The following is a 72,089-nucleotide window of genomic DNA, read 5'->3' as shown; positions in this document are numbered from 1 at the left end:
AAAACATAGCATGTTAATTATCTGTTAGACCTATAGTCTGGAGAAGGCACTGGCAACCCACTCCAGTACTCTTGCCTGGAAACTCCCATGGACGGAGGAGTCTGGTGGGCTGCAGTCAGTGGGGTCGCTAAGAGTTGGACACGACTGAGCGACTTCTTTCACTTTAAACTTTCATGTGTTAGAGAAGGAAATGGCAACCCACTCCAGTGTTCTTGCCTGGAGAATCCCAGGGACGGAGGAGCCTGATGGGCTGCCGTCTATGGGGTTGCACAGAGTCGGACACGACTGAAGCGACTTAGCAGCAGACCTATAGTCTGCAAAGCAATCAGTGTTTTTAAAAGTCATTTCTACTAGAGTAAGAAGAAAAGTGAAAGTGAAGGTTAAGTCACTCAGTTGTGTCTGACTCTTTGCGACCAACCCAGTGGACTGTAGCCCACCAGGCTCCTCTATCCATGGGATTCTCCAGGCAAGAATACTGGAGTGGGTTGCCATTTCCTTCTCCAGGGGATCTTCCCAACCCAGGGATTGAACCCAGGTCTCCCACTTTGCAGGCAGATGCTTTAACCTCTGAGCCACCAGAGAAGCCCAGAGAAAGAAGAAAGGAACATTCAAATCAGGCTTAAAGATGTAATGGGAAGAGGAGATTGATAACAAAAGATAAAGTAGGTTCATCCTCCCCATCTGATAATAGTATCCTTTGGGGTGAATAAGCCTATTGAAACTAGGTCTGCACTCTGCTATAACAGTCTTAGGGAAAAGGCGGGGGCAGTAAATAGTATCTCCCATTTCTACAATTTTAGACTAGAGGAAGACCAAGCTCAGATCACATGCCATCATTCTATCTTATGACATCACAGTAGGTTTCTTTGGAAAAAGATAATGCTGGGTCAGGTTTCTTGACAATAATAAAATCATTATCATGGATGCAACTAATTTACTGAGGACTTACAGTATGTAAGACACCCTTCTAAATTCTCTACCAGCATCAATTTATTTCTTAGACATTTATGATATCTAAGATAGGGAATAATATTATTCCTATTCTGTAGATCAGAAAACTGGGTACAGAGGTCACACACATTGATTTGTTCTGAGATACAGAGAAATTGAGTAATTTGCCAATGACACTCATCTAATAAAGAGACAGAATTTTTTTTTAAGTAAAATATGTTTAGGACAGTTTTAAGTTTACAGAAACATTTGCAAAGTACATTTCAGAGGGCTAGCCCCCATCTGCTCTTCCCCAAATATTAACATCTTACATTAGTATGGTATATTATTAATCATAGAATCATTGTTAACTAAATCCACACTTTATTCAGATTTCCTTAGGTTTTACTTAATGTCCATTTTCTGTTCTAGTATTATATACATGATACCACAAATATATTACATTTAGCTTTTATTTCTCCTAAAGATCCTCCTGGCTAAAACATTCTCAGACTTCTATCATTTTTTAGAAGTTTACAGTTTTGAGGAGTATTGGACAACTTCCCTCCATCGTAATCTGATTTTTAAAATCATGATTTGTATTCTTGCCTGGAGAATCCCATGGATAGAGGAGCCTGGTGGGCTACAGTCCACCAGGTCAGTCGCAAAGAGTCGGACACGACTGAGTGACTTAACCTTCACTTCATTGTTTTTATAAAACCACAGAAATAAAGTATCATGTCTGTTACATCACATCAGTAATATGTACTTCCAATATACTTAGTGTTGATGCAGACTTTGACTACTTAGTTAATGTAGTGAAGTTTCAGAGAACTGGTATAACCTCTGCCTTACATACTTGGCACTATTCACCAGTAAAACCATGTTTCTTTCCCTTCTGAAATGTTATTAATTATTGACTCAATTTCTTTGACATAGAATATATTTGCTATCAGATTATTCATCTTCGTGTGAGCTTGGGTTATTTGCACCTTTCAAAGAATAGGTCTGTTTTGCCTAGATTATCAAATTTACAGACATACAGTTGTTTATAGTATTCCTTTGAAAGAAAGAAAGTAAAAGTGAAGTCGCTCAGTCGTGTCGGACTCTTTGTGACCCCATGGACTGTAGCCTACCAGGCTCCTCCCTCCGTAGCATTCTCCAGGCAAGAGAACTGGAGTGGGTTGCCATTTCCTTCTCCAGGATCTTTTGACCCAGGGATCAAACCCGGGTCTCCTGCATTCCAGGCAGACGTTTTAACCTCTGAGTCACCAGGGAAGCCCATACTTCCTGGCATACTCTAGGAATACTCTAAAGGAAGTATTCCTTTAGTATTCCTTTGCTGCTGCTGCTGCTGCTGCTGCTGCTGCTGCTGCTGCTAAGTCACTTCAGGCGTGTCCGACTCTGTGCGACCCCATAGACGGCAGCCCACCAGGCTCCCTCATCGCTGGGATTCTCTAGACAAGAACACGAGTTGGTTTCCATTTCTTTCTCCAATGCATGAAAGTGAAAAGTGAAAGTAAAGTCACCCAGTCGTGTCCGACTCTTAGTGATCCCATGGACTGCAGCCTACCAGGCTCCTCCATCCATGGGATTTTCCAGGCAAGAGTACTGGAGTGGGCTGCCATTGCCTTCTCCAAGTATTCTTTTAGAGTCGTTCAGAAATAACAGGGCATAGATATTAAAAAAAAGAAATATGACCTTGAACCACCGCACAGATCAAGTTCCAGACAAAGGGTGAAAAAAATAAATGGAGGATTTCCAGGGATAGCAAAGAAAGGCTTCACGGAAGTTGAAACAAAAACTTGGCCCTGAAAATAGGATAGGAAACATGTAAGTAAAATAAAAGGAGGGAAAAGAGGAGGGAAGAGGTGCAAAGTATCAATTCCAAACAGAAAAAAGCATGATAAGACAAAACAGAGTGGTTCACAGAATGAAAGGGGAACAGCAGGGAGAACAATTTGTTGGGCATGGAGAGTTTAGAGTGATATACAGAGAATTTAGAGTGATATACAGTATTAAATCAGGTTAGAAAGATAAATTAGGGGCCAAGTGGTAATTTATACCTCAGTCATAAAATTGAACAGTAGAATTAAAATGCACCTTCTGTGGAAATTTTAGACCTCTTTAGGAGCACATTTACCAAGTGATACTAAATCACAGGGGCACCAGATCACTTGGCATTAAATGATCCACTAAGTTGTAGACAAAATCCAATTAAGTTGCAATCAGTACCATAGGATTTTGCAATATTTGCTGTAAAATTTTTATATGAAGCCATACCATTATCTTTGAGTACGGCTACAGTGAAAAATCTCAGGTTCCCATCACTCTTGAGAAGTCCCCTGACCTCAAACACATAAGTCTAAAATATAAGGAAGCAATACAGAAGCTGATTTGAGAAACAGAATTTGTAAAAATCTAGAGAAATAATAACTGGAAAAATATTAAGACCTATATTCAAATATTTAGGGATCCATCAAGATATTTTCTCTAGTCTTCAAATTCTAATAAAACCAAGCACTTTTAATACACAGTATTAAAGAGGTGTTGACACTTTCATGAATCAAGTCCAAATGATTCACAACTTATATACTTGCGTATATTTCTCTGATTAAAGATATATTTAGAGTATTGTGTATGTGTGCTCAGTTGTTAAATGATGTCCAACTCTTTCCAGCCCCGTGGACTGTAGTCTGCCGGGCAGGCTATCATTATCTTCTAATAAAAAAGTACTGCATCAGCAGGCTTTATTTACGAGCAAGTATTCTTGCCTTACTAAGTCTCTGTGTACCATAAATTGGCCAAAATCTCAGGAACTACGAAACTATGCAAGATTTAAACAGAAATTAAGGAAAGACAGTTATCCTTTCTCTTAAAGCTGGGCTATTGTACAACCAACTAAGCATTTTAAAAATAGCATATCTCCATTTCTCTACTTCACAGATTCTGTTTTCCAGGTTTACTGTAGCATATTTTTATTCAGTTCAGTTCAGTTGCTCAGTCACGTCTGACTCTGTGAGACCCCATGAATTGCAGCACGCCAGGCCTCCCTGTCCATCACCAGCTCCCGGGGTTCACCCAAACTCATGTCCATTGAGTTGGTGATGCCATCCAGCCATATCATCCTCTGTCATCCCCTTCTCCTCCTGCTCCCAATCCTTCCCAGCATCAGAGTCTTTTCCAATGAATCAACTCTTGGCATGAGGTGGCCAAAGTACTGGAGTTTCAGCTTTAGCATCAGTCCTTCTAAAGAACACCCAGGACTGATCTCCTTTAGAATGGACTGCTTGGATCTCCTTGCAGTCCAAGGGACTCTCAAGAGTGGTTCTCCAACACCACAGTTCAAAAGCATCAATTCTTTGGCACTCAGCCTTCTTCACAGTCCAACTCTCACATCCATACATGACCACCGGTAAAACCATAGCCTTGACTAGACAGACCTTTGTTGGCAAAGTAATGTATCTGCTTTTGAATATGCTATGTACATTTGTTATTAACATATCAATACACAGTCACATCTGAGCAATGGAAATATCTGTTCATTTATATCTATTATGTTATACTGTTTCTGTTATGTTGAAAAAAATCCTGCCTGATTAAATTATTTATCAGAAAGCCTTAATCATTGCTTTTTGACAGTGCCATATTATTTCCTCTGACTTTGAGGAACAATGGTACATGAGTGACATAATAAGATTTAAAAGCAAATAGTGAACTATGTCTACATACATAAAATCCCTAATAGGAGGACCATTTGTGCACTGTGGAAAATACTGAGGTCTGAAAACAATTGATCCTTGAATGGCACATTCCCGAAATGTTTGGTTAAGAACATATTATAAAGAAAGAATTCAAACTATCAACAGATTTGATGACTTTTAGTCACATTATTAGCTTTATATTGATATAACTTTTATGTTTTAACATTCTAGGAGTTTTACACCTATAAAAATAGGTCACACATGCAAAACTTTCAAAGCTCACAGATCAGGAAATTCAAACTTTGGTTATTTGAGACTTTATTACTTCACCATAATTCACTTTTCTGTCATTCCATAAAATCTTATTACAGGTAAAGTCATAATAAGTGTCCACATGAGATCCAATATAATATACTCACAAAAAGTAAGTTTTCAAAGGAGAGCAATACAAATTGTATCTTGTTACAAGTCTTTTCACATTACTTTAATAATTACTGTCACCTTAACATGTATAATGCCTACCACATTATACAAAATTATTCCACGTACTTGTGTCATGAAATAACTATTTTTACTATGAATACATGTCTTCAATTGATCTTAGTAAAATTGCTGGTCAAAATACTAGTTATATAACTATGAAAAAATATCCTGACACAAAATTCAGTATTAATTATTTATCTTCTAAGGGGAAAGGGCTGTGAAATGTTCTTAATCATACACAAATTAGACATTTTTACATACTTTAAGGGAAAATATGATTCATATTTCATCCTAATACTGACATTTTCCTGTCAAGGATTTCATATTATTTTCAGAATAATTAATCCTAACAGTAAGTCATTTGCTGTTTGTATTTATTTCCTGAGAATACTAACTTCAACTTTCTGATACATCTATAAATCATTTATAATGCCTTAGTTTCTTAGAAGAACCAGAATACTTTCCATATTTATTTTATTTAAAAATCACATTAATCTTACCATTTTTGAATCCTGAGTATCTTTATCTGTTAGTTCTTTACTATGATAGTCTGACAGTTTTTGATCTTATGCTTCGTTATATCCTTCTTCTTCTTGCATGCCTGCTCAGTAGTGTCTAACTCTTTGCAACCCCAGGGACTGTGGCCTGCCAGGCTCCTCTGGCCATGGGATTTCCCAAGCAAGAATCCTGCAGTGGGTTGCATTTTCTTCTCCAGGGTTTCTTCCTGGCCCAGAGATTGAAACTGAATCTCTTATTTCTCCTGAATTGGAAGGCAAAATTTTTTTTGAACCACTGGTGCCACCTGGGAATACCCTTTCTTATATTACTATGATCTTATTTTATACGTGCCATAAATTATTTTATAACATCTGATGTGTCTGCTATAAATGAAGATATTGATCACTGCACCAGTAGAGTGTTTAGTCCTTTATTCTTTCAGTGCTGTGCTGTGTCCTGGGTGTTAATGCATTCTGTGGTTAGCTCAGACTCTAATTTTACCACCTTAAAAACTGAAGAGAGCCCAAGAATACTGGAGTGGGTAGCCTATGCCTTCTCCAGTGGATCTTCCCGACCCAGGAATTGAAGCAGGGTCTCTTGCTTTGCAGGTGGATTCTTTACCAACTGAGCTATCAGAGAAGTAAAAAAAAAAAAAAAAAAGAAGAAGAAGAAGGAGGAAACTGAGGAAATAGCCTTAATTGTATATGTTGTCAAATCAGTGATTGTAGTGTCAAGTCAGTGATTCCCAACTCCTATTGCATATTAGAATCTCCTATCTACTTAGGGTTAATTTTTGAGGGCAGTCACCACCTCAACCCACCACCACTTTATGTTCTGGTGCAGGTTTTAAGCATCACATTTGAAAAACCATTTGTCTAATTTTACACATCATATTTTTCTTTTGGATCACTAATATTCACTATACTCTGAATTTTCAGGAAATGATAAGAAACAAGTTAAATCTTCAATTTGCTGCCTAAGATGTAGAAGGAATGTTACAGTGGTACACATCTGGTAAATATTCATTAGTTTTTTGAAATGATTTGAAAACTACCTTCGTGTAAATGCTAAACCACTCTCTAGACTCAGAAATGACGAAGTTGGAGAACCTTATCATTGTCAGTTGATATTGCCAGTTGATGTAACCCCAAAAATGATCTTAATCCCATTTTCTTCTTCATATTTCACCATTCCATATGATTTTTCAAATGTTTTCTATCATTCTTAAATGGTTATTACACTGCACAATCTCTGCTTATGTAAGTGTCATGGTATGTGAAACATTACCTGTTCAACAGGCAACTGCTTGTGAAAATATTTCTGAGTTTTTAATCTTATTTACTCACTAATTCAAGAAACTAAAGCTAGGTTTTTATTAATGGTCTACAAATATGTCAAGTTCTGAGAATACTACAACAAATCTTAGACATGAATTTCAGCCTTAAGGAATAAAAACTTGTTTAAGAGATGAGTCCTTAGACAATTAACTGATACTCCCCTTAATACTGAAATATTCACTGAAACATATATATTATCATATGTGAAACAGATCGCCAGTCCAGGTTCGATGCATGAGACAGGGTGCTCAGGTGCACTGGGATGACCCTGAGGGATGGGATGGGATGGGAAGAGAGGTGGGAGGGGGGTTCAGAATGGGGAAAGCATGTACACTCATGGCTGATTCAAATCAATGTATGGCAAAAACCACTACAATATTGTAAAGTAATTACCCTCCAGTTAAATAAATTTTTAAAATACTGAAATATTCAAATACTGTTAAACTTGGGAGACTGAGTCTTAAAAGATTGTATGTATTAACATTCCATAATAAGAGAGATCATAGTTTTGTTGAAATTTGTGGATTTCATAAAATTTGTAGCATTTAAGAATTAAAATATTAGAGAAATTCTAAAACAGGTATCAATAAATTTTAGCCCATTGCCTGTTACTACTTGACCTGAGAATTAAGAAAAGTTTTTATACTTTTAATGGCTGGAATTTTAAAAAATTCATAAATGTAAAGCTATATGAAACTCAAATATCATTTTCCATAAATAAAATGGCATTGGAACACAGTCAGATTCATTTTAAATATTGTCTTCACCAATATAATGGAAGTATTGAGTAGTTACAAGAGACAAGTCTGGCCTACACCAATTAAAGACTGTCTGGCTCTTTGCAGAGAAAAGTTTCCAATACCTGCTTGAGGTCAACACTTGAGAAGAGCTTTCTGTGATGATGGCTATGTTCTATATCTGCACTGTCAAAGACAGTATTTTCTGGTTACATGTAGCTACTGAGATCTTGATATGTGATCAGTGTGATGATGAAACTATTTTAATTAAAATTTACCTCACAATTTTAAATTATTATTTTATTCAAAGTTTCTTAAGTTTAGCTCATTTTGAGTGACATAGTATTAACAGTTAAAATTGTTTCCTCTGGAGTAAGAATGCATGGAGTTTAAGTTCAAATCTGACAGGTTTTGAACCTTGGAAAATCTAACTAATTTTTTAGATCTACTACTATACCTATCTTCTTTATTAGTAGTGTTCAGTTCAGCTCAGTTCAGTCGCTCAGTCGTGTCCGACTCTTTGCAACCCCATGAATCACAGCACACCAGGCCTCCCTGTCCATCACCAACTTCTGGAGTTCACTCAGACTCACGTCTATCGAGTCTGTGATGTCATCCAGCCCTCTCATCCTCTGTCGTCCCCTTCTCCTCCTGCTCCCAATCCCTGCCAGCATCAGAGTCTTTTCCAATGAGTCAACTCTTTGCATGAGGTGGCCAAAGTACTGGAGTTTTAGCTTCAGCATCATTCCTTCCAAAGAAATCCCAGGGCTGATCTCCTTCACAATGGACTGGTTGGATCTGCTTGCAGTCCAAGGGACTCTCAAGAGTCTTCTCCAACACCACAGTTCAAAAGCATCAATTCTTTGGCACTCAGCTTTCTTCACAGTCCAACTCTCACATCCATACATGACCACTGGAAAAACCATAGCCTTGACTAGACGGACACAAGTAATTACTTATATGAATGAGGATCATATTGACATCACGAAAGGGAATAAATTAGAAATTATCTAATTGCAAGATCTTATATTACATATAAGCCTATGTAATCTCTAGTACCCAATTTTAAATTTTCATTTACACTGGATCATCACCAATATTCTTACTGATAGATTTTGTAGAAATAAAGTATAAATCAAAATTTTAAAAATCTATATTAATAGAAAGCCACTGGTATCTATTTAATATAGTGATGCTTCCCAAGAGATTTTTTTAAAGTCGTCTACTTCTAATATATGTTTGTAAAACATACCTCCTAAATCTAGAAAACTAACAGATAATGGCCAATAAGAATCTTAACCTAATTTACCTAAAGTGGTTAATACTGCCATAGCTTGGTTGAGAGACCAGATGAACAGAACTCTGATGACCAACGGACCTTTTCCTATTCTCCTAAAGAATATATTTAGGAGATCTTAGAATAGGTAACTAAAATAGCCATATGGGGTTGCATTTGAAACTTGAAAATTTTATTCCACCTGCCTAGATGGACTAGTATTATTTATGAAGGTAGCCCTAATTATTGCTTATAATTTGTTCAAAGAATTTCTTTCATAGAGTAAATATCTAAACAAGTTACTGAATTAATACCATGGGCAAAATTTTCTTTTATGACATTTTGTTATAATGAAGTAAAAGCATCCCCCTCATAATGTGGCTCTTTCATGCTATGCAGTCTCATAAGCAAGCCAGAAATTTTCTTATGTGGTTATCAAAGCAGAACTGCCACCTGAGACACCTGGCTCTTACCTTAATTGATAGGGAACTATATCAACTAGGTCACTTCTGGCAAAAGCAAAAGAGATTCTCACAATTAAACACTCAAGCAGAATAAGGAAACAACTTTCCTTCCTAACAGTGTAGTCTGGTTAATGAAATGTAATGCTTTCTCAAACAATCTGGGGAAGCAAATCATGACTCCAGAAAATGGATTCCTTTATCAAACACTGAAAACCAAATATTTTCTTAAGTCTACAGTCCTGAATTATCCTGAGACTCACTCCACAGAGGCTGAATTTCCCTGGAAATCATAATGAAGTTAAATAAGACTTAGTCATTACTCTACCAAGAAATATAATAAATTAAGAGTTTGGGGTTCAAAACCATTCAAGAGTATACATATTCATGAAACTAATATACATTTAAAACATAAAGAGAAATTTGAATACAGTAGAGGACAGCAACATTCTACAATGTTTCTTAAGAAAATATACAATCTAAAATTTCAGAATAGCATTGTTGATAAAACAAAGGAATGTTTCATGATAGTGAATTTCACATTTGAAAATAAACATATACCTACAGAATAAAGTCTAACATCTCTCTCTCTCTCTCTTTTTTTTTTTTTTTTTTGGCATAGTACTAGGCAATCCTTTTACTGAATGTACATTTTTTTTGGGGGGGGAAGAGAAAAGAAATTCAATGATCGAGGTATACAGATACTTGCCTATAGAATAAATTGTTCAAATTATGTTTTCCTAGAGGGACCTTAAGAAATTAACATGAGTGTTTCTATGGGAAACTAGATTCTAGCAGGATGGAGTTTACTATGAACCAAAATGCCATCAACTGTAAGAAAGTTAGGACAACTAGAATTTCTTCCTAACTCAAAACTTGAAATGTTTTTATTATGGTTCTTATTTGTATGCTTGTGAGAATGGCTACCAACAGAGACAGATCTACAGAAAGCTTCTGAAACTTGAAGTTCAGGGTCCCTCACTTTCAGAGCCCTAGCACGGGCACTACCATTGTATTTCTGGGATCATGTATTTTTATAAAATGTGCAAAATTAAGAAATTTGTACTATAATCAGTTGAAATCCTTGTGTTTTCCACTCTGACTTCACTCTCAAAATTTCCTTCCTGTTGGTGCAGATAAAGTGGTATGGTCCAGTGAAGGGACAATGCATCAAATATGGGAAGAGTAAAATACGTATGTATGTTTTTTGTGGTCACTTTCATGTATAGTTAATTTTTTGCTAGCTGTCCTTATGTAATAATAATGTCAAGAATATTCCTATAATCCACTGTACTGACTTACCCAGCACACAAACACGGAGATGAAAGGTCAAAGAATTCATCCAGGCTCCAGAAATATTAGGAAGCAAATACAAGTTTTAAAATGCATATAAATAAATAATAGATTCTAGAAAATTCTTCCAGTTATCATATGTGCAACATTTTAACTAGAAAATACAGTTTGTATTGACATAGGCAAGAGAAAATTACCCAGTTAAAAAATATATATATATTTGCAATAACTCAGTGTACAAAATTACAAATGTACCATGCTTTGCATTTGATATACACAGTGCATTTGTAAAAATTCCTATACTTAGGTCACAAATTTCCAGCAGTACTACAAAAATTGAGTACATATTTTTAAAGAAACATATTTTACAGAATAACTACCATGAATCTAAATAAGAAAACTCTTAGAAGGTTGGAGAAAAACAATTTTTTTTTTACAAATCTTTGTGTAGATTACCATGTAAAGTATTTCTTATAAGAGGAAAATAGTGTGAATTAAAAAATTTTAGGTAAACATACCATACATGTTATACAACTAGAAAAAAAAGCTACCAACTTTTGCTGGTGTTATCAACTTTATCAAAATTGTAGTTTATTGTCTCTCACAAAGTAGACATTGATTTTCATACCTAATTGGATTCATAATTCTGTATCCTTTAACTTTGGTATCCTCTCCCCTGCCAAAACTGTACACACTTAAGGCTCCATAAAAACTGGATCTGCCTTGATCAAATTTTAAAATGGATATTTGTGTGCTGTGTGTGCATACACTCGGTCATGTCCAACTGTTGAGACCCCAGGAATGCAGACCACCAGGCTCCTCCGTTCATGGGGTTGTACAGGCAAGAATACTCGCATGGTTTGCCATTCCTCCTCCAGGTGACTCCCAACCCAGGGATTGAACTTGCAGTCTCCTGCACTGGCAGGCAGGTTCTTTACCACTGAGTTATCTATATAGCCCTTTAAAATGAGTATTAGTGGGAAAATATTTTGCTACAGTATACTTTATGGATTATACATTACAAAAACAAAAACAAACAAAAAACTATGGTTCAGTTCAGTTCCTCACTCTTGTCTGACTCTTTGGGACTCCATGGACTGCAGCAGGCCTGGCTTCCCTGTGCTTCACCAGCTCCCAGAGCTTACTCAAACTCATGTCAATGTCCCTTGAGTCAATGATGCCATCCAACCATCTCATCCTCTGTGTCTCCTTTGCCTCTTGCCTTAAATCTTTCTCAGCATCAGGGTCTTTTCAAACGAATCAGTTCTTCACATCAGGTGGCCAAAGTACTGGAGTTTCAGTTTCAGTATCAGTCCTTCCAATGAATATTCAGGACTGATTTCCTTTAGGATGGACTGGTTGGCTCTCCTTGCAGTTCAAGAGACTCTCAAGAGTCTTCTCCAACACCACAGTTCAAAAGCATCAATTCTTCTTTTTTTTTTTTTTTTTTGATTTTTTTTAAAAATTTTATTTATTTATTTTTTTAAATTTTAAAATCTTTAATTCTTACATGCGTTCCCAAACATGAACCCCCCTCCCTCCTCCCTCCCCATGACATCTCTCTGGGTCATCCCCATGCACCAGCCCCAAGCATGCTGTATCCTGCGTCAGACATAGACTGGCAATTCGATTCTTACATGATAGTATACATGTTAGAATGCCATTCTCCCAAATCATCCCACCCTCTCCCTCTCCCTCTGAGTCCAAAAGTCTGCTATACACATCTGTGTCTTTTTTGCTGTCTTGCATACAGGGTCGTCATTGCCATCTTTCTAAATTCCATATATATGTGTTAGTATACTGTATTGGTGTTTTTCTTTCTGGCTTACTTCACTCTGTATAATCGGCTCCAATTTCATCCATCTCATCAGAACTGATTCAAATGAATTCTTTTTAATGGCTGAGTAATACTCCATAGTGTATATGTACCACAACTTTCTTATCCATTCATCTACTGATGGACATCTAGGTTGTTTCCATGTCCTGGCTATTATAAACAGTGCTGCAATGAACATTGGGGTACATGTGTCTCTTTCAGTTCTGGTTTCCTCGGTGTGTATGCCCAGCAGTGGGATTGCTGGGTCATAAGGTAGTTCTATTTGCAATTTTTTAAGGAATCTCCACACTGTTCTCCATAGTGGCTGTACTAGTTTGCATTCCCACCAACAGTGTAGGAGGGTTCCCTTTTCTCCACACCCTCTCCAGCATTTACCAAAAGCATCAATTCTGTGCTAAGCTTTCTTTATAGTCCAACTCTCACATCCATACATGACTACTGGAAAAACCATAGCTTTGACTAGATGGACCTTTGTTGACATATATCATATATCATAAAATATATATCTCTAAATATAATGCATGGGAGGTATTATTCTTCTTTATAGGTGACCTTTGAACTTAGTGAAACTTTTAGGTCAGATCTAAGCCCATGACCTACTTTAGACTGACTAATTTTTTCCAATCACATATTAACTAAATATAATCTCTGAGTTGTTAACAATTAATAATTTCTAATGATATATGATTATTGAGCTCATAACTTTATATTTAAATACACTATTGTTTCCTTTGGAATACACATAAATGGGATGAACTAATAATCCACACTTCAATTGTTCTCTTTGCCAATTTTCAGTATCGAATTACATATATTATTATTCTATAAAGACTCCCTTCATTTGTAGAATATTTCCTCCTCATGCAGTTGTCCTCCTCACATGACTATTTATATCTTGAAAATTTAGCAACCTGCCAAGTTTTTCCATTATTTATGGTATATATGCACATTATTTTTCCTATGCATCTAGTATGTCATTTCACAGCCTTCTTATTTGCTTTGTTTCTATATAGTAAGTCTTAAATATTACATGGAACTTGAAGATATTTTATATTATTCAAAAAGAAAGAGTATTTCTTTTCTTTAGTGCTTAAGCTGTGCTTCAGTTTGGATAGTTTCTATTGCAGTGTTTAGGTTCACTGATCTTTTCTTCTGCAGATGTTCATCGACTGTAATCTGATGGTTATCTAGAAAAATTTTTATTTCATTTCTTATATTTATCATCTCTAGAAATTTCTTTCTATTTTTTTACAGACTGCAAGTAGCTGTCGTTGCAGGAACTTCATTTGTTTATCCTTTCTTTATTGATCATGGTACAGTTCTGCTAGTTATCCAATGTATAAAAAGTTGTTTTATATATTTTGTCTGGTTTCCTAATTATTTAAAGCATGAACGAACAGCTAGAAACAGAAGGTTTTAATTTTCTTTTTACTAGTGTATATATGACCCAGGCAGATATTACCAAGACGTGAGTTCAAAATCACAAGGCTCACTAACACACTCACAAAAAAGTAAATTCGTCTGTAGTTATTCTAGTGTGTGATAAGGCTAACTTTACCACAGCCCATGATTCTGTGAGGTGAGTAAGTGATATACTTCAAATTGCATTTTAGCATCAAAAGTGTGCATGTGTGCACATGTGCACCTGTCTAGATTTGAGGCCATAATTCAAAAAACTGACAACTTCTCTTTTAATAGTTAGGAACCCAAGTGTAAGTCAAAATATGAGAAAATAATGTATATAGAAATACGAGAAGCAGAAAAGAAATAGTAACTATAAATAAACCTAAAACTGGAAAACTTTTTCTTAAGCTACTGCAATGTTTGTACTGGAATGTGATAGAAAAGGAATAAAATACATAAAGACTATTTTTGAAATATAATTGTAAAATTTCTAAGTAAATTACAGCAATTACAAGTAAGTTTAAGAATAATTCACCATGTCCAAGTAGGTTTACTTCAGGAGTGGATAAATCAGTGCTATCTGAGATGTTGTTTCTTAGGCAGTAGTCCTCATTTTGCTCCAAATAAAACTTAACTCACAACACTCATGTTGTGCATTTTTTCCAATTGTCACTGGTTAATATATTTATATTCAAAGTTAGATTCTCTAATATTTTAATGGTGGTGAATAAATCACAAATATAGTTTATAAGTAAACATATTAAAAATCATAATAATTTGGTTTTTAACCCACCCTATAAAAAGATGTAACTCATAACCTAAAATCTGATGAAGGGGAAAAGTAAAAGTATACATTTCTAAATGCTATCAAAGTTAATCTGTTATTAACTTAAAATGTCTTCAGTTAAAACATTCTATGTAAGTAAGCCTCATGTAAACACAAATGAAACACCCTCAGCAGATACACAAAAGCTTATGATAAAGGACTCAAAGTATATGCCACAAAAAGTTTTCAAACCACAAAGGAAGATAGCAAGAGACTGAAGGGCCAACAAAACAGTCAGAAAACAGTTTCAATGGTAAGACCTTACCTACAAGTAATTAAAGGTAAATGGATTAAAGTATCCATTAAGTAGACAGAATAGCTGAACAAATTTAAAAAAATATAAAAAATAGATTGACTCTACCTTTAAGGACGTAAACAGATTGAACATGAAAAGACAGAAAAAAGATATTTCTGGCAAGTAATAATCAAAAGAAAGCAGGGGTAGCTAAACTTATACATATGGAGAAAGCTCTTTGACACTGTTATTGGCAAAGATTCTTTAAACATCAGAAACATAAGCAACAAAAGCAAGAAAAACTAGGACTACATCAAACTAAAAACCTTCTGCTGAACAACATGAACAAAATGAAAAGGTAACCCATGAAAATGGAAGAAATTTTTTCAACCCATTTATTGGGCAGAAGACCTGACTAAACATTTTCAAAGATTTTCAAATTCTCAACAGGTATAAAGGTAACAGCCCTCACTAATCATCAGAGAAATGCTAATTCAAACCATAATGAGCTATAACTTCACACCTCTTAGGATGCTAATTATCAAAAAGCACAATCTCGAAGAGTTATCTGCACCTACTTCCATGCTCACTGCAGAACTGTTCACAATAGCCAATAGCCAAGACATGGAAACCAACTATGTGTCCATCAGTAACTGAATGGACAAAGAAAATATTATAGAATGAAGTATTATTTAGACGTAAGAAAAATCTTATCATTGGTGACAATAGGTATGAACCTTGAGTCCATTATGCTAAGTGAAACTAGTCAGACAGAAAGACATACTGTATGATATCACTTATATGTGTAATCTGAATAAAAAGCTTAACTTACAGAAAAAGAGTAGGTTGATGGTTGCCAGGTGCTGAGTGGTGGGAGAAAATAGATGAAGATGGTCAAAGTGAACAAATCTCTGGTTGTAAGATGAATAAATTCTAGGGGAACATTAATATATAGTATGGTGACCACAGTTAATAACACAGTATCACTATACTTGAAAATTGCTAAGAGACTAGTAAATGGTAAAAGGTCTCATCACCAAAATAACAACAAAGAAATGTTACCTATATGAGGTGATGGATATGTTAGCTATCCTAATTGTGGTAATCATTTTGAAATATATATATATGTATGTATATATATATATATATAATATGCACATGTTTTATAATATGTACATCAAGTCATCACACTGTATACTTTAAACATATACAATGTTATGTCAACTATATCCTAAAACTGAAAACATACTTGAAAACAGATGAAAAAATAATGTAAGAAAGAAGACAAACATGTAGTCTTATATTAATATAACTTTGCTCTGGAATTCTCAGTCAATGTAATTTCATAGCAAAATGAAATAAAAAAGAGTATTTTAAAATATTATAACACTGACTGACCGGGTCAACATTAACGTGGCTGACTATAAAATATGTGCTAAGAAATCAATAGTGTACATTCTTCAGTTAACTAATTATTGAGCACTAGTGTGCCTAAAGGTCTTCCCTGGTGGCTCAGATGGTAAAACATCTGCCTGCAATGTAGGAGACCTGGGTTCGATCCCTGGGTCGGAAAAATCCCCTGGGAAAGGAAACGGCAACCCATTCCAATACTTTTGCCTGGAAAATTCCAGGGACAGAGGAGCCTGGTAGGCTACAGTCCATGGGGTCTCAAAGTGCCAGACTCGACTGAGCAACTTCACTAGAGTGCCTAATACTGTGTTACTTGAAAGATGAAACAGAGAATGTGTCAGAGTCCCTTTCATGAGGAGCTTTTCTCCAGCAGTGGTCCTCAGTCAGACCTGCACTAGAATTGCCTGTGGAGTGTTTTGCTAAAAAAAAAAAAAACAAGCACAAGCCACATCTCAGAACTGTTGAATCATAAGCCTCTTTATTTCTGGAGAAAGAAAGAAAAAAAAAAAGATTTTATGTATAAAGCCACTAATCCTAAGTAAAAGTCAGTTGCATATTATGATAAATGAAATAGAGAAGAGAAATATCTTGCCCAATATCAAAAATCAAGAAAAAAATCTTAGCGTAAAGCAGTAAGTCAAAAAATGATTGGTGAATAGTTTTTTCAGATGAACAGGTACGTTAAGAAAGTTTGTTCCATGAAAGAAAAAGAAAAATGAAATCTTGTACATAATCCTTCATGCAACATAACGTCTAAGTTTTTTTTTTTTATTCTATATTCTGATCTTGATACTATAGAACATATAATGGGGAGCAGAAATTGCCAAGAATCTGACATAATTTGTCTAAAAAAGTAGTAATTAAATACATAAAGTTCTATTCTGAGATATGCAAAATAACTAACAAAAGAAATACATATATTCCTGAATGGGAACTGAATCATATTAAGATCCAAATCTTCTCAAAATTAGCACATAAATAAAACAAAGTATTTCATGGTTTGCGTTTATGTTATGTAATTTTATTAGAATACATTCATTAAAAAATCTTACAGTTTTTTAATTTGTACTCAGTTTCCAACCTCCTGGATTCACTCTAATTTTTGATATGATTTTTATTTTATTTATTTTTATTCATTTCATTTGGAAAGTGTATGTTTTTGTTCCTAAAGATGAGATATTTTATGTGAGTCTTCATGTATACAGAAAGATTTTTAAAAATATTTAATTTTCTGGTTGGAAATCTGCTTTTTATATTTTCATGTTTTCCCCTTTAGAGTTCTTAGTCTTTTTTTTTAATCTTTCTGTATACATGAAGACTTACATAAAATATCTCATCTTTAGGAACAAAAACATACCCTTTCCAAAACACCAATACAGTGTACTAACACATATATATGGAATTTAGAAAGATGGTAATGATAGCCCTGTATGTGGGACAGCAAAAGAGACAGAGATGTATAGAACGGACTTTTGGACTCTGAGGGAGAGGGAGAGGGTGGGATGATTTGGGAGAATGGCATTAAAAGATGTATACTATCATGTAAGAAACGAATCACCAGTCTATGTTCGATACAGGATGCTTGGGGCGGGTGCACGGGGATGATCCAGAGAGATGATATGGGGTGGGAGTTGGGAGGGGGGTTCAGGATTGGGAACTCACGTACACCTGTGGCAGATTCATGTAAATGTATGGCAAAACCAATACAGTATTGTAAAGTAAAATAAAATTTAAATTAAAAAAAAAATTTAAAAAAGAAAATCTAACCAGTAAGAATAAACTTATTGACTCTTTGTATTATTAGAAATCAAAGAAGATATATGGTTTAAAAAGCTACTCAGGGCCTCTGGTAATGGCTGAGTAGTTTGTATTACACAAATAAGTTGCTGTGGTTGTTATATCACTAAGTCTTTTCTAACACTTTGTGACCTCATGGACTGCAGCATGCCAGGCTCCTCTGTCTTCCACTATCTCCAGGAGTTTGCTCAAATTCAAGTCCATTGAGTCAGTGATGTTATCTAACCATCTCATCCTTTCCTCCCCCTTCTCTTTTTGCCTTCAATCTTTCCCAGCATCAGGGTCTTTTCCAGTGAGTCAGTTCTTCACATCAGTTGACCTAAGTATTGAAGCTTTAGCTTCAGCAACAGTACTTCCAGTGAATATTCAGGGTTGATTTCCTTTAAGACTGAATAGTTTAATCTCCTTTCTGTCCAAGGGACTCTCAAAGAGTCCTCTCCTGCAAAATTCAAAAGCATCAACTATTTGGTGGTCAGCCTTCTTCATGGTCCAACTCTCACATTTGTACATGACTACTGGAAAAATCATAGCACTGACTATGTGGACCTTTGTTGGCAAACTGATATCTCTCCTTTTTAATACACTGTCTAGGTTTCTCATGGCTTTCTTTCCAAGGAGCAAGTGTCTTTTACTTTCACGGCTGCAATCACCATCTACAAATATGTGGGCAATATAAATTTAAAAATTAACAAGTTTTCTTTAAAAATGGGGGGAGGTGGTAGGGGGGTTTGGGATTGGGAACACGTGCACACCCGTGGCAGATTCATGTTGATGTGTGGCCAAACCAATACAATATTTTAAAGTAAAAAGATAATAACAATAATTTTTAAAAAAAGGAAAAAAAAATTTAAAAAATGAACTCAGTTGGGGTCTACTATTGTAAAAATGTTTATGTCAAAGATTCAAAAAGAGAGAAGACAAGGTCACCTGGGCATTTGAATCGAGGGTTCCCTTGGCAGGAAACAGACAAATCCCAACACTTCATGGGAAATAGATGGGGAAACAGTGAAAACAGTGTCAGACTTTATTTTGGGGGGCTCCAAAATCACTGCAGATGGTGATTGCAGCCATGAAATTAAAAGACACTTACTCGTTGGAAGAAAAGTTATGACCAACCTAGACAGCATATTCAAAAGCAGAGACATTACTTTGCCAACTAAAGTCCGTCTAGTCAAGGCTATGATTTTTCCTGTGGTCATGTATGGATGTGAGAGTTGGACTGTGAAGAAGGCTGAGTGCCAAAGAATTGATGCTTTTGAACTGTGGTGTTGGAGAAGACTCTTAAGAGTCCCTTGGACTGCAAGGAGATCCAACCAGTACATTCTGAAGGAGATCAGCCCTTGGATTTCTTTGGAAGGACTGATGCTAAAGCTGAAACTCCAGTACTTTGGCCACCTCATGTGAAGAGTTGACTCATTGGAATAGACTCTGATGCTGGGAGGGATTGGGGGCAGGAGGAGAAGGGGGCGATAGAGGATGAGATGGCTGGATGGCATCACTGACTCGATGGACGTGAGTCTGAGTGAACTCCATCAGATGGTGATGGACAGGGAGGCCGGGTGTGCTACGATTCGTGGGGTCGCAAAGACTCAGACACGACTGAGGGACTGAACTGAAGTAAATGAGATTTTAATGATATTCTATCATTATAGATATAAAGAAAAAAATACATAACATTTGATTAACAAAATTGGCTCATCTTATAATTACAGAACATACACATAATTATTTATTTTCAAATTCATATTAAACATTTAATAAAATTGGTCCTTTGTAGTGTCATAAAGTATCTAATTTAAAAGGATTAAAATTATACAGAGTATGCTCTTTGACCCATAGAGCAATTAAGATAGAAATCAGTAATAAAATGTTAATGATACTCATATTTTGAAATTAAGCAGTAAAATTCTAAATAACTTGAGGTCAAGTAGAAATCACAATAAGACCTATAACACATTTTAATTAAATAATATTTACATGTATTAGATTTTATAAGGTCCAGCTATACATTGCCTTAGAGGAAAATTTACAGATTTAAACACATTAGAAAATAATGACTAAAAATTCTTAGCATGACTCATAAGAAAGAACAAAGAAAGCCAAAGAATGAAGGAGAGAAATGAAGACAAGTATTTAAGAAACTAGAAAATAATAAAGGTGATCTATAAAGTCAGAAAATTGTTCTTGTTGTTCAGTAGCCCAGCCATGTCTGATTCTTTGCGACTCCATGGACTGCAACATGCCAGGCCTCTCTGTGCCTCACCATCTCCGGGAATTTTCACAAATTCATATTCATTGCATCAGTGATGCCATTCAGCCATCTCATTCTCTGATGCCCTATTCTCCTTCTACCCTCAATCTTTCCCAGCATCAGGGACTTGCCCAGTGAGTCAGTTTTTCACATCAGATGACCAAATTATTGGAGTTTCAGCTTCAGCATCAGTCCTTCCAATGAGTATTCAGGGTTGATTTCTCTTAAGGTTGACTGGTTTGATCTCCTTACTGGCTAAAGAATTCTCAGGAGTCTTCTCCAGCACCATAATTCGAAGGCATCAGTTCTTCAGCACTCTGCCCTCTTTACAGTCCAGCTCTATGGGAAGACCATAACTTTGACTATACGAACCTTTGTCAGGAGAGTAATGGCTCTGCTTTTCAGCACACTGTCTAGGTTTGTCATAGCTTTCCTGCCAAGAAGCAAACATCTTCTAATTTCATGGCTGCAGTCACCATTTACAGTGATCTTAGAGCCCAAGAAAAAGAAATTTGTCACTACTTCCACCTTTCCCCCCTCTATTTGCCATGAAGTAATGGCAGAAAATATCCTAATAAAACTGATACTCTCATCAAGTAAAGGAGACAGAACAAATAGTGAATACCAACAGTAAAGGGACATTATTAAAGACCATAAAAAGAAAATGGAAATAAGTAAGGGCTATTTTTTTAAATGTTACTTAAAATATCCTACTTGTTCCAGCAATATTTATGCATATGTATAATTTGGACAAGTTTCAGAAGTGACCTTACATAACTTCAGTTGAGTCAGGCAAATATTTACTAGGTCTTATAATGAACCAGTACCTTGACAAAGACTGTGGGACACAATGATGAAAACACATTGGCCAATGGAATAAATACTTGTCAAACATTTTATAAAAATCTAAAATGCTGTCAGAATCATCAACCTAGAGTCATAATTGTAAGAGTAGACAAACCGTTTCACACTGCCAATAAAGTCTTTCTGGAAGATGTAACATAGTAAGCCTTGAATGACAAGAGAAATCAGTAATGAAAAGAAGTCCCAGGCAGGGACAAGCAGGTGACTCAACAATCACATAGAATGATTCAACTTCATTTTGGGAAGAAAGACTCAAGTTTGATATTGGTAAATTACATATTAAAACTTAAAGCTGATAAAGAGCAGAGCTTAAAAATGTCGCTGTAAATGTAAAGGATTTAATGATGAAAATCCTAAATGACTGTATTCCATGCTCAAGAAGGCTGACTCCATTCCAACACAGACAGGTTGCCATGACAAATTTAATGAATGGGAGTAATGTGAGAAATTAAAATTTAATAAAAATTCTTGCTTTTCAGAGTCTGATCTGCAGAATGTTATCAGCATCATGTGCAAGCTTATAAATGCAGAAGCTCAGGCTCTATTCCAGATCAAGTGAATCCAAATCTTCATTTTAACAAGAGCACCAGGTAATTTCTTTGCATGCTGAATTTTGAGAAATCATGAATTATATCATTCAATAGGGCATATTTTGTTCATTGATAGAAGTGAGATTCAAGTGAAAAGAATAAGAAAAATAACTGTAATACTACAAATACAAGTACACAAGATATTAATACAAGATGATTTCATACCACAATTGTTATTTTATCAAAAAGACTAGAAATAACAAGTGCTCACAAAGATGTGTAGAACAGGAACTCTTACACACTTTGCTGAAATGTACATTGATACAATCACTATGGAACTCAATATAAAGGTTTCTCAAAACCAATACAGTATTGTAAAGTAAAATTAAAAAAATAAAAAAGAAATAAAAAAGAAATAACATATGAACCACCAGTTCCTACTTCCAGGTATTTATCTGAAGAAAATAAAAAGTCAAAAATATATATATATGCACCCCCATGATTACTATTATAAACAGGCACGAAATGGCAACAACTTACATGTTCATTGATGGGTGAATGGATAAAGAAAATGTGATATATATACAATGGAAAGTTACTCAGCCACAAAAAAGAAAAAAAAAAAGAAAGAAAGAAATCTTGCCATTTGCAACAACATGAGTGATCTTTGAAGGTGCTAATGTTAAGTGAAGTAAGTCAAATAAAGACAAATACCATATGATCCCACGTATGAATTTTAAATACAAAAGCAAAAATCAGAGTTCTTAGATCATGCATGATGGGTGGGGTAACTGGAGAATGATGGGTCAAGGTAGTCCAAAGTTACAACTGCCACTTATAGAATAAAGTTCTGGAGAAGTACTATAGAGCATGATTACTGTTCTTCATACTTGAAAGTTGCTGAGTAGGTACAAAGTCCTCATCACGAAAATTTTCTTCCACTATGTATGACGGATGTCAACTAAATAATGGTGATCACTTCACAATATATATAAATATCGAATCACTATGTTGTACAACTAAAATTCATGTTTTATCAATTACACCTCAGTTTTAAAAAAATTAACTATAATATTTTAGACATAAGTTGAATGGAATTTGATGTTATGGAAGATTAATAGGAGAAAAATTAAGAAATAATTTAAAGGGAAAATGAGATGTTTTATTTGTTCAGTTAATTTGAGGATTAAGGGAGCAGGGAAAGTAAAAAAATTATGCCCAGCCTAATAGCTTGGGTGGAAAGACAGATGGGTGAATATACTAAAAGGAGCAAGCATAGAAAATTCCTCACAGTACAGGGGATAAAACTGAGTAATACTATGTTAATTAATGATAATGCAAAAAGGCTTTATAAATTATGTCACTGATTTTACAGTGTTTTGAAGTTCACAAAGTTCTTCCATATTTATGCAATTTTCAATCTACTAAATCATCATATTATATTTAATTTACTTCTTGAAGAGAGATTTAAATTTCATAAGATTGTCATTTTCTTTGAAATTTAACACTACATTACTATCAAACCAGGAGTTTAGGGCTAGGGTAACAATTTATGTTCAGATACTTGAATTACATTCTCTTATGCCCTGTAACTTGTGATTACTGTTCAAGAACTAGTTGACAATTTAAGATTTTTTTGTTGTTAGTATTAAAACATTTATAGGAGAAACTGCCTGGAGTTTCCATCTTTTATACTACTACTCTGGGGAGCTATTCTGCAAGCTATGCCCATATAAGCTATCCTTTAGCAAGTCTTCATCATTGCCTAATGCATCAACATTACTCCTGATGCTAATGGCTTTTTTGTTTGTTTTTTTAACTGAGGCAGTCTGAAATATTCAGCAGAAAATGTACAGAACATTGTTGCTATAATGTTGGCAACAGAAAACTACAAAATAATCACATGGGTTTGATCAAACTATGTGAATTATGGATCCCTAGGAAAAATGACTGAGCTGGCTGTTTTCACTCTAAATACGTTAATACTTTCATGTGCAAAGGTGAAGGGAGGATCAAATACCTATTGAGACTAAAATAGGTAAGTTACTTCCTGGGAGCACCGAGAATTAATCATTCATCAATGATAAATAATTACACAGGTTCCCCTGGTGGCTCAGACGGTAAACAATCTGCCTGCAATGCAGGAGTCCCAGGTTTGATCCTTGGGTCAGGAAGATCCTCTGGAGAAGGAAATGGCAACCCACTCCACTATTCTTGCCTGGAGAATCCCATGGACAGAGGAGACTGACAGGCTATAGGCCAAGGGGTTGCAAAGAGTCGGACATGATTGAGTGACTAACACACTCCCTGATGGCATGCCAACACTATTTTTCATGTGCCAGAAACATCAGCCCTCTTAAATTTCTACCATTCTATAAAATTTCTAGTGTTGTTTTGACTGGATGCTGAATTGTATTTGATATTAGATTATTGTTATCATTTTTTATGTTATCCCTTTTTACCAGATCTATGTTACAAAGAACAGTTTTCTTCAACTGAAAGGCTAAAATAAAATTTGATATGTTCATTTATGTTGAAATTCATCTGTACATAATATAACTTGATTGGGAACTTCTGGTATATAAAGCATTCTACTTGGTATGTTATTACTGATATGTGAGAATTGGAATATGAAAATGAACATGATATAAATTCCACTGTAAATAATGTTAAATTCAATATGGCCAAGTGAGTAACAGTAATAGGCAGCCAATAATATAATGAAGGAGAACAATCTGAAAATGAGACAGCTTGGATTCCATAATGAAATATATTTGGAAGCTGCAAACTAAGAATTTGACATTTATACTTGATAACATTTCTGTTCTTATTGGCTTCTATATTTCTTCAATAATATATTTATAAAATCTGTGCAAGTGAGTTAAATAAAGCAATTAATTTGAGATGTTTTATATAGGTAATCCAAAGCCTAAATTCACTCACAAGGAGAATAAAGGCAAAAAATCATAACTTCTGTTTTAGCATTCAGTGGCTTATATACTATTTCCATGAATATAGAGATGAATATTGTATTTTTACATAAATAAATTTTCTGTAGCAGCAACTGGTACCACTGTAAAATTGTGCACAGCTTAAGTTAGGCCTGTGAAGTATATATTTTTTAATTTGCTTTAACATACTATGTAATAATCAAATAAACATAAGTAAGCTTCTAAAAGTCTATGCAATCTGATACAAGTTGCCAATAGTAGAATCTCATTTATTGCAGTATTTCTTCACTTTTTTGCTTTCACAAGGAATTCTGTTACTAAGATTCCATTCAGTTTACTTTCATTAAAACAGAAAGTACATATAGGCTACCAGGTTACTCATGTTTTCATCTAGTTCACACAACAGTACCTTAACATTTCCAAAAAGGTAACTTTCATATAATTCTAGTTCATCTTTAAATCATCTGATAATGTAATATCTGGATTATTTTCTATTATTTGCCTTCTGCAACTTAAAAAAAAAAAAAAAAAAACTACAAAAAGTCACCTTGCCAATCAAGAAGTCAAAACAATGAATACATCAAAGTTGTTTTTCCATGTTATATTACTTCTTAGAAAGTCTTATACTTGATTTGTTTCTGCTTTAACATGAAGATCAACATCTTATATATAGAACCAAATCAGAGGTGACTTTTATCTGCATGCTTTGTATTATTTATTTACTGCTTAAAATGTCCTTCTCTTCCCCCAAGCAATAGCCTTCAATTTAAAATGTATGCAGATTCTATTACCAAAGGAGATTCATAGACTGTATCTATATGTGGCAAAATTGGCTGAAAAGTAAAGTCTGTGATGAAGCAACTTGAAAGCCTGAAGGCAAAATAGCAGTAAATGTTTGCCCAGCAGAAATTTACAGATTCATTCTTTCTGTTTTTACATTTTCTTTCTTAGTTGTTGTTGTTGTTGTTGTTTTGTGAAACACAGAGCAGAAATAAAAGAAAGGAATATTTAAAATAATGACCTAATTTCAAATATCCTTATTTTTTGACAGGCTACCCATTTGATTTTTTCCATTAGTTTCTCTTTTCTTTTTTCTTTATTTTTTTTAATTTTTATTTTTACTTTATTTTACTTTACATTACTGTATTGGTTTTGCCATACATTGACATGAACCCACCACGGGTGTACATGAGTTCCCAATCCTGAACCCCCTCCCACCTCCCACCCCATATTATCTCTCTGGATCATCCCCGTGTACCAGCCCCAAGCATCCTGTATCCTGCATCGAACATACTGGCGATTCACTTCTTACATGATAGTATACATGTTTCAATGCCATTCTCCCAAATCATCCCACCCTTTCCCTCTTCCTCAGAGTCCAAAAGTCCGTTCTATACATCTGTGTCTCTTTTGCTGTCCCGCATACAGGGTTATAATTACCATCTTTCTAAAGTCCATATATATGTGTTAGTATACTATATTGGTGTTTTTCTTTCTGGCTTACTTCACTCTGTATAATCTGCTCCAGTTTCCTCCACCTCATTAGAAATGATTCAAATGTATTCTTTTCAATGGCTGAGTAATACTCCATTGTGTATATGTACCACAGCTTTCTTATCCATTCGTCTGCTGATGGACATTTAGGTTGTTTCCATGTCCTGGCTATTATAAACAGTGCTGTGATGAACATTGGGGTACATGTGTCTCTTTCAATTCTGGTTTCCTTGGTGTATATGCCCAGCAATGGGATTGCTGGGTCATAAGGCAGTTCTATTTGCAGTTTTTTAAGGAATCCCCACACTGTTCTCCATAGTGGCTGTACTAGTTTGCATTCCCACCACCAGTGTAAGAGGGTTCCCTTTTCTCCACACCCTCTCCAGCATTTATTACTTGTAGACTTTTTGGATCACAGCCATTCTGACTGGTGTGGAATGGTACCTCATTGTGGTCTTGATTTGCATTTCTCTGATAATGAGTGATGAGCATCTTTTCATGTGTTTGTTAGCCATCCATATGTCTTCTTTGAAGAAATGTCTATTTAGTTTTTTGCTCATTCTTTTGATTGGGTCGTTTGTTTTTCTGAAATTGAGCTGCATAAGTTGCTTGTATATTTTTGAGTTTAGTTGTTTGTCAGTTGCTTTGTTTGCTAATATTTTCTCCCATTCCGAAGGCTGTCTTTTCACCTTGCTTATAGTTTCCTTTGTTGTGCAGAAGCTTTTAATTTTAATTAGATCCCATTTGTTTATTTTTGCTTTTATTTCCAGTATTCTGGGAGGTGGATCATACAGGATCCTGCTGTGATTTATGTCAGAGAGTGTTTTGCCTATGTTTTCCTCTAGGAGTTTTATAGTTTCTGGTCTTAACGTTTAGATCTTTAATCCATTTTGAGTTTATTTTTGTGTATGGTGTTAGAAAGTGATCTAGTTTCATTCTTTTACAAGTGGTTGATCAGTTTTCCCAGCACCACTTGTTAAAGAGATTGTCTTTACTCCATTCTATATTTTTGCCTCCTTTGTCAAAGATAAGGTGTCCATAGGTATGTGGATTTATCTATTAGTTTTTTAATTAGACAAATTATGTACTGCCTTCATCACCAAAGGAGTTTATCCAACTTAATTACCCTAAAACCTTGAAATTTTTACTGAGGAAGAATTTGCAATGTCCTACAAAATACGAGTTTCACATCCCTTTCCTTCCAAGTAGTATCTACTGAAAGAGTATTTTTTAAGGTAAATTATCAAAGGTTATATCAATGTTTATTATATCATGACTTCAATCTTTATGAAAAGCACTAGAATTGACTCTAGTAAAAAATGGATACATCAAATTTAGTCAATTAGGTATCTATGGAATAAAAAGACCCAGAATAGCATGAGTTGTTAAATTCCAAAATAATTCATTAAAGGAAAAACAAACAATGTAGACTATGCTATGGAAAAGTAAATAAAATCAAGAAGTTTTGATTCTTCCCTTTATGGATTTTATATCCTAGTAAGAGAATTTTATTTAGTAAAAGTCTACAATATTTGGGGGTTGAGAGAAATCTTATTTTTGTGATTGTTCTAATTTAGTTCAAAACTTGAGAAAATCTTGAGTCAAACAATGAGATAATCATTACACCCTGCAAGAAGTATTTCCCAAAGATATTACAGACCATTTTTAATAAGCACATATTCAGTGACTCAAAGTTTATAATTCAACTAATTGTTTACTAAGAGGATATTCTTAGGGGCTTCCCTGGTAACTCAGCAGGTAAAGAATCCACCTACAATGCAGGAGAACCCAGTTGGATTCCTGGGTCAGGAAGATCCCCTGGAGAAGAGATAGACCACCCACTCCAGTATTCTTGGGCTTCCCTGGTGGCTCAGATAGTAGAGAATGACCTGCAATGGGGTGACCTGGGTTTGATCCCTGGTTTCAGGAAGATCCCCTGAAGAAGGGAACAGCTACCCATTCCAGTATTCTCGCCTGCAGAATCTATACAGTCCATGGGGTTTCAAAGAGTCTGACATGACTGAGTGACTTCAGCTTTTATCACTTTTCAGATTATTCTTATGATTAACATTATCTATGATGTATGTTGATTGAGTAACCCTATGTTCTATGCTGTGCTGAGTCGTTCAGTCATGTCCATCCCTTTGTGACCCCGTGAACTGCAGCCCACCAGTTTCTTATGTCCAAGGGGATTCTCCAGGCAAGAAAACTGGTGTGGGTTGCCACAACCTCCCCCAGAGGATCTTTGCAACCAGGGATTGAACCCAGGTCTCCCACTTTGCAGGCAGATTCTTTACTGTCTGAGTCACCTGGGAAGCCCAAGAATACTGGAATGGGTAGCCTATTCCTTTTCGAGGGGATATTCCCAATCCAGAAATCCAACCAGGGTCTCCTGCACTGCAGGTGGATTCTTTACTAGCTGAGTTACCTGGGAAGCCAGAGTAACCCAATATATTGGCTAAAATTTGAGGGTTTTTTTTTTTTAATATAAATAACATATTTTTTACTTAACTACTTGAAAAATAAGACTTTTTCTCTAAGTCTAGTACATTTGTCTGAATGTAACCTTGGTGATTTGGCCATGATTTTAAATAATGTCTTCATGTGTACATTGAATATTGCCATTAGTAAGAGATGGAGTGGCATGTTTTTACTTTATTATAAATGTACATTAAAAGATGATTTCTGTCTTGTTTTCCACAGTGTGATTTAAAATCTTTAGGAGTTCAATGCATTATACAGGGTGCTCGGGGCTGGTGCACTGGGATGACCCAGAGGGATGGGATGGGGAGGGAGGTGGGAGGGGGGTTCAGGATGGGGAACACATGTACACCCGTGGTGGATTCATGTCAATGTATGACAAAACCTTTATAATATTGTAAAGTAATTAGCCTCCAAAAAAAATAAATAAATAAAGTAAAAAAAAATAAATAACACTTTAGAAAAACTTTTTTCTATATAACAGGAAATAGTAAAAATAACATGAATTTTGAGATCAATTAGATATGAGATCAAATAACTTTGCATCTCTGGCCCTTTAACCTTGAACTTAGGTTCTCCAATTATGTTTAGAATCTCCTATAAAATTAGAAGTACAGAGACCATTATTATAAGTAAATATTAAACTCTACTTAAAATGTTTGATATAATATCTAACCAGAACAAAGTACAAAATATGTTTGCATTCTTCTCCTTTACTAAAGAACTTTGGAATTTTAATGAGAAGTGTTTTTATTCAGAACATGTTCCTGGGTCATTTCCATGTGTATTGCAAATACTTCACAAACAGACTAAAACTGTCTCTAGGGCAGATGTGTTTTGCTTCTGCATATGTATATCCTTCCTCTCTCTCGTTCCATATTAATCCTCCCCAGCCACAATAACAGAGCTTAGCACAGCATCTACTAGGAGAACCACTGAATGTTGAAAAGTGAGTGAAACACTGATAGGATTGTGTTAAACACTGATACATTGTTTGTATGAACATTCATTTGTGGATGAAACAACACTTGTATTTGCCAATTCATTATAAGAGTTTAAAATGGTATTTCTTAAAATAAGTATTTATTAGGTAGTATATTGGTTAAGTTGAATGAAGTTTGAGTTTGAAAGTTATTAAATAGCCCCATTCATTTTTTAAGGTTTAAGAGAACTTATGTTACAGAATGCCTTTGAAGAAAGTGAAGAAAATGCCTATTTTGATACCTATTAGAAAAATATGTAGCTGAAATAAGACATCTGCAGAATTTCAAGCCTCTGAAGTTGAAGACAAGTAATATCAGCATTACTTTTTTTAAAAAGAGTGTTAATAAAATATTACATGAAGTTCTTGGGGAAGGTTCAACATAGGGTCTGAACTTATACCCTGATAAGTGTGAATATGACTCTGAAATTACTTTCCTCCATCTCTGAAATTCAGTGACTTAAGATAAATGAGAATTATTAACTGGATGCTCAGATGTCACAGGCATCCTAATGGCTTGAGCCCCTAAAGTATAAATTACAGATCAAATGGCTAGGATAAGATGAGGATAACGTAGTCAACTTTAAAAATAGTTAAGAAATAGAGGCTTTAGCCTCACAGGTTTGATATTGCTCACACTTGCTTAAACATCATCTGTTACAACCTAACTAATAAATGAAAAAGATCAAATGCAATCACAAAAATTAAAAATGGATCACAGACGTCAATGCAAATGCAAAACTATGAACCACTAGAAGATAGCATAGGACAAAATCTGGAGGACCTTGGGCACAGAGATTACTTTTTAGATACAACACCAAAGGTGTGATCTATAAGAGGGATAGAAAGCTGGACTTCCTAAAAATTAAAAACATGTGATCTGCAAAAGAGACTGTCAAGAGAATTAAATGACATGACACAAATAGAGAAAGTATTCACAAAAAGTCATATCTGATAAAAGACTCATCCTAAGTATGCAAGGAACTCAAAAACTCTGTAAGAAAGCAAATAATCCAACTTAAAAATAGGCAAAAAGAGCTAAATAGAAACTTGAAAGATGATACAGATGACAAGCATGGGAAAAGATGTTTCACATCATGTGTCTTGATGGAAATTTAAAAAATGAGATGCCACTGTACCCCTATTAGAATGGTCGAAACAAAGAACACTAACAACATCAAATCCTGGTGAGGACAGAGAACAACATGAGCTCTCAATAATTACTGATGGGAATACAAAATAGTTCAGCTGCTTTGGAAGACAGTTCAGCACATCTTACATAATTTTATAATTACCATATGATCTATCAATTTTACACCTTAGCATTTAACCAAAGGAGTTGGAAACATCTGCAGAAAATGTTCCACACAGATTTTAGAGCAACAATGATGAATACATCATTGTCAAAACTTGGATGCAACAAAGATGGCCTTCAGTAAGTGAATAAACTGGTACATCCAGACAACTGAATATTATTCCATACCAAAAAAGAAATGAGCAATCAAGTTGTAAAAATACATGAAGGAAAGTTAAATGCCTATGATTAAGTGAAAGAAACCAGTATGAAAATGCTACATGCCATATAATTCCAACTATTTGACACAAAGACCTTTGTATAAAAAAATATAAACAACATGTCCCCAAAAAAATCATGAAAAAGGAAGAATCAATGAAATTTTGATGAGCAAATGGCTGCTGACCTTTCCATGTTCTGGTGTAACAAAAAATTGATATCATGAAACAGGAAACCAATCAATAGCTAATATGTGGAAAAGGCAAGTCAATAGAAATTGTAGGGAAAAAAAAATACTTATTCACAACTGCTTTAGAAATAGTGAAACCATTAAGCAAGGAGACTCAGATAAAAGCTTTGAGCCTGAACTTTTAACAAAATGTGGTTCATGTTTTTAAGCCAATTTCTGCCCCCCCCCCCCCCCCCGCCCTTGAGGACTTGGAGAAAACCATACTCAACTTTGCTATTACTCAATTGAGAACTTTTAGTTATGAATCCTGACCCACAGTTAGATGAATTAGCATTTAATTCATTAACAACCTGAATGAACTATATTAAGTTCAGTAGAAGCCAATCCAACATAAATACAAATAGGACACATGATCCCTTCTTTCTCTCACAATAGTATGGAATGCAGCATTGAAGCACTAATAATGATAAGAACAGCAGCTGAGTAGAATTACATGATAATCAAAATATAGCCTCCTTTAACATGCCACTAACTCAAGATATGATATGGTAGATACAGCTATACCACTTTAACGATATGCATTTCTTTATGCTCTTACTGAGAAGACAAGAGAGCATTCAGACCTTATTGCCAGATTCATATATGACTTCACACTGATATTATGGCTGGTTTTAAAAAACATTTTTCTGGAAAACCAAGTACTTGGAAAGAAAAGAGAACTTCCCAGCCTAATGTTAAATACTGGCAAAGAGATTCAATTTGTAAAAAAAATTAATGGAGTTCCACAACAGACTTGGTGGCTGCACAATACTACTGATGTGGAGAAGAGAAAAAAGTGCCTGCTTCATCTGTCATTACTCCTAAGACACTACCCAGATATTGATTCTAAATTAAGAAATTCTAAAACATGTAAATTAGAAGAGTTAGACAAGACTATTCTAAAGCATGGTACAGACAGAGTTCACTTCATTCACAAAATAATAGAAGCGCATAATTGGAGGGCAGGAGTTTTTGCTATATTCCTAACAGAAAACCCAATGTTGCACGCCCTTCATGGAGGTGGGTGAGGTGGATGGAAGAAAAGGTTACCCCTTGGTTTGTTAAAGCACATAATTACATCAAATCTTATCTCACTGTTGACCCTGAGGGCACACTACAGGAACCCAGGTGTAACTGAATCATTATGTAGACAAAGAAGAAAAGGCAACTGGCTAACAGTAAGATGGGAAGAGGGAATGAGAAAATAAATATATCTTTGGATAGTTTTTTAGTTGCTAAGTCATGTCCGACTCTTTGTGACCCCATGGACTGTAGCCCACCAGGCTCTTTTGTCCATGGGATTCCCTAGGCAAGAATACTGAAGTGGGTTGCCATTTCCTTTTCTAGGGTATCTTCCCAACCCAAGGACTGAACCCACATCTCCTGAATTGACAGGAGGATTCTTTACTGCTGAGCCACCAGGGAAGCCCCAAAGAATCTGAACTGGTGCTGTTAGTTAAGAAGGGGTTCTAGTATTTAAAAAGAAAAAAAGAAAGACAGGAAAGAAAAAAGTGTGTTAACCTAGTTTTAAAAACACAGCCATCTAAAAATAGGTATCATCTTCCTCTTCACAATGTTATACCAAGGCGGGGGGGGGGGGGGGAGGCAGGGGGAATGCCAGTAAGAGCTGCCAATGAAACCAGGGAGCCAAGCGAAGGCATGGGGGAGAGGCCCAATGGACCCCTTGCCATCACTTCACACATGGTAGAATCATTTTAGCAAGTACTTGGGCCACTCGATTGCTAATCAAGGCACTGCCTCAGCCATTCCCCTCAGCAGGGACCCTGTGATCACCAGAGGAAGGGCTTTGACCAACTCCCTTGAGTGCAAAATCACTCAAGTCTCCTAGTCTTCTTCCTGTTCCTCTATAGACAGGACCTCTCAATTGATAAAGAGAATTTTTGAAAGCTACTGAGGTGTAGAGGCTGATGTCTGGAAAAGGCGACTTGTTATAAATCTCAAAGACACACTTCACACTCCTCTGCTCCAGTCAAAACAAAAGACCAATCCAAGGAGTCAAGTAGGTTTACATAGTATCAAAATTTAGCATCTGCAGCCAAAACCCATGCCTGAGCTACTTGAATGCCAAGAAGGTATGAGCAACACAACCCCGATTGCCTGGTCCTTGTCATCTCACCCCAAGCTTTAAAAACTGGGGGAGATGTAATTTAAAAATATCAAATTCAAAGAAAGAAAATCCCAATGTTTAAAATTGGGGCTGATGCACTGGAATGACCCAGAGGGATGGTACAGGGAGGGAGGAGGGAGGGAGGTTCAGGATGGGGAACACGTGTATACCTGTGGCAGATACATGATGATGTATGGCAAAACCAATACAATAATGTAAAGTAATTAACCTCCAATTAAAATAAATAAATTTATTTTAAAAAATACATTAACTAATACCCCCAAAGCCATCTGAACCTCTGGGCCAGAATCAGATCTTATGACCATGTCTCTGGTCAGGACATAAAATATTTACAACATGGTTAAAGGCACAGCAGCATTTAAAAAACAAAACCCTGGGAATGGACAGTAAAAGATCCATTGTAATCATTGACCTGGCTTCCTTAGGTAGGAGGGACTCCTGCCGAGGCTGAGGACTCGCTGTGCTCATTCTTGGATAAGATCACCCTTATATGTGTGAGTGATAGATAGGTCAATAATCAATGAGATCAAAGATGAAAAAGCTTATCTTGATCTTTTATTAGAAATACATAATGAGAAATATCAACATTTCCTTGGCCACCTTCAATAGTAAAATATTTTAAGAATACATGTTACAAAAGAAAAAAATTAAATTTTTGTTAAAGAAATGAAGAGAAAAGGAATATTAATACCAACCAATTCTCTATTGAACTGTCCAAACTCTAATAAGGTTCATGGACATAGAGGTGAAAAATTAAGACTGCCATCTGTTAAAAGAACATATGGCAATGGAATCTATCTTTGAAAAGAAAAAAAGTAACCAAACTTGTAACTCTATACATATAATAAACATCCTTCAAAAATAAGGGTTGAATACAGATATTTTCAGACAATTTGAGAGAATCTTTTGCAGGATGAACTGCATTAAAAATACTAGATGGGAGTTCTTTAGATAGAAACTACCTCTGCTGGAAACATAAAAATAGAGAAAGGAATAAAGAACACCTGAAAGGGTAAATGTATAAGCAAGTGTAGATAATTATTGACTATATTTTAAAAACTGTCTTGTGGCAGTCTATATCAATATAGAATTAAAATTCATTACTGAAAGATAATAAGACCTTTTTGCAAACTAGGAATAAAAAGAAAACTTCCTTACTATAAATGTGACACATAGATTCATAAGCTCATGTCTTAAATATAACAGTAGGCCACAAATTAATCTATAGCAATACCAAACAAAATTCCAAATGTTATATTTATTTCAATTAAAATTGTGAAAGGTAGTTCTAAATCAATAGAAAATATAAAGGGCCAAGAATACATAAAGCAAAAATAAAGTTCAAAGCTATAAAACATATACTATATATTATGGCAATCTATTAAAAAGCTATACTAGTATAACAGTATAGTATTGGCACAACAGAAGACAACTGGACAATAAAATAGAAAACAATACTTGAAGTCAGATTCAAGTAACTTGTAACAAAGCAAATACTATAGGGCAGTGGAAATAATAGTCTTTAAGAGAAATGTTGTTCACAGAAAAGACACATTGAAGGCAACAGAAAAACAATTAGATGGAGAGTATCCTAATCACCATTTCATTAACTCAGTAACATTTATTGAATGCCAGATACTATTCTAGGCCCTGAGGATACAGCAGTTAAAAAAAAAAAAAATCCTGCCTTCACAGAGCCTATCTCCTGGCGATAGGAACAGAATAGTATATACAAATAAAAATATAAAATAAATGTGAACCCAGAATATAATCTTGCATTTTATTTTATTCAATAAATATTATTTCATTCAACAAATATACATTAAGTATGTAAATATCAATAAAATAAATGTTGTTGGGTTAAATTTTCATATGAAAAAATTATCTTGACCCCTATACCATCTTCAAAAATCAATTCCAGATGGACTGCAATCTAAACAAAACTTTAAAGTAAAACATAAAATTAAATGATAAAATTTACTAAAAATAAAAGGAAAAGGAAAACAGTAGCTGCACTCAATATGCCAGCAAATTTGGAAAACTCAGCAGTGGCCATAGGACTGGAAAAGGTCAGGTTTCATTCCAATCCCAAAGAAAGGCAATGCCAAAGAACGCTCAAACTATCGCACAATTGCACTCATCTCACACGCTAGTAAAGTAATGCTCAAAATTCTCCAAGCCAGGCTTCAGCAATACACAGGCTGGTTTTAAAAAAGGAACCAGGGATCAAATTGCCAACATCTGCTGGATCATTGAAAAAGCAAGAGAGTTCCATAAAAGCATCTATTTCTGCTTTATTGACTATGCCAAAGCCTTTGACTGTGTGGATTGCCAGAGTCCAGCTCCAGCAGCCAGGGAATCGGCCTGAAGGGATGAGCAGTGTATACGGAAAATGATGTAACCTCTGACTTGAGGTAAAGGACTACATGTTTATTTCAAGCTTCAGGTTCTCTTTTTTTTTTTTTTTTTTTTTTTTTATTTTTTTTTATAGTTTTATTTTATTTTTTTATTTTTTATTAAATTTTAAAATCTTTAATTCTTACATGTGTTCTTTTATACTTTTTCAAAAACATTAGGTCAGAGGTTTGACATTTTCAGTTCCCCCTCACCCAGATTATTGTCTCATTGTTGCCTTTCAAACAGAGTTCCTGCTTCAGCCATTCTCTCAGAACCCTGTTTACTTGTGATTACGTTGTGACTCATGCTTATATCTGGGCTGCATACCACATTCCTCAGTTTATTTCTTATCTTTCTAAATCCTGCTTGCCCCTAGTATCTTAAGCTCACTATCTCCTAAAAAGGCTTCTGCTGCTGCTGCTGCTGCTGCTGCTGCTGATGCTAAGTCGCTTCAGTCGTGTCCAACTCTGTGTGACCCCATAGATGGCAGCCCACCAGGCTCCCCTGTCCCTGGGATTCTCCAGGCAAGAACACTGGAGTGGGTTGCCATTTCCTCCTAGCAGTTCTTAATTATTCCTAAACCCTAAGCTCAGCAAACTTCTTTGCCATAAACATTTCCCTCACAAACAGGTCTTAGATAACAATTCTTCCCATGGCCTCAAGCTGCAGCCTACGTACTCATCCTGGGACATTCCTTGTAGAAATCCTTGAACAAATGTCAATGGTTACCTTATAGATTATTTTCTGGGCACAACTGCAGAGGCTTTCTGCTTTCTCATGCTTTTCTCAAGAACAATAAGCACCGTAACATTTTTTCCAGCCAACTCAACCGAAGAAAGGAAAAAGAACAAGTCAGAATCACAAAACTTAACTCCTTTATCCCAGGACCATGCCTGAAGAATGAGGAGAGGCGGTTGGGGCCATGCCTCCATTTTGTCAGCAATGCCTAATGCAGCTCCCAACAGTGGATCACAATAAACTGTGGAAAATTCTGAAAGAGATGGGAATACCAGACCACCTGACCTGCCTCTTGAGAAACCTATATGCAGGTCAGGAAGCAACAGTTAGAACTGGACATGGAACAACAGACTGGTTCCAAATAGGAAAAGGAGTATGTCAAGGCTGTATATTGTCACCCCTGCTTATTTAACTTATATGCAGGGTACAAACACTGGGCTGGAAGAAGCACAAGAAGGAATCAAGATTGCTGGGAGAAATATCAATTACCTCAGGTATGCACATGACACCACCCTTATGGCAGAAAGTGAAGAGGAGCTAAAAAGCCTCTTGATGAAAGTGAAAGAAGAGAGTGAAAATGTTGGCTTAAAGCTCTACATTCAGAAAACGAAGATCATGGCATCTGGTGCCATCACTTCATGGGAAATAGATGGGGAAACAGTGGAAACAGTGTCAGGCTTTATTTTTGGGGACTCCAAAATCACTGCAGATGGTGACTGCAGCCATGAAATTAAAAGACGCTTACTCCTTGGAAGAAAAGTTATGACTAGCCTAGATAGCATATTCAAAAGCAGAGAAATTACTTTGCCGACTAAGATCCGTCTAGTCAAGGCTATGGTTTTTCCAGTGGTCATGTATGAATGTGAGAGTTGGACTGTGAAGAAGGCTGAGTGCAGAAGAATTGATGCTTTTGAACTGTGGTGTTGGAGAAGACTCTTGAGAGTCCCTTGGACTGCAAGGAGATCCAACCAGTCCATTCTGAAGGAGATCAACCCTGGGATTTCTTTGGAAGGAATGATGTTAAGCTGAAACTGCAGTACTTTGGCCACCTCATGCAAAGAGTTGACTCATTGGAAAAGACTGTGATGCTGGGAGGGATTGGGGGCAGGAGGAGAAGGGGACGACAGAGGATGAGATGGCTGGATGGCATTAGTGACTCGATAGACGTGAGTCTGAGTGAACTCCAGGAGTTGGTGATGGACAGGGAGGCCTGGCATGCTGCGATTCATGGGGTTGCAAAGAGTCAGACACGCCTGAGCAACTGAATTGAACTGAATTTTCCCAATTGATGACTAAGTTCAAACATCCCATGTCTAAAATCTCATAAGCTAAGTAATTTTTTTCAATGTTTTTTAATTATGTTGATCAAATACAAAAACATTACACTTAGCTTTTGTTTCTTAATTTTTTGTATATACAATTTTTAGAACCTGATAATTTGTGGACCTGCGTAACATTTCCCCTTTTGAAATATAATGTACATAAGCACAAACAATATTTTCATGCCATTTGCTTTCATATTGTGTTGGAAATAGATTGTCTTTGCAAATAATATGAGATCAATTTTAAAAAATATTGGCAAACCCCAGGTTTGAAAGAAAAATAATGGCTTAAAAAAAAGGCATACATATAACTCAGGGAAGTAAAACCCAAGAGAAAAGTTGATTCTGCTTAAAAGTATATCCAAAAGTTGCTGTTATTGGCTTGAATCAGTACTTGATATTTTGGGTGTGACTTTGACCTGGCAAAGCTCATGTCCTCTCTAATATGCATTTGTGCTTCTTAACTTTTCTTTCTGATGATAATAAAAGTTGGTTATCTGATTCAGAGTGTTTCCTAGAAGCACATCAAATCGGAATTCTTATAGCACCTATCACCATGCTTGTGTCAAGGAATTCTTAAGTTTCTTCCGAGGCATTCATATTAGACCATTTTATTTTAAAATAGACGAGTTCAAATTATGTGTGTGCATGTGTGTGTGTGTATGTTTGATATATACATATATGTGAAATGTAGTATGCATAATATTAACTTTAGTAAGAAAATATTTAAATATATACTTTAAAATGATGGGAGAATTAAAAAGGTTCTGCAGTATTTTCTGGTATTTTTGGATTTCCTCCTATTAAGAAATTGACAAGTCTTTTTGATTCCTGTTTTAAACTGAGTGAAACATTTCTTTCAGTCGTGGATAGGTCAAACAGTTGTCTCTATTGACTCCACTAATATTAATATTAACATCTTAATACTATGATATTAATTGCCCCTTTCATAGTCTCCTGAGTTTTTCATGTCACTCAATCTTCCTTTGGTAGCTCTAAAGATCAAGGGGGTAGTGATAAAAGTCAAGTGTTCATGCAGTTTTCACAAGACAAACTAATGCAGCAAACCCATTAGGAGAATGGAATCGTCAGAGATTTGTCTTGGAGTGGTGGCAAGTGATGCTACAGATCAATTCATCTCCACCTGGCTTATTTATTCTTATGATTTTATCTGGAATCCCAATAGGTCTGAAAAGTCATTAATATATTTCTTGTTGTCAACTCATATACATACCCTTATACATTTTTTTTCCTCTTCTAAAACATCGAAATTGAGACTTGCAGAAGTGGTATTATATAGTTTGAACTCTAGCTGCCTTTTTTTGTTTTGACCCCTCTCATCTCTCTGATCACATAAATCATAAATGTTGTAGAACTTCATTCTCTTTAACCCACTTCTCCAAAAATAAATTATTGATCAAACATGCTCTAAGTTCACTAACTTGGCACAAATCATTTCTGACAGAATTGTAAGTTTGTGTGTGTGTGTGTGTGTGCGTGCATATGCACATAATACATATACACACAAACACATAATTTTGCCTAAAGTATATTTAATAAAATTTTGTACCCCCAAAGTGCTTCCCTCATATATTCCATACATTTACTTAAATTTCCATTATTCTTATGTAAAAGTTCACATTTAACACCTTATATCCATCTCTTACAAGTGGTTCACATCAGTGTCCTTATAAACCCCTCTTTTATTTTTAGCCAAAGATTTCTTCTGAAGCATTAACAAAGGTGACAACTGATCCTTGTTTGAAAGATTTACCTCATTTTCTATGGCAAATTTAGCTGCCATTTATAGCCAATCCAAGAATGTGCTTTTCTCTGATACACTATTCTGAGAGTTAACTTCTGTATTCCTTCAAAACTGTTAAGTTCTATATTTTGATAGTTAATGTGTGCCCAGGCCACTTGCTACTATAGGATCTGTCATATCCTGATCTCTCAGATCAAACCAGCATTCAGTGGGACAGTGATACCTAAATCATTTCTCAAGGACCCTTGGCGTGCCCTGAGACCTTTTCAGGATGTTTGCAATGTCAAAACAAATTTCAAAATAGTACTGAGATTTCATTTGCCTCTTTATCTCTGACTTTCTTATAAGTGAAGAGTAGATTTTAGCGGCTATCTAATTTGCTATTGGGGGCAGGAGGAGACGGGGACTACAGAGGATGAGATGGCTGGATGGCATCAGCGACTCGATGGATGTGAGTTTGAGTGAACTCCAGGAGTTGGTGATGGACAGGGAGGCCTGGCATGCTGCAGTTCATGGGGTCACAAAGAGCTGGACATGACTGAGCGACTGAACTGAACAGAATTTGGTATTGCAACTGAATGAAGCAGGTGTGAAAATTCAACAATGCCACTCTTCACTCTAAATGTTGATTTGTAAGTATGGATTTTTTTTTTGTAAAACATGCAATTTACATTAAAATGTAATGGCTTTATTGACGTTGATTCAAAATATTTATTTCATTTTAAAATTTTCAATTTTGATATCTAATATAGTAATGACAGCCATAGCTGGCATAAACCAAAGCTCTTACTTTTGGATCCTGAACACCTTGTAAGACAGTAAAAGTGTTAAGGCAAACGTTTGAAGAAACACTGTTGTAGAGGCTGCCTGCTGTCTTCCTGAATATTTAATCATAGCTGATCTTCTGTATGTAATGGAGAACAAATTATAAAGCCAGCTGTATTCAGTACAAATCCAGGTGTTTGTCCAGATCCTATATCTAGATGGGTTTCTTGGTCGTTTGATCTATGTTCTTGTTTTCCTAGACGTTTGACCTTAGCTGAATCTCCTGTGATTAGAAGACTTGTTTGTATGCCCTTCTGTGCCTTATTGATCCCCAATTTCTAGTTCATTCTCTTGACTCCAGTGTTACCAAGGTTTCAGGAGGAAAACACCACTTGTACCAAAACAAGCTAGAGATACTCTTTCCTGGATTCAGCTAAGAGTGTATGCCTGCATTTATATATTAGGAAAGTTAAGAGTAACTGACATTGTGAATTGCATATCTATTCATGAATCTACTGGTTGATAGTTCCCTCCCAACAGTATCCATGATGTGTTTGTTGTCTCTTTTTCTCAAAGTTCTAACATTCTTTTCTGAATAAAGTTTTCCCTTGCCTCCTCCTTTAACTCATTCATCTATTGCCCACACCCTCCAGTCTCCAGGTAGTCTCCTGTTGGTGTCCTGCCCGTGATGTCTAGTCCTTGGAGTTGCACTCACCCTAAAATTAGAAGTTCCTGGTGTTCCCTAGTTTAGCCCTTTCTTACTCCAGCCTAAAACTAAGATCATGGCATCCAGTCCCATTATTTCATGGCAAATAGGTGGGGAAACGATGGAACAGTGACAAACCTTATTTTCTTGGGCTCCAAAATCACTGCAGATGGTGACTGCAGCCATGAAATTAAAATATGTTTGCTCTTCGGAAGAAAAGCTATGACAAACCTAGACAGCATTTTAAAAAGCAGAGACGTTACTTTGCCAAAAAAGGTCTGTCTAGTCAACACTATGGTTTTTCCAGGAGTCATGTATGGATGTAAGAGTTGGACTATAAAGAAGGCTGAGTGCCAAAGAATTGATGCTTTTAACCTGTAGTGTTGGAGAAGACTCTTGAGAGTTCCTTGGACTATAAGGAGATCAAACCAGTCAATCCTAAAGGAAGTCAATCCTGAATATTCATTGGAAGGACTGATGCTGAAGTTTGAATACAAAGAGCTGACTCCTTAGAAAAGACCCTGATGCTGGGAAAGCTTGAAGGCAGGAGGAGAGGAAATGACAGAAGATGAGATGGTTGGATTGCATCACTGACTCTGTGGATCTGAGTTTGAGCAAACTCTGGGAGATGGTGAAGGAGAGGGAAGCCTGGTGTCCTGCAGTCCGTGGGGTTGTACAAGGTCGGACCTGACTGAGTGAGTGAATAACAGCAACAACTACTGAAATACCTAATTGACTAATCTGGGTTTTCTTTGTTACAATTGAAAAATTGGAAAAAAAAAAAAAAAAAAGTATAACATGGGTATACTTACACAGAAATTATAGTCATGTAGGATGAATTTTTATAAATTGAACATATTTAAGAAAACATGGTTAGGATTACATATACACACTACTATGTATAAAGTGTTTTTTAGTTGCTAAGTTGCATCTGACTCTTGCGACCCTATGGACTGTAGCCTGCTAGGCTCTTCTGTTCATGGGATTTTCCAGGCAAGAATTCTAGAGTGGGTTGCTTATTTCTACTCCAGGGGATCTTCCTGACCCAGGGGTTGAACATGCATTTGCTCCTGCTTGGCAGGTTGGTTCTTTACCAGCGAACCACCTGAGAAGCCATATATAGAAACATATAAAATGGATAACTAATAAGAACCTGCTGTATAGTACAGGAAACTCTGCTCAATACTCTGTAATGGCCTATATGGGAAAAGAATTTTAAAAAGAGTGGATATATGTATATATATATAAAACTGAATCACTTTGTTACACAGCAGAAACTAACACAGCACTGTAAATCAACTATACTACCATAAACATTAAGCAAAACAAAATTCAGCTCAAGAAAGAACACTGCCAGCATTCCAGAATTCCACTCTGTCTACATCTGTCACTGTTGCAAAAATAAAACCCATTTTCCTCTCTTGTAACAGTATATATGATTTTACCTGTTTTGGAAATATATATACACATACACACATACATATAGTCAAATATAAACTCTTTTCTATATAGTTTCTTTAACATTTATCGCTTGTGAATATCTGTATTTTTGTGTACAATTAGATTGTTCATTCTCTCTGGTGCATGGAATTTCATTGTGAGAAAACACTGCAGTGTATTTCACCATTTCTCTATTTTTCAGTTTATTTGTAGTTTCTGAATAGTACTACCATGAATGTTTTAGTATTTCTTTCTCATGAACATATACATGCATTTCTATAAGTTATATGCTTAGGAATAGAATTGGTAGATCATTGGATAAGCTTATATTCAGCTACAGTAAACTTATCAATAGCACTTCAAAGAGGTTGCATAAATTTGCACTCCCATCCGTAGTATTCGAGTTCTGACTATGCCATGTCCTTGAAACAATTGCTATTTTTTTAAGACTTTTTTGGTGTAATAGTAATATGTCATGATATAGTTTGCATTTCCCAGAATAAATATTTTTCATATATTTGTTATCCATTTGCATACCCTTTCTTGTGTTTGTACAACTTTGTGCCCATTCTTTTTTTCAATTGGCTTGCATGTTATTTTCCTATTGACTTACAATGCTCTATACATTCTAAACATAAGATCTTTGTCAAGTGTATGCCGGGAGCCAGCAAGGGAGATCCCACCCACGACAAGGTCACGTGGGCAAGGCCTGATGGGCAAGGCGAGTCAAGCCTCAGGGTTTCCCCCTGGAATTTCCTGAGCATGTACCCTCAAAACGAGAATCTGCCTGCCTTATTGTACTGTGCTTTTCCACTCTTCTGACACACTCTGGAAACAGTTAACTCAGGGCTTTATTCTTCTGCATTTGAAAGGGATGTTTCAGTTCAAACCCCTTCTGATAACTCTCTAGCTTGCCTAACAGGTTCCCCCGGACTTTTTACAGCTTGTGAATTGTTTAGTCTCCCAGCCCTGAGAGACACAGGAAGCTTAAAACATCCTAGGAATGCAGGGGCTTCCGAGGTGTCAAGATCATTAAAATAAAACTGATTGTGGTAATGTATGGATGTGAGAGTTGAACTGTGAAGAAGGCTGAGTGCCAAAGAATTGATGCGTTTGAACTGTGGTGTTGGAGAAGACTCTTGAGAGTCTCTTGGACTGCAAGGAGATCCAACCAGTCCATTCTGAAGGAGATCAACCCTGCAATTTCTTTGGAAGGAATGATGCTAAAGCTGAAGCTCCAGTACTTTGGACACCTCATGCGAAGAGTTGACTCATTGGAAAAGACTCTGATGCAGGGAGAGATTGGGGGCAGGAGGAGAAGGGGACAACCGAGGATGAGATGGCTGGATGGCATCACGGACTCAATGGACGTGAGTCTGAGTGAACTCTGGGAGATGGTGATGGACAGGGAGGCCTGGCGTGCTGCAATTCATGGTGTCGCAAAGAGTCGGACACGACTGAGCAACTGAGCAACTGAACTGAACTGAAGCATTTCATTGTTGAGCCAATACTTGCTGCCAAATTTTCATATCTTTTATTTGTCGGTATAGTGGGTATATAGAAAAAACAAGTAGCAACATTAGATCTTTGAGTTAAGTACCTTCTTTGTTATAACCCACTGTGCCTTTGTTCTATAGACATGTAACTTTAGTGCTTTAAGGAGATGCAGATTAAAGAAAAACACTTCAGGGGCAATGAGATTAACATTCATTAAGGAAGAGAGCCAAAAAGTGTTAACAAGCCTCTTGGCCAGAAGATAAAATCACCTGAGACCTTTTGTATACGAAAAGATATACAGAAAGGGTCAGGACTGCTGCCCCTGCATGACTCTGTATCTTCCATTATGTAAAATTTAGGGTATATAAACACCTTTTAAATTATAAAGTTGGAGGGTTTTTGCACAAGCCTGGCCTCCCCCGTGTAGATTCTTTCTCTTGCTCCCTCTCCCTCCCTCTCCTTTTCAGGCTGATCCCTTGGAAAGCGGAGGCTCACCGAGTCTGCTTACTTGCCAGGGCTTCTGAGACCCGCTGGAGAGGGAGCCCAACGTGAGGCACCCTCTGCTATTCAAGCAGGCGCCTGTAGCCCAACGTAGATGGTGCAAGTTCCTTGTCTGGAACTTTATTGGTTTTCCAAGTAAACCAAGTTAATCAGCCTCTTTTCTCCACTCATTTTCCTACTACACTAATTTTTCCTAATCTAATCTTATATTTCTAATTAAATAAATCTCTCCTTGCCAACTCCATCCACCCTTCGAATTACCCTGGATCCACTGGGGCTGGACCCCGGCAAGTATATGTGTTGCAAATATATTTTATCTCACTCTCTGGCTTACCTTTTCATCCTTTTTGGGATCATTTTTGAATGAATGAAAGTTCTTAATTTTTGCATTACCTAATTTGGTTTTTGTTTCCAATTAGCTCCTCTTTTAGAAATTGTTGTTTACTCAAGTGTCAGAAAGATGTTTCTCTGTTTTCTTAAAAATTTATTGTTTTCAGTTCAGTCACTCAGTCATGTCTGACTCTTTGCGACCCTGTGAATCGCAACATGCCAGGCCTCCCTGTCCAACACCAGCTCCCGGAGTTCACCCAAACTCATGTGTATTGAGTCGGTATTGCTATCCAGCCATCTATTGATATTTCTCCTGGCAATCTTGATTCCAGCTTGTGTTTCTTCCAGGCCAGCATTTCTCATGATGCACTCCGCATAGAAGTTAAATAAGCAGGGTGACAATATACAGCCTTGACGTACTCCTTTCCCTATTTGGAACCAGTCTGTTGTTTCATGTCCAGTTCGAACTGTTGCTTCCTGACCTGCATACAGATTTCTCAAGAGGCAGGTTAAGTGGTCTGGTATTCCCATTTCTTTCAGAATTTTCCACAGTTTATTGTGATCCACACAGTCAAAGGCTTTGGCATAGTCAATAAAACAGAAGTAGATGTTTTTCTGGAACTCTCTTGCTTTGTCCACGATCCAGTGGATGTTGGCAATTTGATCTCTGGTTCCTCTGCCTTTTCTAAAACCAGCTTGAACATCAGGGAGTTCATGGTTCATGTATTGCTGAAGCCTGGCTTGGAGAATTTTGAACATTACTTTACTAGCATGTGAAATGAGTGCAACTGGGCGGTAGTTTGAGCATTCTTTGTTATTGCCTTTCTTTGGGATTGGAATGGAAACTGACCTTTTCCAGTCCTGTGGCCACTGCTGAGTTTTCCAAATTTGCTGGCATATTGAGTGCAGCACTTTCACAGCATCATCTTTCAGGATTAGAAAGAGCTCAACTGGAATTCCATCACCTCCACTAGCTTTGTTCATAGTAATGCTTTCTAAGGCCCACTTGACTTCACATTCCAAAATGTCTGGCTCTAGATTAGTGATCACATCATCATGATTATCTGGATCGTGAAGATCTTTTTTGTACAGTTTTTCTGTGTATTCTTGCCATGTCTTCTTACTATCTTCTGCTTCTCTTAGGTCCATACCATTTCTCTCCTTCATCGAGCTCATCTTTGCATGAAATGTTCCCTTGGTATCTCTAATTTTCTTGAAGAGATCAGAAAAGACAATTGTATTAATTTTATAGATTGATATGCCTAACATTAGCTGCATTTTATTCTTAAATTTCTTCCAATTAAAAAGTAGCAAATAGATAGTATCCTGAATTTAAATTCAGGAAGAAATTTAAGAATAAAATGTAGCTAATGTCAGGCATATCAATCTATAAAATTAATACAATTGTCTTTTCTGCTTTGTATATTCTTCCCTCTTTTGTTTCAGTTTTGGAAAGACAATTTTTTAAAGACCATCTCTTCAATAAATGGCACTGGCACTGTAAAACTATAAGATTAGAACATTTCCTCACACCATATACAAAAATAAACTCCAAATGGATTAAAGACCTAAATGTAAGACCAGAAACCATCAAGAGGTGATGGAGGTGAACATAGGGAGAAAACTAACTGACATAAAGCTATAAGAATATTTTTGTGGATCTGCCTCCTGAGGCAACAAAAAAGGAAACTAACTGAAGTTCAAACCTTTGCACAGCAAAGGAAATGACTGACAAAATGAAAAGACAACCTACTGAGTGGGAGAAAATTATTTGCAAAGAATATAAAAATAAGAGGTCAATATCAAAAATGTATAAAAAGCACATACAACTGAGTATCAAAAGGCAAACAACCCAGTTAAAGAATGACCAGAAGATCTGAATAGACATTTTCCCAAAGACTACAAATAGAGGCCAACAGGCACATGAAAAGATGCTCAATATCACTAATCAAAAACTGCAAATCAAAACCAGCATAACTATCACTTCACACTTGTCAGACAGCTATCAAAAACACTACAAATAAAAATTGATGGATTTGTATAAAATAGAACACTTGTACGATATGGGTGGGAATGTAAATTGGCGCATCCAATACAGAAAACTATATGGACATTCCTTAAAGAACTAAAAACAGAACAATCTCAGTTCAGTTCAGTCGTGTCCGACTCTTTGTGACCCCATGAACTGCAGCATGCCAGGCCTCTCTGTCCATCACCAACTCCCGGAGTCCAACCAAACTCATGTCCATTGAGTTGGTGATGCCATCCAATCATCTCATCCTCTTCTTCCCCTTCTCCTCCTGCCCTCAATCTTTCCCACCATCAGGTTCTTTTCAAATGAGTCAGCTCTTCACATCAAGTGGCCAAAGTATTGGAGTTTCAACTTCAACATCAGTCCTTTCAGGGAATACCCAGAACTGATCTCCTTTAGGATGGATTGGTTGGAACTCCCTGCAGTCCAAGAGAGTCTCAAGAGTCTCCTCCAACACCAAAGTGCAAAAATATCAATTCCTCAGACCTTAGCATTCCTTATAGTCCAATTCTCACATTCATACATGACTCCTGCAAAAACCATAACCTTGACTAGATGTACCTTTGTTGCTGCTTTTTAATATGCTGTCAAAGTTGGTCATAACTTTCCTTCTAAGGAGTAAACATCTTTTAATTTCATGGCTGCAGTTACAATCTTCAGTGATTTTGGAGCCCAGAAAAATAAATCAGCCACTATATCCCCATCTATTTGCCAGGAAGTGATGGGACCGGATGCCATGATCTTTGTTTTCTGAATGTTGAGCTTTAAGAAAACTTTTTCCCTCTCCTCTTCCACTTTCATCAAGAGGCTTTTTAGTTCCTCTTCACTTTCTGCCATAAGATTGGTGTCATCTGAGTAGAGGAAGTTATTGAAAATTTCTCCCAGCAATCTTCATTCCAGTTTGTGATTCTTCCAGCCCAGCATTTCTCATGATGTACTCTGCATAGAAGTTAACTAAGCAGGGTGACAATATACAGCCTTGACATACTCCTTTTCCCATTTGGAACCAGTCTGTTGTCCCATGTCCAGTTATAACTGTTGCTTCCTGACTTGAATACCGGTTTCTCAAGAGGCAGGTCAGGTGGTCTGGTATTCCCATCTCTTTCAGAATTTTCCACAGTTTATTATGATCCACACAGTCAAAGGCTTTGGCATAGTCAATAAAGCAGAAATAGATATTTTTTTACGGAACTCTCTTTCTTTTTCAATGATCCAGCAGATGTTGGCAATTTGATCTCTGGTTTCTCTGCCTTTTCTAAAACCAGCTTGAACATCAGGAAGTTCACAGTTCACATATTGCTAAGGCCTGGCTTGAAGAATTTTGAGCATTACTTTATTAGCATGTGAGATGAGTGCAACTGTGTGGTAGTTTGAGCATTCTTTGGCATTGTCTTTCTTTGGGATTGGAATGAAAACTGACCTTTTCCAGTCCTGTGGCCACTGCTGAGTTTTCCAAATTTGCTGGCATATTGAGTGCAACACTTTCACAGCATCATCTTTCAGGATTTGAAATAGCTGCACTGGAATTCCATCACCTCCACTAGCTTTGTTCATAATGATGCTTCCTAAGCCCCATTAGACTTCACATTCCAGGATGTCTGGCTCTAGGTGATTGATCACACCATTGTGATTATCTGGGTCATGATAATCCTTTTTGTATAGTTCTTCTCTGTATTCTTGCCACCTCTTCTTAATATCTTCTGCTTCTCTTAGGTCCATACCATTTCTGTCCTCTATTGTGCCCATCTTTGCATGAAATTTCCCTTGGTATCTCTAATTTTCTTGAAGAGATCTCTAGTCTTTCCCATTCTATTGTTTTCCTCTATTTCTTTGCACTGATCACTGAGGAAGGTTTCTTATCTCTCCTTGCTCTTCTTTGGAACTCTGCATTCAAATAGGTATATCTTTCCTTTTCTCCTTTGCTTTTTGCTTCTCTTCTTTTCACAGCTATTTGTGAGACTTCCTCAGACAGCCATTTTCCTTTTTTTTTTTTTTTTGACATTTTTTCCATTTTGCTTTTTTTTTCCCACAGCTGCTGCACGGGGTAGGAGCAGCCAAGAGTAGCTAACCCATGCCCAAGGTCAAGAGGTGCATCCATGAGGAGATACCCCACATCCAATGTAAGGAGCAATGGCTGCGCTTTGTTGGAGCAGCCGTGAAGAGATACTCCACATTCAAGATAAGAGAAACCCAAGTAAGACGGTAGGTGTTGCGAGAGGGCATCAGAGGGTAGACAGACTGAAACCACAATCACAGAAAACTCATCAATTTTACCACACTGACCACAGCCTTGTCTAAGTCAGTGAAACTAAGCCATACCGTGTGGGGCCACCCAAGAAGGACAGGTCATGGTGGAGAGGTCTGATAAAATGTGGTCCACTAGAGAAGGGAATTGCAAACCACTTCAGTATTCTTGCCTTGAGAACCCCATGAACAGTATGAAAACGCAAAAAGATAGGACACTGAAAGATGAACTCCCCAGGTCAGTAGGTGCCCAATATGCTACTGGAGACCAGTGGAGAAATAACTCCAGAAAGAATGAAGGGACAGAACCAATCATATGATCCATTAATTGTCCTTCTGAGTATATATCTGGAGAAAACCAGAATTCAAAAAAAAAAAAAAAATACATAAAACCCATTGTCCATATCTGCACAATTTACAATAGCCAAGACATGGAAACGACCCAAGTCCATCAGCAGATGAATGGATAAGGATGTGGTGTACACACACACACACACACAGAGGAATGTTACTCAGCCAGGAAAAAAGGACAAAATTTTACCACTTGTAGCAATATGGATGGACCTAGAGAATATTATGCTTAGTGAAATGTCAAAGACAAATATTGTATGAGGTTATTTATATGTGGAATCTAAAAAATACAAATACAAATTTAAATTCCATTGAATATAAATGCAAAACAGGAACAGATATAGACAGCTAGTTATCAGAGGGAAGAGAAAAGGGGGAGGAGCAAGTTAGGGGTAAGGAATGAAGAGATAAAAACTACCATGTATAAAGTAAAAAAAAAACAAAAACAGGTATATGCTGTGTAACAGGGAATTATAGCAATCACCTTATAAAAGCTTTTAAAATGGAATGTAATCTGTAAACATACTATATTACTACACTGTACATCACAAATATTATAAATCAACTGTACTTCAATTAAAAGACAGTGAACACCTTGTTGAACATTTTACCACTATTTTACCCTACATGCTACTGTATTTTAGCAAATCTTATTACTATGGTAGATCATGTACTGGAAAAGTTTTATATTAATAACTACTTAAGTATCTGTTTCCTGGTTTATACAGACTTGGTAGAGAACACAGTAATATTCAAAGATGTATAACATACTGGAGAAATATTATAGTACATGAAGCAACCAGAAGATGTAAGTCAAGGCTTAGTCTGAGATAATAATGAGAGAAGAAAAAGTAACAGATAAATCAATTGGGTGAGACTTGATGGAGGAAAAGGATCCAGTTCTGGAAATAAAGGAAAGGTAGCATCTGGTTTATCTGAGAACAGCTTAAACAATAGCAACAAAACTAACCCAAATGTTCATGGTTATCCACAGAGAATGTCCTCACTGAAGAGTGCTGGGCAGAGAGCCATAAGGGAGACTGTGTGGGTAGTAAAGGATATGGAATTTTAAAGAGGGACGTGAAAGTGAGGTTGTAAAAACATTCACCTGGAAGCAGTTTGAAGCTAGCAAGAGTTTGGTAGCAACAGTAAACATATTAAAGTTACATAAATGTGAAGTTATCAGATTCTAAGATGGTATTATTAATAACACAAAGGAAGAAATGCATATTGAAGACTATATGGGGAGAAACTAAGATAATTTATTGCATACAAGAAGTAAAACTATCTTTCCAATATTATAGTTAAATTTGGGAACTGCTATATTATATTATTTATATTTATTTATATTTATATTTAATATATTATTTATATTAATTTATATTAATTATTTCCATCTTTTCCACTTAATTTATAAAATCAAAATCAGTTGCATGATACGTAAGGAATATAGAATATAAAAAGGAAAGCATTATTTGTTCCTTTTAACTGTTATTTCTCCATATCCAGACTATATATCAAATTCAAATACATTATAAAAATAGAAAATATTTCTTACAATATATATACTTACCAAGTTCAAAGTTTTATTGTTTTTCTTGAAAAACTAATTCCTAAATTATTCCAAACACAATTAGCTCAAATTGTTTTATTAATTCCTATTTAAGAGAAAAATTAATATTACATAATTTTGTATTAGTTTGCCAGTGAAATACTCTTACATAACATTCAATCCAGTGGGAGAAATTCTGGGTAGAATAAAACAAACTCAGTTGCTACAAAGACTATGACAGAAAAGAAGAAAAACAGACTGTATAATTCTATCAAATAAAATCCTTTACTTAAAATAAAAGCCTTGACTTAACTTCTGTAATCTATTTCTTCAAAACATTCAGAAACAGACCCTACAGTTGATGGATGGAAAAGTGTTAAAGAAATAGAACAGTGTCTCTGACAGGTAACTGGTTTATTTTAGTAGTGAAAAACTATCACTGACTTTACTAAAGTTTCAATTTGCTTTTCAGCCATTGCAATTTTAAGAAATTAATTTTTCAGTGTGGTTTTAGAAAGTATAACTCAGATCAAGAGAGAAATAAAGAAGTAAAGATCATGCTTTAACAAGAATATTTCCTTATTTTGACATATACCTCTGGCAGCATACATCACCCTGCTTAGAAGAGTCTGTCTCCGATTTAGGAGACCAGCTTTATGATTTGGAAAGCCTCAAGCCCTATAGCAATAATTCTAATGAAAATAGGACTTGAAACTAGAATGAAACAATTATATACACTTCTGTTGGAGGGTTATGATTATTGCCATAAACAAAAATAGCTACCCTGAAGCATCAATAAATGTAAGCAGAAAGCCAAGTGTTCAGGGTCTGAAAGAAATCAACAGGTACCTAATGATGGCCTTGTATAGACATGTGAATGTTATTTTTTTCCTCCTAAGTAGACAGACAATGCTGTTTATCTCTTAAAATGGAGAGCTTCAAAAGGAGATAAATCTATGAATGCACTGAAAACATGAACCATGAGATATTAATTGCTATACTTAATGTCTAAAACTAAGGGAATAAGATATCACTTTATTTTTTAATATAAATTTATTTTAACTGCAGGTTAATTATCTTACAATATTGTATTGGTTTTGCCATACATCAACATGTATCTGCCACAGGTACAAACGTGTTCCCCATCCTGAACCCCCCTCCCTCCTCCCTCCCCGTACTAACAAAAATTTGTGATCAGCTTGGTTTCTCTGTGGTGCCAGGACTAATTGCATAAATTTAGGCAAGTTATATTATCTGGCTTTGTTTTTTTCATCTGCCAATAGGGATAACAATAATAAAATATAGTGTTGTCATGAGGATTGAATATGAATATTTCTTAAGACTCTCTAAACAGGACCTACTCATGAGAGCAGTACTAATTATAACTGTTATTTACTTATAAGTGTATTTCATGGACGTCTAGATGGCGATAGTAGTAAAGAACCCACCTGCCAATGCAGAAGACATAAGACACATGAGTTCAATCCCTGGGTCAGGAAGATCCAATAGAGGAGTGCATGGCAATCCACTTCAGTATTCTTGCCTGGAGAATCCCATGGACAGAGGAATTTGGCAGGCTATACAGTCCATACGGTCACAAAGAGTCAAAATGACTGAAGCGCTTAGCACACACATAAGTATATTTAACACAGTAGGGCACGGCTTTGTCATTTGTAGCAGGACAAGATATATTGAAGAAAGTTCAGATAGGAAACCAGACCTGCCCACTAAAGTAGAAAAAGAACTGAGGTGATGGACTCAGGACAAATCAGAATAAATTACAGTCTTACAGTTGGAATCTGGCATCTGGTAGGCAAAGTCACAGGTAGTGGAGGACGTGCTACCTCCACAATGTTCATTAGGAGAATGGAAGATCCAAAGAGGCAAGTAGAGGCAAACTAAGTGGGAATCCAGGTATAGGCAGTAGTTTCAAAATTGATCAACCGATCTTAAGCCTGAAGTCACGGGAAAACCTTAGATTCCCTAAAGTAACCTTCATATTCTCATTGTAAAGCATTAATTACTTTGTAGAACTACACATCACCTCCCAAAATAACAACTTCAATGCACTCAGTTTCTCCTCTTCATATGAGCATATGATTAATTTATTGGAATTCGAGGTACATGTTATAACAGGAAGAAAATTAAAATCAAACACATTGTGGTTAAGAACATAACGAATGCATGGGAACTAAAGCCTACCCAGGAAGCAACAAATTCTCCTTTTAAATCTAAGTCATATGTATATACTTAAATTGATGACTTGAAATTGTTTTTTCTCTCTCTTTATGTATAAATATACATATGTAGGTATATGTGATTATAAGCCTTTCATACTTTCATACCCTGAAATGTGCAAAGAAAATAAGGAATTAAGGATGCAAACCTTACTAAAGACACCTTAGTTTCTTGTTTGCATGGTTATAACAGTAGTGCCTCAGGCACTCATTTCCATAACCAGCTTAAACGGTTTCCTCTTTTAAAGTGCGTAGTTCAATTTACATTTCCCTCTTTCCCTTCATATTGCTACCCTGGATATTCTCTAATCTACTTAAATTTAACATTCTTATTTCTTCCCCAAATACATCAGAGCAGCTAAACAGAGATGGAGAAAAACATCACCACATCAAATGTGTCAGCCACGGACATGCACACTCAGCTCAGCTCAGCTCTACCTTCAGGAGAACCTGCTGCAATGAACATACTGACCCAGAGCCGCTGCTGGCAGCACCTACAGGTCCTCTCTTGGGTGTACACCAAAGCTGGGCTTCCCTGAGACTTCTTCCAGCCAGTAACTGGGTCTGGCAAGACTACTCTTGCTGGGCTATTTCTGCCCAATGTAGACTCTCCCAATAGTCAGCCTTTGCTGGGGGACCTCACATTGGCCTGGTCAAGACATTCTCAGATCTTCACTCAGTCACATGCTCTCTTACCCAGTTTTCCTATCTTTCCTTTCATTTCACAGGTGTCAAACCTGCATCACAGTCTGAAGACTCCCCTCTCCTATGCCTAACCCTCCCCTGTATTCTTTGCAGGCATTTTCCCCAATAAATATTGTGCACAATCCCAACTTGGCATCTGCTACTTGAAGGACTTGAACTGACTCACTGAATTGCTGACCATATCTCTCAGGATCGGTCCTTAATTTCAAGCCTGATGTATTTCCTTAGTCAATTCATACACCCAAACTTTCTTTATCCTCAAATTAATAAAACCTCTTCCATCACCCTGCCCCCAGGGAATTTCTTATTTTGAGGTGTTCAACTTGTAAATATTTCACTGACAAAATACAAGTATTCAGAAACACCCAATCCTACCTACTGTGATTCTTAATTACTCTACCTTCTCTCCTGCTGCTGTGGTATCAGTATTCCTACCCAAGATGAAACCCTCCAACTATGCATCCATCCCATCTCACTTATTTTTGATGTTATTTTAATCTCAGGTTATCAGATTTCTCTCACCTGAACAATTTAACATAATCAAACATGTTGCTTTATACCCATAAAAAAAATCCTTCTGACTCCCAAACTTTTTAGAACTACAATCTGTATTTACAGTCCATTTTTACATTTCCCCTGTTCTCTCTTGAGCCCACATGAATTTATACCACTAGTATAACATGGATAGTTTGCTCCTGCCAATATCAGGAACATCTACCTTAAATCTGTCAGTTAATTCTCAAACTTCACCTAATGCAAGCAATCAGAAAATTTGACAACATTGATCACTTCTTGAAAGACTTTATCCACACTGATTCTAGACACTATGACGTTCTCTTGGTTCTCCTACTTCATTGAGTACTACTCCATTGAGCCTCCACTAAAGGCAGTTCTCATCTTCTACTGGTACCAATTAGAATGCCCCATGACTGTGGCCTTGTAACTTTTTCTAACTACAATTTGTGATGTCTTCCATTCTCGTAGCTTTAAATGTCATCTTTAATTTAATGACAACCAAGTTTTGATCACCAAGTCCTCACTTCCACCCTTCTTTCGACCCCCAGGTCTTGCTGTTTACTGAATATCTCCACGTGGTCATCAAATATGTGTCTTAAGCATAACACATCCAAATAAAAATTCTTCATTATCCCAAAGCATACTTCTCTATCATGTGCCCTCACTTCAATTAATATCAACATCTTTAAATTATTTCAACCAAAAATTTTAAAAGACCTTAACAGTAGCACCCAAAAAGATTTGCTTTGTTCTATTCTTTTCCTATTTTTTTCTGATATCAAAATATCAGTTCAGTTCAGTCGCTCAGTCATGTCCGACTCTTTGCGACTCCATGAATCGCAGCATGCCAGGCCTCCCTGTCCATCACCAACTCCTGGAGTTCACTCAGACTCACGTCCATCAAGTCCATGATGCCATCCAGCCATCCCATCCTCGGTCGTCCCCTTCTCCTCCTGCCCCCAATCCCTCCCAGCATCAGAGTCTTTTCCAATGAGTCAACTCATCGCATGAGGTGGCCAAAGTACTGCAGTTTCAGCTTTAGCATCATTCCTTCCAAAGAAATCCCAGGGCTGATCTCCTTTACAATGGACTGGTTGGATCTCCTTGCAGTCCAAGGGGCTCTCAAAAGTCTTCTCCAACACCACAGTTCAAAAGCATCAATTCTTTGGTGCTCAGCCTTCTTTACAGTCCAACTCTCACATTCATACATGACCACAGGAAAAACCATAGCCTTGACTAGATGGACCTTAGTCAGCAAAGTAATGTCTCTGTTTTTGAATACGCTGTCTAGGGTGGTCATAACTTTCCTTCCAAGGAGTAAGTGTCTTTTAATTTCATGGCTGCAGTCACCATCTACAGTGATTTTGGAGCCCAAAGAAATAAAGTCTGACACTGTTTCCACTGTTTCCCCATCTATTTCCCATGAAGTGATGGGACCTGATGCCATGATCTTCATTTTCTGAATGTTGAGCTTTAAGCCAACTTTTTCACTCTCCTCTTTCACTTTCATCAAGAGGCTTTTTAATGCCTCTTCACTTTCTGCCATAAGGGTAGAGCCCAAATCTTCTAACCATTTCTACTCACTGCTTCTCTTCTGATTCTCACAATGATACATTTTTTCTGGATTATTAAAATATATTGCTAATAGTCCCTTCATGTATTCTCTTCTAGTAATCCATCCTCATCCTTTAAGCCTATTATTTACTCTAACTTTTAAAATGTACGCAGGATAATAGAACTTTTATCCCAAGAATCTCCAGGATTTCTCTCATTCAGAGGAAATTTTAAAGATGTTAGCAGGAACTACAAATCCCTAAAATATGTTTTCCATTTTTCCCTTCCCTTTCTCTGTCACCTGTTAACTAACTCTCTAAGGAATTCCCTGGTTGCTCAGCTCATAAAGAATCTAACTGCAGTGCAGGAGACCAGGTCTGATCCCTGAGTTGGGAAGATCCCCTGGAGGAGGAGGTGGCAACACACTCCAGTATTCTTGCCTGGAAAATCCCATGAACAGAGGACCCTGGTGGGCTACAGTCTATCCGGTCACAAGAGTCAGTCATGACTTAGCAACTAAACCACCACAGCTAACTCTATATTGTTTATTGACCTCCTTGCCTTTCTTCCATCAGCTTCTGCCTTTGAAACATATAATTCTGTTTGGAGGGAACTTCTAGATATGTTTGTAATTTACCCCAGTACTTCTTTCAATTCTTATGAACTAACTCAAATCCAACTCTGTCACTCTCTCTTCCCCTCAAATTTTTTTTTTCATGGTAGTATGCACAAGTTCAAAGTCTCTATACTGTAATACACACATCCGCAGAAACAGTGAATATTTATTGAAGGATTAAACACATAAAATGAATAACAGGGCAAGCACAGAAAAGGAGTAGGATGATCTAGTCATCAGAACTGGAGTAGAATGATAACCTGGTTAATAAGATCTGATTAATAATTCTAACCTGGTTATTTTTCATCAAGGTACAGAGATAGTTAGAAATTGGGTTATTATTAGCAGGTAAGAGTTTTACAAATCAGCTACTAGAAACAAAGTTAATTGTGCAGAAAATGGTTAACACAGCTGGCCCAAGACTGCTATCCTTAAAAAGCCTAATTTCAAGATTGGCCCTTGGCCAGTGTCTGCAAACTTGGATTTCAAGAATACTGTTCCCATTCCAAAAATGAGAAGCATCATATACTGTGTCTGATATATTTGTGCAAACAATGTGCTTTAAACTACATCTGCTTAACTTCTGGGAGTCTGGAAGACTGGTGTGTGCTAGGCAGGGAGAGCCTATGTGATCAGATCCCAATAAAAACCTAGGACACGAATCTCTAGTCAGCCTCCCTCAGCAACAGGACAGCACACATGCTATTGCCTTTTCATTGCTAGGGAAGAGTGTGCTCCACATAACACCTAATGAGAGGGAGAGTATAAGAAGTCGGCAGACAAGACTCCTCCACACTCTACTGATGTCTGTTTCCCTTATCCAGCTGTTTACCCTAACTACAATTGTGTAATAAATCGTTGAGCAATACTATTTCAAGCCCTCATGAATCATTCTAGGTAATCTTTTAATGTGAAAATGGCTCTGGGGGCTCCAAAACACAATAATAAAATGCCTCCATTATAATAAGATACGCCAATGTGTCAGAGCTTAAACCACCAACTGTAAAACAATAAGTATTTTTAAATTTTGTTGAAAAAACGGTAAGCTTTACATAATGCAGGCCTTGTTCTTTCAGTAACTGCTGACTCCACAGTTCCTTGAATAGCACCTGTCATAAGAACCACTCAATAAATATATTGAATTAATAAACACCTAGCTCATCAATAAGGGACACATGGTTAAACTGATTTTACTTTTATTTCTCCATCTAATTCTTGAAAGTGACAACATAAAAAGATAATGAGAGACCATAACACATTCATTATATATGGCTGTTGTATTTTTCAGTGTCACTCTGCTTCTAGCTTTTTGACCCAACTGGGTAAATACAAAACACTTCTGTCTATTACTCATAACAGCACTGGTAAAAACATTTTCCTGAGTGCATTAGACAGAAGTCAAGAGTGCATTAGCATATTTTATATATGTATATATAAACTGAACTTTCAAGTAGTTTGACATTGATCAACTTAAATGTCATAATGGCCAGAGTGATGAAAAGGAATACAATGGAAATTATGCAGTACATTAGAAATAAGAATTCTGATATGCTAAAAATTAATTACTTGATTGTTTAAGGAACTACTATGGTCACATTCCCTAAAGATAAATACAATTTCCAAAATCTAAATGAACAGATAACAAAATCAACTTTCTAACTGTGAAATAGTGTTAATAGCCATTTTAATAATTTCTGATTTTTTTTATACATTAAAAACATCCATTCTGTGTCACTCTAATTAAAAAACATAACTTCAAGCCCACAGTTTAATGATGATGTGCCAAAGGCATCACATTTACAAGGTGGCATCACATACACATTTTAGTCATAGGAGAATTGTGTTCTGCCCTTTTAAAGACCAATATTTACAAAGGATGATGCTAATACATCTGTTAATGAAAGCAATAGTATCAATAGCCCAAAATATGAGTAACTATCTCATTATATGAAGCAGGTGTCAGTTTTAATGGTTTCCAGCTGAACTAAAATTCTTCTCCAGAAAGGTTTGGCTTCCAGTTAGGATATAGAAATGTAGAAAGAGCATTGCTCCCACTCAGACAACAGAAAAAAACAAATAATCTACAAAATTATAATTTGTTCTTAGCTAATAAACTAGCAAACATCACAGAGGAAACAAGTAGGCTGAACTCTAAGGAAAGGAACCTTCAGGGAAATACAAGTGATGGTTTATCTGGGGTAGGAAATTGGGGCTCACATATAAACCAGGAGAAAGATTTCGGCTAAAACTTTTAATAAATTCCTAAAGACCAAGGGTGGCATAAACTGAAAATACAGAGCTCTCAAGAGCCCAAGACACCAGGGATTTTACATTCAATCTCAGAGCTTTCCATGGATGTCACAAGGCAACAAGAACAATTTTGAGCAGAGTCAGACATTAGAAAAAGGCCCCCTGTGTGGTTCAAGAAAAGCAGCTGCCATTGCAGGAAAGCACAAACCTGTTTAGAAACTTCTGTCCAACAGGAGAAAAAAAAAAAAAAATTCTTGAGCTGGAGAAAGAGGAGGGGAAAGAGCAAACAGTTACTTTTGTGGCAAGAAATCAAACAAACAAACAAAATTCTACCCTTGAAAGGAGATTAAGAGACTGTCCAGACTCTAGTCTTGTATGTACATCTAGCAAAAGGAAGAAGAGCAACATCTTCGAGAAAGCCCCATTCCCAGCACCAGGAACCCCAAACCAATCGAAGCTTGAGACTGAACCAGGACAAGAGAATGCCTTCCCGTCCCCACACCAGGCTATTCTGTGCTGACTATGCACTGTCCTTCCCTGGGATGAGAGGTATGGAGATCTACCTATTCTCATGTGGAAGCACACAGGACAAGTCTAAAGGTAATAGGAGAACAGGAGCACTGGAAAAAATCCTCTGACAATCCAACTCCCACCGTATGCACAATGTAACCCTGAAAAAATCTGAAGCAAAATAAGCACTAGGGGTAACTACAGGTACAACAAAACCCACACTCAACTAAATTTTTATGAAAGCCAAAAGGCAGCTGACCAGTAACTTTCAAATTCTCAAAGAAAAAAGCACCAACACAAGAAGTCTGTAACAAGCAAAAATATTTTCCAAAAATGAAAGCTAAATAACAACTTTCACAGACAAAAACAGAGAATTCAGTATCACTTACCAGAATGCATATTAAAGGATACACTTTAGGTAAAGAAAATAAGTTACAAAACATACCGGCACCTCAGGTTATTTGTAAAATGGGGAAAACCAAGACTGAAATAAAAGACTATCTGTGTTTTTCAACATCAGGGGACCCCCACATTTTTGTGCCTTACCTCCAGGAGGTAGATCAGGTTCTCACAGTGAAGAGCAGAGAAAAATCCCCTGCAGAGAGGAAAAGGAGCCATTTTGAAATAGGCCACAGCACTCTGTTTGTCTTTAAAAGGTCAGCCCTCAGGTGAAATTATTTAGCTATAGCCTAAGCTTCTGGAGTTAATCAGAGCTTAACTGACTTGGAGAAAGGAAAAACCCAATTCTAGCCCCTTCTAGTGGAGAAGGCAATGGCACCCCACTCCAGTACTCTTGCCTGGAAAATCCCATGGATGGAGGAGCCTGGTGGGCTGCAGTCCATGGGGTCGCAAAGAGTTCGACACGACTGAGCAACTTCACTTTCACTTTTCACTTTCATGCATTGGAGAAGGAAATGGCAACCCACTCCAGTGTTCTTGCCTGGAGAATCCCAGGGATGGGGGAGCCTGGTGGGCTGCCATCTATGGGGTTGCACAGAGTCGGACACGACTGAAGCGACTTAGCAGCAGCAGCAGCAGCAGCAGCTGCCTCTAGACTTCCATGTAGAAGAAAAGATATACCCAAATAAGCTCACTCTAGCCATCATGTCCCAATGAAGAGGGGCAAAAAATTGAGAAATATGTGTGAAGTTCACAGTTCAACAGTACAAGCTCACTCACTGACTAAGACCTACTCATAAGATTATGGAACAATTCCTGTCCACCCACACCTAACCACTAAAGGCCCAATTAGAGCAATTCCCTTTAACAAGTACATCATGTTCAGCTATGAGGAAAAGGGTGTAAGACATAGTAAAAGACAAGAATCAAAGTTTGAGGAGAAACAGCAAGCATCAGCACCAGACTAAATGCAAGGATGTGGGAATTATCAGACCAGGAATTTAAAACAACTGTGAAAAAAGATGCTAAGGCCTCCAATGGATAAAGTACAACATGCAAGAACAGATGGACAATGAAGGTAGAGAGAAATTATAACAAAGAACCAAAAGGAGAAAAAATGAGAGATGAAAAATCACTGTAAAAGAAAACAGAAATGAAGAGTGCCTTTAATGGGATTATTGGCAAACTGGATAGAGCTGAGGAAACACCCTCAGAGCTTGAGAATATATTAATAGGAAGCACTGAAACTAAGCAATCAGAAAAAGGACTTCAGGAAGGAAAAAAACAGGACAAACTAAATATCAAAAATGTGGGACAACTAAAAATGGCCTAACATTTTCCTAACGAAAATTCCAATAGAAAAAAGAGAGAAAAGAACAGAAATGTTTGAAACAGTAATGAAGGTAGAACACTTTGCAGGAAATGTTATAAAAATTCTTTAGAGACACAGCAGATGATAACTCAGATCCATATAAAGAAATGAGTATCAGGGAAGAAATAAGTAAAGGTAAATTAAAAAAAAATTATTTTCTCATTATTAAATGATCTATTAGCTAACAATATGTTCAAAATAATAATGGTAACACTATATTCTATCATATATACTTTGCATGTTTGATGTGCTTATGTATAAGTAAAATAAATGACAATACTAAAAAGGGTCAAAAGAAAAGAATAAGGATTGTTTTATTACTATAAGTTACTCACTACCTGTGAATCATTATATTTAAAAGTAGACTTGGATTGACTGAAAATATATATTAAAATCGCCAAAAAAATTAAAAACAGAAGTAAAATGAGCATGCTAACGAAAAAGAAAAAAATTAAATCATATAAAATGCTCAATTAAAAAGCACAAAAGACCCAAAAGAGTGGAACACAAAAATAGGGATAAATAACAAAAGTGACACACAGAAAAATACTAACACATATGGCAGATATTAATTCAAATATACAATAATCACTATGAATATTAATAGCTTAAATGCACAAATTAAAAAACAGATTATCAGATTGTATCAAGAAACAAACCCCAGCTATACATCGTCTACAAAAAAACCCACTTTAATATAAATTCAAACAAGGATTAAAAGTAAATGAAGGGAGTAAAATATACCATGCTAGCATGAATCCAAAAGCATAAAACTCTGTATTAATTTTAGACAAAGCCTACTTCCAAGCAATGAAAGTTATCAGAGTTAAAGAAAGGCACTATAAATGATAAAGAGGTCATTTCATCAAGATGACATAATTTTTAATGTATATGCATCCAACAACAGAGTGTCAAAATGCATAAGTTAGAAAAAGAACTGCAATGAGAAACAGATGTATCCACCATTGTAGTCAAAGACTTCAACATTCTTCTATTAGAAATGGACAGATTCAGCAAATAGAAAATGAGCAAGGGCATAGCTGAACTCAATACCATCAACTGACTAGATATAATGGACACTGATAGATTACTTCTACCACTCCAATTGCAGAAAGTGAAGAGGAACTAAAGAGCCTCTTGATGAAGATGAAGGAGGAGAGTGAAAGAGCTGGTTTAAGACTAAATATTTAAAAAAAAAAAAAAAAAAAAACTAAGATCATGACATCTGGCCCCATTACTGCATGGCATATAGAAAGGGAAAATGTGGAAGTAGGGACAGATTTCTTCTTCTTGGTCTCCAGAAGCACTATGGACAGTGACTGCAGCCATGAAATCAGAAGATGATTGCTTCTTGGCAGGAAAGCGATGACAAACCTAGACAGTGTGCTGAAAAGCTGCGACATTACTCTACTGACAAAGGTCCATATCGTCAAGGCTATGGTCTTCCCGGTGGTCATGTGCAGTTGTGAGACTGGGACCATAAAGAAGGCAGAATGCCAAAGAATTGTTGCTTTTGAACTATGGTGCTGAAGAAGACACCTCAAAGTCCCTTGGACAACAAGGAGATCAAACCAGTCAATCTTAAGGGAGATCAACCCTGAGTAGTCACTGGAAGGACTGATGCTGAAGCTCCAGTATTTCGGTCATCTGATGTAAACAGAAGACATATTAGAAAAGTCCCTCATGCTGGGAAAGATCAAGGGCAGAAGAAGAGGGTGTCAGAGGATAAGGTGGCTGGATGGCATCACAGATGCAATGAACATGAACTTGGGCAAACCCCAGGAGATGGTGTGGGACAGGGAGGCCTGGTGTGCTGCAGTCCATGGGGTCACAAAGAGTTGGACACGACTGGGTGACTGAACAACAATATAGATTACTTCATACAACAACAGTAGAATATATTTTCATCAAGCTCATATGGAATATTAACCACAATGATGTGGACCATGAAACACCCCTTGGCAAACTTCTCAATATAAAAATCATACAATATCTGTTCTCAAACCACAATGGAATTAATTTAGAAATCAGTAACAGAAGCATAAACGAAAACTCCCACAATATGTGGAGATTAAGCAACACACTTATTTGACATAGGTCAAGGAAGAAATCTCAAGAGAAATTAAAAATTATTTTGAACTAAATGAAAATGAAAACACAACTTATCCAAACCCACATGGTACAGTAAAATCAGCCCTCTGAAGGAAATTCATAGCATCGAATGCATATAGTAGAAAAGAAGTAATATCTAAGTTTCAAACTTAGAAAAGTAGGAAAAGAGCAAACCAAACCCACAGTAACCATAAGAAAGGAAACAATAATGAACACAAGCAGATCTTGGGAGAATGAACTTCCTGACAATATCAAGTCTTCCTGTCCATAAATACGAAATATCTGTTTATTTAGTTCTCCCTTGATTTCATTTTTTAATGAATGAATTAAAATATATAAGCCTAAATAAATCAGAAGATGTAATAAATGCAGTAAAAAAAATCAGTTTGAATAACATACAGTAGGGACAAAGTTTAGAGAACTCAAAAATCAGGCAAATGAATAGTGTTTCTGAACTTGAGTTAGGCCCTGACCTTTTATTTGAGATAGCCCCTGACCTCCTATTTCCTAAAGTTACCTCAGTGCCAAGTTACCTCATACTCCAAATTTTCTGTTACTTAGAAATTCACAAAAAGTTAGTTCAACAAGTACACATTATAGAGAATGTACTTTTCCCTCTGAACTTGGATAAATACTATGCACAGAAGAGGTGCTCCTTGAAGCCTGTATTATTTCATTTTCATTTCGTTTGTCTTTTAAGAACTTAAAATTTTCCACACAGTAGGTATATAACAAATGTCTCCTAAAACTAAATATAAATCTGTCCCAAAGAGAACAGTTTATGAGTACCCTAAGTGGTTTATCATGTATGCAACTTCACAGATCTATTGTCAGGACTGATAGGAATTGAACATTCTTTATTTGCTTCTCTATTTCCTTTCCTGGAAACTTACATAAGTTTAAAATTCATGCTGTATCCTCAGCCTTCCCAGTGTCAAAATTAATAGGACACTGGATGAAATCCAATGAGCTTCATCACACATGATACTAAAATACAGAACATCCTATGCTTAGAATGTCAAATTACAGGTCAAAGATGAAATCATTTGCTGGTATGAAAATTAAGAGACATTTAATCTCTGAGCAATTTCTCAAAGATACTCACAGTTGTCCTACTTAGCATAGTGTCTCAGCCACAGTAAAGCAAGCTCTACTTGCAAGGATAGAAATATGACATTATTAAAATGATAGCTGCTTAATTCAACAGTAGAGAAGGAAACAGCACCTTATTTTTTATCTCCCTTTACCATTAAAATATCCATATAGATGTAATTGAGAAAACAGCTCTAGGACCTTCATTAAACTCTAGGAATCATGACATGAAGAAACAATAATTATAACATAGATTGGACCAAATTAAGAAATAAAGTGAATAGGTGATGCACAATTAACTTTTTAATACAAAATGGGACATGTAGAAAGAGTTATACTGGAACGCAGGCTCAGGAGAACTATTCCATCCTAGTCCTTAAATGGAAAACACTTAATTTTTTTTTAAATCTTTCTATGTTAGTAAAAATCTTCTACTTCTGGACATCTATTTTCCTTCAAAAGTTTGTGGTCTCAAAATCTAGGCTATTGAGGGTATTTGTACACACATATGCACACAAAGAAGAACTGAAGTGACTTGGAAAATGTAAGCAATAAGAATGATCAGATGTTACATCTAAAATAAAAAGAAAGGTTATAATTAATGGATGAAAGAGAGTGTGTATATGATATTCATATTATTTCCCATGTTAAAGTCAAGCCACAATTTTGACTCTTAATTATGCAGTCTCTGAAGATGCTGCTGCTGCTGCTGCTGCTGCAAAGTCACTTCAGTCTGAAGCTAAAAGGGATCAAATATTTACTAGGATAATTTGTGGAGAATTTGAGAATACACAGCAGTTTTTCAATTGAAGCAAATTTCTTTTGTCAATTCAATCTAGAAGGTTATTTCTGTCTTGTGTGTGTCTGTGTGTGTGTGTGATTAAGGTGTTATGTGGGTAACAATAAATGGTACAGGGGATATCATCCTTGCCAATGTCCCTACAGTAAATTTAGTGGTGTATTTTAATGCCAAATCATCAAGAAAAGTAGGAACCATAATATTACACAATAATGATAGCACTTATTAGCCAAGACATTTGAAATCATTGTCTTTAATTAATCTTCAATATTTCATTCACATAAAAGAAAGTATTTTAAGAGTAAGCCAGTTTCCAAGTGCTGCTTAACTAGTGAATGTCTAAATGAGAATCAGAAGCTGGGCAGTCTGACACTAATGTTCATGTTTCTATGAGCAACATTGTCTTCACTTCATCAAAAGAAAGTTTGCAAAATATAAATAGCAAAGGTCCCAGAGAGGACCAATACAAGTGTTATGCTATTCTAGCTCCATCAACCAATAAAACTATTTAATTTAAATACAGGAATAGATCAATGCCTTTCAAATGAACCTCTATAAAACTCTGACCTCTCCGTTTTCCATTCTTTTCATAGTTGGTGTTTTCATCTCTCCTTTATATGTCCTCAGACATTCACTTGTATGATCACACACTCAATCTTGATATCACAAGAAAATGAATATCCCATCTACTCTCGACGGCAAACATACATTTTAAAACAGCATTCCACACTGTTCTCACTTGTTCAAATACCCTCACAATGCTATTACTCATCAGTGTCATATTGATATTATCAGTATACCACATGTTCCTGTTTGACCTAAATTTCACTATCATGATAATCACTATATTGCTTATGCCCACATCTTTCTTGTACCTTCTAGCATTATTATCTGATAAACCTCAAACCTTCATGAAACAGACTAAATGCTCTCTTTCAAGCAGCTTAAAACAAGTAAAAATTACCTATTTTTAATATGGGGGTCCATATAGTTCTTCACAACAGGGAGCCCTCTCATGGGGCCTCCCTTCAAGATGTTACACAAGAATGCCAAAGGATTCCACCTGGTGATGGTACCACCTTCAGCATTTGGTCTCCACAGTCACCACAGAAGGGAGGAGGGAGAAAGGAAGAAAGAAAATAGTTCCGTGTTATTCCTAAAACCCACCTCACATTTGTGTGTATTCTATTTAAATAGTATCTATTCTGAGTCTTCCCTGTTATCATACCCAAGATATTGATCCTACCCCTCTGCCCCCATTTTCCTTATTTACTTCATCCAGAAAAGGATCCTCAGAAACAGCAGGCAATGTATGAGGAGAAAACACAGCAAAATATGATAATATGGAGAGCAAGAGCAGAAAGTGCTTTAAGAAAGACAACTATCAACTATGTCAAGAGATGCTGAAAAGATTGAGTAAAACATCCTTCCCATGCTCTATCCAGTGTTGCAAGGGCTGAAAGGTCTTTCCTCAGATTCTTTGTTTGGCTAAGGTTTTACATACAATTTTGTTTCTGCCATTGAGATGCATTCATACAATATCAGAAAGGTATGATAAAATAAAAGTCATCCTTCTACAGCTCTCAAGCAAGTTCTAAAAGACATGAGTGTGGGGGGGAGGGAGACTTCACATTCCAGTATCAGTTACAGTGTCATAAATGAATGTAATGTGGAGGTAGTAGCAGGGGCAGCTTCCAGACTTCAGGAATAAATGGTCTTTAAATCAAAGGTTTCATTGTGTTTACAACTCTTAACCAAACAATTCTAATACCATCTGAACACCAAATTCCCCAAACTAAACTGTTTAAAATACCTAGAATTTGCTTGAGAGAGTATTTGGTAACAAGAGAGGTTGCAAGAAATTGACTCTCACAGAACTGGCTTATCTGGTTTGGTTAATTTGGAAGTTGGAAAACAGGATACCATTAGTTCACAGATGTGTGTGAAACAGTTACCTAAATTTTTATCCTATAATTCCCTGGAATTAAATGCTCATTGAAGGTAATATGTATGTCTGTGTGTGTGTGTGTGTGTGTGTGTGTGTGTGTGTGTGTGTGTGCCCGTGCACGCTCAGTCACATCAGACTCTTTATGACCCATGAACTGTAGCCTGCCAGGCTCCTCTATCCATGGGGTTTCCCTGGCAAGAATACTGGAGTTGGGTGACATTTCCTGCTCAAGGGGAACTTCCAGACTCAAGGATTGAACCTTCATCTCCTGCAGTGCTGGTGAATTCTTTACCACTGGCACCACCTGGGAAGCTATGATGAGTGAGTAATATCAACAATGTGGCTGGCTATTCTGATAGCAGTGGGGATTTTTAAATTTAAAAAAAAAAAAAAAAAGGTAAGTTCAAGGTTTTAAATTCTCAGCTTAAATAATAATGAAAAACAAGAAAGCTCCCATGTTTATCCTAAAAATATCTCATGTCTCTTGTAGATGCAAGGTTGGATTGTCAAATTTGAAAAGCAGGGCAGAAACTTCTCCTATGGGTTGCTAAATTATAACATAAAAGTGTTTATTAGCCACTTAGATCTCATGAAATTTAAAGGATTAACTAGGCCTCTGAAAAGTGGAAAGAGGCATTTGGATGAATTATAATGAATCTAAAGAATTTAACCCATAAACAACAAAAAACATTTCTTAAAGACTAGAAAAACTACCTATTCTCCTATCTAGTGACAGAAGTCCTGTCTTGTCTGATGATTTTCAATGATCTCACCTGAGGCAGTTACCTTCCATATAGATAGTAGTTGTGTTATCCTCCACCCCCGTCATCCCACTTGTCTTTGGGATTGTAGATAGATTAAGTTCAGTTCAGTTCAGTTGCTCAGTAATGTCTGACTCTTTGTGACCCCATGGAATGCAGCATGCCAGACTTCCCTGTCCATCACCAACTCTGGAGCTTGCTCAAATTCATGTCCATTTAGTAGGTGATGCCATCCAACCATCTCATCCTCTGTTGTCCCCTTCTCCTCCTGCCTTCATTCTTTCCCAGCATCAGGGTCTTTTCTAAGGAGTTGTCTTTTCACATCATGTGGCCAAACTATTCAAGCTTCAGCATCAGTCCTTCCAAAGAATATTCAGGACTGATTTTCTTTAAGATTGACTAGTTTCATCTCTTTTCTGTTCAAGAGACTCTCAAGAGTTTTCTCCAACACCACAGTTCAAAAGCATCAATTCCTTGGTGCTCAGCTTTCTTTATGGTCCAACTCACATTCATATATGACCACTGGAAAAACCATAGCTTGGACTAAGCAGACCTTGATCAGTAATGTCTCTGATTTTTAATATGCTGTCTAAGGAGCAGTTCAGTTCAGTCACTCAGTCATGTCCAACCTTTTGCAACCCCATGAACCACAGAATGCCAGGCCTCCCTGTTTATCACTAACTCCTGGAGCCTACTCAGACTCATGTTCATTGAGTCGGTGATGCCATCCAGCCATCTCATCCTCTGTCATCCCTTTCTCCTCCCACCCTCAATCTTTCCCAGCATCAGCGTCTTTTCCAATGAGTCAGCTCTTGGCATCAGGTGGCCAAAGTATTAGAGTTTCAGCTTCAACATCAGTCCTTCCCATGAACACCCAGGACTGATCTCCTTTAGGATGGACTGGTTGGATCTCCTTGTAGTCCAAGGGACTCTCAAGAGTTTTCTCCAACACCACACTTCAAAAGCATCAATTCTTCAGCGCTCAGCTTTCTTTATAGTCCAACTCTCACATCCATACATGGCTACAGGAAAAACCATAGCCTTGACTAGATAGACCTTTGTTGACAAAGTAATGTCTCTGCTTTTTAATATGCTGTTTAGGTTTGTCATAACTTTCCTTCCAAGGAGTAAGCGTCTTTTAATTTTATGGCTGCAGTCACCATCTGCAGTGATTTTGGAGCCCCCAGAAATAAAGTCAGCCACTGTTTCCACTGTTTCCCCATCTATTTGCCATGAAGTAATGAGACCTGATGCCATGATCTTAGTTTTCTGAATGTTGAGCTTTAAGCCAACTTTTTCACTCTCCTCTTTCATTTTCATCAAGAGGCTGTTTACTTCTTCTTCACTTTCTGCCATAAGGGTGGTGTCATCTTGCATATCTGAGGTTATTTATATTTATCCTGGGAATCTTGAAGTGATGGGGCTGCACTTTCTTCAAGAGGCTAAACAGATTATGATATGCAAAGTAGCAAGGATATATTCTGATCTGGGAGAAAATAGTTTTACCACAAGAATTAATTGATATTGCTGATTTATCCAGATAGATTCCTACATACTATATGAAGAAACAGATTCAATGAATTTCATTAATTACAACAATACGAATACAAAAGTGACATCCTTCTGTAAATAATGATTCATAAACAATATATCTGTGACTTTTATAGTAACAAATCAATCTTTATGATAGTTAAGACTTTCCAGCATATGCTAAACTCTATATGGAAAGATTCTAGGAGAAAATCATATAATGCATCTAAAACTGTAGTTTTAAATAAGATATTATGAATACCATGAAATGAAGGTGTTTTCATTTCTGATATTGTTAATACCAACAGAAAATTATTTAAAAGCTAACAATTAAGTATTAATAAAATATCTAAGAACATAAATATACATGCTAAATTCAGAATTAAAACAGTTAATAAGTACATGGTGTACAATGGTTCTCTAAATATCGTATGGTACAATTTATTTTGAGAATGCTGAATGATGCTGAAGTAGGGGAAATGTAAAATGGTACACGTGTTATTAGCATACAATTTGGGGTACTTTACAAAATTCTTTCATCCCATCACTGGAATTGATATAATAATACAAAACTTGAGGTAAGAAACCCTTTAAAGACAATATAAATTATTTCTTGGATTAATAACTTGTATTATCAGAGATCAGAGTATCTACTTATACTAATTAATTTTGCAACTCACCAATAGAAGTTCCATTACTACATCATATCTATCTGTATATATATATACACACACATATATACATATATATGTGAATTTAGGATACACACACATACTCAGTGATACATACTATAAGTTTAGAAATATCATTAGCTTCCAACACAATTGCTGGAAGCCATGAGGGAATCTCCTATAAGATCTGATATCAAGAAAAGCTTTACAATTAAAAACCAAACTGATTTTTAAATGGTTTTTAAGCCAACAAACAAAAATCGTACATATTTTCTTTTTGTGTGACAAAGAGTCATTCAAGATCCATCTGTAGCAAATGCACAAAATGGTTTGCTTTTACATATTTTTATTGTTTTTTCACTTGCACTTTAAAATTTGCTTTATCCATTATTGCATATACTTTGCAAGAAATGTGACACACTTGGGAAACAAGATAAGGGATACAAACCTTTAAATAAATCTAATAATTATCGTGTTTCAAATAAAAGAAAAATGCTTTAAAATATCTTTACTCTGGATATCCTTTTTAGATGTACATTCCAGAGTGCATGATTTATATGGAGTGTTTGTCATAACATATTATTTGAAGTACATATTAAGGATCATAAATATTTTATCATGAGTATTTTTTCTTAATATTTGATCTAAAGCAACAAATTAAAACAAAACATATTTTTTACTACACTAAATAAATAAGAGACTGTCTCCCATTTGATGTTTGGCCAAAATAGTGTAGCTTAGCCAAATCTGTCATGTACCTTGATCTTTGCTACTGGTCAAAAATAAAACACCTTTATAGATATCATAAATGCTTCCAATACCATTATTTTCTAAAAATTAACTACAGTCCCTTTTGACACTCACCCTCACCTCATTCATGCAGCTGATTTCTAGCAGTGACTACAAATTATGAGAACAGTACCACAAGACTCTCAACTTTTATTGTATTTTTCCTTGATTCCATTGCTATTTTAGGAAATATATTTCATTAAGACTCCGAACTTTATATGTGATGATGGCTAAAACTGTAACTGAGAATTATTTCCAAATACCAATGCAGCCTAAATTCTTCAATTTGTAATGATAAATAGATAAAACCTTGTCTTCTCCTACTTAAGATAATAAATGTTTTATTGTTTTCATCTTTTCACCAATATAGCCATATGTCCATGTGTTTATTCATGCATTCATTATTTTATCCAACAAAATAAAATACATAGCTTGAAGGAATCTTGATAGTCTGAGAATCCAGTCATCAAGTGATCACACTGTTGCATGACAAGCATTATTATAGGTCATCAGTCACTGTTGAATTTAGGTTAATATTAATTCTCAGAATTATTTTATCTTAGAATATACCCAGTATTCCATTTCTTTTGACAGTTAACACTCACTTGTTCTGAATAAACATTTTCATGTAGCCAGTTTTCAGTCATTGCATTCACTGTCAAGCTCAATCACTTTTATATCACTGAAACTTCTATATATCAGTCCATAACTAGTCCTAGGCATTATACAAAGAGTCAGACACAACTGAGTGACTTCACTTTTCACTTCCCTTTTTTTGGATATATTCAGATTGAGATAATCATTCTTATCCCATGATTGATTTAAATAATGATCATTACTTTTTTTTTTTTTTAATTAAATGATTCTCCTTTTTTGTTCTCCTCCAAGTCCCCACTCCCACAAAGCACTTTTTAGT

The sequence above is a fragment of the Capricornis sumatraensis genome, chromosome 1 (genome assembly GCF_032405125.1).
Source record: "Capricornis sumatraensis isolate serow.1 chromosome 1, serow.2, whole genome shotgun sequence".
Taxonomy (NCBI): Eukaryota; Metazoa; Chordata; class Mammalia; order Artiodactyla; family Bovidae; genus Capricornis; species Capricornis sumatraensis.
The sequence above is the reverse complement of the archived record's forward strand: the minus strand, read 5'-3'. Positions refer to the sequence as shown.